This window comes from Tamandua tetradactyla, chromosome 16, assembly GCF_023851605.1.
Source record: "Tamandua tetradactyla isolate mTamTet1 chromosome 16, mTamTet1.pri, whole genome shotgun sequence".
Lineage (NCBI taxonomy): Eukaryota > Metazoa > Chordata > Mammalia > Pilosa > Myrmecophagidae > Tamandua > Tamandua tetradactyla.
Window position 1 is genome coordinate 76,034,816 of NC_135342.1, and position 72,089 is coordinate 76,106,904.

Genomic DNA, 72,089 nt, shown 5'->3' on the forward strand with positions numbered 1-72,089 from the left:
GTTCCATCTGAAGCTCTGGATTCTCTACCTCCCACTACTCCAGCGTTTCCTCTCTTGCCCTGAAAGATACCAACATCTAAGCAGTTATTTAACCCAGAATATTACCGCGACTTCTCCTTCACAATCCAATTCTTTTAAAGCCATCGACTTTGGTCCACCTCCATCAACACCCATTCATCCAGACCAACATTCCTTCACCTCCAGTACTGCAATATTCAAGCATCTTTTCACTTTTAGCATGCCCCTCCCTCGACGTAGCAGCTGAGTGCTCTTTATAAAACCCCTTACTTAAAACCCTTCCGTGTCTCTCTCTCCAGCCAACACAGCAAGCAGACTCACCACCCTCCCCCTGTCTACGTGGGACATGACTACCAGTGGTACGGACCTTCCCGGCAGCGTGGGACAGAAATCCCAGAATGAGCTGAGATTCAGCATCAAGGGATTGAGAAAACCTTGACCAAAACGGGGAAGAGTGAAATGAGACAAAGTGTCAATGGCTGAGAGATTCCAGAGTCGAGAGAGGTTATCCTGGAGGTTATTCTTATGCATTAAGTAGATATCACCTTGTTTTATCCAAGATGTAATGGAGAGGCTGGAGGGAACTGCTTGAAAATGTAGAGCTGTGTTCCAGTAGCCATGTTTCTTGATGATGATTGTATAATGATATAGCTTTCACAATGTGACTGTGTGATTGTGAAAACCGTGCGTTTGATGCTCCTTTTATCTACCTTGTCAACAGATGAGAGGAACATACGGAATAAAAATAAATAATAGGGGGAACAACAACAACAAAAACCCTCCCGTGATTTCCAACACCTTTAGGATCAAGACCAACCTCCTAACAACCGCGGGGGAGGTTCTGCACATTCTGGGGCTCCCTGTTTACCTCACCTACCACTTCTTACTAGCACGCAACCAATACGCCCTCATTCAGAGCCAGCGTGCTCTCATCCGGGAAAGTCTTTCCTCTCATAAATAAAGCAAGCTACGTCTATTGAGCTCTTGCTATAAGCCAAGAACCGTGCTGGGCGTTTCATATGCATTATCTCACAGGAGTCCACAAAAACACTAAGACGTCATCGTCTTCATTTTGCCAATGGGGAAACTGAGGATGGGCACTTCACCCCCGGTCCGACAGTTAGGAAGTGGAAGAGCCGAGTCTCGAACGCAGAAGCGCCGCTCAACCACAGAGTGCCCGCCTGCCCGCACGCCCCTCCGTCGCCGAAGAGCCCACGTGCAGTCTCCCACCTCGCCCTACTGCACCCCGACCGTCGGGGCGCGGGGACCCGCGGGCAGGACCAAGGCGGGAGGCTTCTGATTGGCCGCCTCCGGCGACGGCGCGCGAGAGCGAGCGGAGCCGGGGAGCGGGGGCGTCGCGGAGAAGTGACGCAACGCGGCGTCGCCTTAAAGCCGCCTGCCCCGCGGGCCGCGGATGGCGCAGGCGCGTTCCGGGGGCTCCCGCTAGTGCTCCGTACGCCGAGAGCCGGGCCCGGCGGGCGCGCGCGCGGGGTGGGAGGACGGGGTGCGCGCCGGACGCGGACGGCGCAGGGGGTCCGGCGGGGCGGCGACGCGAGCGGGACCGGCGGGCCGAGGAGAGGGCGCACGGGGCCAGCCGGCAGTGGCGGCGGCGCGATGGCCGAGGGCAGCGCCGTGTCCGACCCTCAGCACGCCGCGCGCCTGCTGCGGGCGCTCAGCTCTTTCCGCGAGGAGTCCCGCTTCTGCGACGCGCACCTGGTCCTCGACGGGGAGGAGATCCCGGTGCAGAAGAACATTCTGGCGGCGGCTAGCCCGTACATCAGGTGAGGACTGGCCCGCGGCGGGCCGGGCGGGGCCGCGCTGCCCGGAGCCCGGGGGCGGGGCGGGCGTGTCCACCGGGGCCCCCCTCGGCGTTGCTCAGCCGGCTGCCCCTCTCGGGGGACACCCCGGGCCGGGCCCTGTGTGCCGCCGCCCCTCAGTTCAGCGCCGGTCGGGCTTGTCGCCTCGGGACCCGGCCTGTGCTCCCCGCGGGACCCCGCGCCCCCCTCGAAGTTGACCCGGACCCGGGCCGCGACTCCACACCCGGCCGCCTCCGGGTTCCCGTCGCCGCGGCGAACGCCCGGCCCCTGGCCCCGTAAGTCCCCCTGGCACCCGGACCTGGGCCGGCCCGGACCCGCCCCGGCGGGCAAGGCGGAGCCGCACCCGGGCCCAGCCCCAACCGGCCATCCCGGCTGAAGTTTGCCGGTGTGTGGTTCGACTCCACATCCACCCGCAGGGGGCCGGGCGTCGCGAACCCGGCCGGGGAGTGCCCTTGCCCGCGGAGAAACCAAAACAAACAGCTCATCATGGGGTGTGTGACGACGGAAAGCCCTGTTGGAGCTTCACCTTAGGATAGGTAATCCGATCCTGAAGGTAGAGGCTTTTCCCGTCGTAAACGTCACTCTCCCACTCCGGCGTTGGGAGCCCCGGTTCAGACGAGGGTGGTGAGTTATACACCGGCTCACGTAAGCTGCAGCGCACGTGAAAGACTTACTGTAATTCGTAGGATACAGTTGCAATCCCGAGGACTAGGAGATTCTAGCGACCAGAAGGGCATTTTAAAATCTAAGTAAAACATAGCTTAGGTTGATTTACCAGCTCAGCAAATCTCATACAAACTACGTTGCTCTTTCAGTAATTAAAAAATGCTAAAAGTTGGAGAAATTGCCTACCAAGTTATTAAATACAGACTACGGTAGAGAATGACACTAGAATTGACAGATCCGAAAAAGCAAAATGATGTACACTGTATTCCTACAGCTTTTTCCTAGAACTCGGCACACAAACTGCGTTTTAAACTTTGCATTAGGAGACGTTTGTGCTCAGTTCAAGTGCTCCTGTAATTTCTCCTGGCTCTCTTTTGTAAGTCCGTTTGCATTTTTTCCTTTCTGGCTTTAAAGATGTGGGAAAAAAATTCTTTGTTAGTATGGAATTTAGACCAAGTTTTGTCCATGTGACAGACACCTCACAACTGGAGGTTCGGGGTTTGAACTATCAATATTAAATTGGAATCAGCAGGCCAGAGTCTTCCCTGTATCCAGAATGTTTCTTGTTTGGGGAAAGATGCCTTATTGTTGTAGTTCTTTAAATGGCATCCAGTTGGTTTAAAAGAAGAAAATTGGTCAAAGGTTCACTGTCCATAGTATTTACCACAGTAGTAGACCCGATATTTTACTCTTTGATTTTGTCCATCTTCCGCAATCGTAACGTCAGCTTTCTGAGGTCAGGGATGTTTCTTTTCTTTTACCCTGTATGCCTAGCACTCAGAAAAAACAGTGCCCAGTGGTTTAGTGAAGGTGTTGAATGAATGACTACCTTCCTTTTACCCCAGCAAATTGGATATCAGCGAAAATTGGCTCTGTTGCATCTCCCTGTTTAGCATTCAACAACACCGAATTGAAAAGAGCACTGGACTCAGAGTTTGAAGACCTGCCTTCTGTGTCCAGCTTTTATTGACTGTACCTTGTTGGTATATGACTTAATCTGAACTTCAGTTCACTAGTCTGATAACTGGAGGATAAAATGTGTCTTTATCTCATTTAATTCTTGACTGTCCCTGTGAATACAATGTAACAGTGCTTTGAACAAGGCAGTAATAATCACTTCTCTATCCCTTGAGTTGGGAAAGGTAGAGTATCCACTTTTTATGACCTGGTAGCATTTAAAGAGAATATTTAGTCATGTGAAATGTTGCTTATATATAATAGCAGTAATTTGGGTGTGAGATAATACTGTCACAGTAGCAGAGCCTAAAGGGACTTCAGATCTCCCCTTGTCCAATCCCATCACTTTCTAAATAAGAAAATGGCAGCCCAATAACCCTTAGTGACTTGTATTACATTATGAGGTTACTGGTACTCTGTAGTTGAAGTAGGTAATCTTACCTCTGTAAGATTAATGATGCCTAGTCTCCTGCTCTTTTACCATACCAAGCTATAGCATTACTTGTATGTAACATTTTTGTGTAAACTACCACTTGGAGGCTTACATTATAACTGAAATGTTTATCAAGCATGTTCCATACTGTCTCTTTTTGATTTTCATTCTCAACCACCTTAGAGGGTAGGGCAGATATTTTTGACATTTTACACATAAAACATCATGTCAGTCATTATGTGTTTAAATGTTTTTCACTGATTGATTGCTTTGAGGTTACATGGCTTGAATGATAGAATTGTCTTAGGGTTCTTTTAAAATTATCAGTTAATTTGACCAATATGTATAAATTCTTGGCAGCAAACACTTTGGTAACTTTGATACCTATAATACTGTTTTTTTTATGGTGTATCTATTTGAAAGGAATTTTAAAGAATTATATTGAAACAAAATGTATTTGTATGTTTTGGAAGTTGATGTTCTAAAACTTAAGCAATTAGGTCTATGATGTCATTAATAGATGAATTGAGTATTCAAATGTGTGGTAACCTCTCAAGTTTTATAAAAGTCTGAGCTTTGTTTTATATCTTCAGTCTTGTTTTAATAACTGTCATGAACAATGTAGAGTTGTTTGGTTTAGGCCCATGCATGCTCAACCAAAAGAAGACAGTCCGACTTGGTCACATTTGGAAGAAAAGCAGCTTTATTTAACAAAATGAGTTTCTATATAATTCAGAAAAGTCAACTTAACTTTCTGCTTTGTTTTTTTTCACTATGCTTTGCCTTTGGATTAGATGTCTTAGGAATCATACTGCATTAGAAATATTTAAGTATAAAAGGAAAAAGCCAGAATGCTCAACTTCAGCAACAAAACCTTCTGATAGTAACATCAAAAAAGGGGTGGTGTTTCTGGGTTGTGTAGAGTATGTGTCATGCAGCTTTAGGATATAGATGCTATAGGAGGACAAATAGATAGAACCTTCCGTATTTTATCATTCTGCTAGTAAGTGATCAGCATACCCTTTCCCCAGCCTTTTCTCATTCTGATCCCTGATAACATTCTTCCCTTACTTTGTTGGGGAAACTAAATCTAAATAGACCTAATAATCTTGAAGCATAGTAAAGCTGCATTCATAGATACAGTTACCCACAGTCTTTCCTATCTCAATTGTGAAACCTTCTGGGAAAGGTTCTCAGTGGCAGATAGGGAATTTCCCTTTCTCTTGATTGCTTCATGTCTGAGACTCTTCTGGTTCTGGTACAATCTCATTGACTTGATGTGGCATTCAGACCCCTTTCTCCCATCAGCAGTGGTTCTTGGGAATAAAGTATGCGAGAAGGATTTGAAGGTGAATTCTTCGGTGCTTCTGCATTGACATTGTGGTGGTTCTCTTACAGATTCCAGAATTCAAGAATTTAGGTTTTTCTAGGGACCTCTTGGAAGAGAGGTCTGTTTAACTTTCAGTCCTGTAAAGTCAGGGGCAGAAAGATTCACAAGATACTTGGATCCCCAGTTCAGTCAGACAAAATGTAAATGACTCTTTTCTCTCTCTCTTTTTTTTTTTTTTTTTGAGGGATACTTCGTCTAAGAAAGGTGGAGTTGAGACATTGGGCTTAGAGAGCAACCTAGGTCATCTTGGACAGCTTTCCTTAACTAGGAAGTGAAGTTGGTTGGGCTGCGTGATAGCAAGTCCCTTGAAGTCTGAATTGTGTGTTTTTTGCTGTGCTTTGTGTGTATATGTTGTGTATGTGAGGTGGGGGAAAGGATGTCTGTTTCTATTCTTAGAGCTTTATTGCATTTTTTAAAGTTGTGTTGTACGGTGATGTTAAAGTACCTCTTTTCCTCTGTCCTACAGTACTTGGTTGGGTATTATGCTGTATGAATCCAGCCCAGCAGAGATAGGTTGTAACAAGCGTTTGTTTAATGCTGTTAATCTGGTTATATTCCAAGGCCTAATTATTGATGAGTCTGTTTTGTTATTTAAATCTAAAATTTGACTCATAGATGAAGCTGACAAAACTACTTGAGACTAATAGGATTTCTGTAGGATGTCCAAGTTTCATAGTAACACAGAAATTGTCATTATCCTTGCTTGGGTTACCTGCAAATTTGCTCTAGTTTAATGTCACATAGATGGCGCAGTCCATCAGTATTACCTGCTTCTTGCAGGGCATGTTGTCAAGTCCCTAGTTCCCTTTTCTTGATTCGTTTATGTGAGTAACTGAACAAACTTGTATTCAATTGTGTGCTTCCTTGTTACTCAGTGCTGAGAATGTGCTATTTAGGAAGCAGCAGCAGCCACTAAATGTTCCCCCTGGTAATGGTGAAAATCTGGTTCTGTGAAGGGAATCTATGGGATAAAATGATCTCAGAATAATTTGCAGTTAATAGCATTTTGCTTTCTTTATGAGCTTTTCAAAATCTTTCTTTCACATATGCTTTCAGAAAGTAGTCATCCATATATGCTGTGCCTATATAATGGTTCAGTTAGAACCTCCTGGGGTCTGGGTCTCTTACTGAACCTTTGAGCATTCTTAAATTGAATTGACCATTCCTTTCTATTACTTTGAGTAATAATATCATGTTAGAAGTACAACCTAACTCAGTAAATATTCTCTAATTGATAAATTCTTACTCTTTTACTTATATCCTTTTGCATTCTACCTCTTCTTATAGTTTGTATTTTTCCCTATAAACCCCCCTCGTGTTCTTTAATCTTTATTATGTAACTTAGATTCAATTAAAGTGCTTTTCTACGTAGAAATGTTGGTTCCTTAGGATTTCAAATTGAATAATATAGTCCAAGCGTTCAGATTACAAAACCATCTCATCCATTGTTTAAAGTGTTAATTCTTCTCATGATAACAACATGATGCTTGAAATCTATTTATAATACATAAAGAAAACATATTCAATATAAATAAGGAGTCATTCTGCTAATGAGTACTATAGTAAATCCTTCTGAAGGACCAAAGGTATCATTTGTGTACAAAGCTGGAATATAAACGAATAATTTGTAAGCTAGAATTCTGGGTTAAGGGTGGGAATGTGGGGGAGTTGGGTGTGACAAGTAGCAGGCTGTGGTTACAACCTTGACTTCCATGAGCTTTCTACCTCCTATGACATGATGAGTCCAAAGAAGAGGAAATCACAGTCTCTGGTAGAGAGGGCAGCTGTAGCTTTCTGAAGGGTTAGTCGTTGTGCTCCCGCTTAAAGCTCTCTGACGCTCAATCACTGTTCTTGAGGGTCAGTTACAGAAAATGGGAGAATTAAATCATCTTCTGAATTCTTATTGCCAATGAGCCCCTTAGGCATAGAATGATGGTCTAGTGTTTGTTGCCTCCATTTCTACCAGAACAAATGTGAATGCCCTAACTTATCACAGAATTATTATAGGAATAATGTAAAATATAAATATATAGCATTTGTCATTTACTATTTTGGTAACTTGCTTTTTTCTTCTGTTCAAAAGACATTAGAAGGTAGTACAGTGATGGCTCAGTGGCAGAATTCTCGCTGGCCATGTGGGAGACCCAAGTTCGATTCCTGGAGCCTGCCATGCCAAAAAAAAAGTATAGGAAAAAAGACATTAGAAACATAGACTATTCTAGGGAAAATAAAATCTTGGTGAAATGTTTTTTTAGGTGCGAGTTAGCCTTCAAGCAGTAAAGGTTTGAGAGAGGCGCTATGTAGCACGAGTGAAAGATGGGAAGGACTAAGTTTAATAGAATAGAGACCATTAAGGTATTGTGTTTTTTGCTTCTTGAAGTTAATGGACATCGAGATTTAATATATTTTTGATCATAGCTGTTTTGTGGTATCTGGTTAGAACCTCCCAGGGTCTAGATCTCTTACTGAATCTTTTAGCATTCTTAAATCAAATTAACCATACCTGTCTATTGTACTATTATGTCAGTGGGAACTAAGTTGGGCCTGGATATCTTTTAATGGATTTAGGCCTTGTTTGTTTTTATGCATCTACTATAAGGCATCCTAACAACTGCTTAAAAAAATGAAATGTTCTGAAGGTCTTATAATCACAATTTTTTTTTTGCAATTGTGTTTGATTAAACCTTGCTCTTATGTGAGTTTTTCAAAAATGGTATTAAAATAATATGTTCACTTTCAATTTAAAATAAATTGAAAATATTTAAATATATAAAATATATATATAAATATATGGTATTTTTTATTATTATTATTATTATTTATATATACATAAAAATATATATATGTAAAACTGTGTGATGATATTGTGAGCCATTAATTGTATACCATGTATGGAATGTTTGTATATTGTTTTATCAATAAAAATATTTTTTTTAAAAAATAATAAAATATGTTCAATTTCAGAAAATCAAAGAAATATTTTCACTGGGTTTCTAAGCAAACTAAGTGCTTATCAATACAAGCTCTATGTTTTAATACCAATCACTCATTTCAGCTTAAAATTATTTATTTATACAAGACAGTGATTGCCAGTGTCAGTAGTTAGCAAATGCTCTAATTCTGGAGAGGTTTTGGAAAGTTTCATGTAATGAAAACAAATCATAAGATTCTTTTTAGTTTAATGACTCTAACAGATGAGAAAGTGTTGAGTGTTCAGATTTATTACAAAGCTTTCCTGGTTTGAGTGATAGTAGTATGTTAGAAGTACAGCCTAACTGTAGATAGATTCTTGGTCAAGTTTCTCTAATATGTTCATTCATTTGCTAAATTTTTCTCGAGTATTTATGTGCAACACTGTGCTATAGTGGTGAACTAGATAAACAGGCTTCCAGCATCTGTGGAGTCTCGCTGGGAGGCAGGTAATAAAGAAAAAGCCTGGTTACAAAGAGATGTAGGTGCTATAAAATAATAAACAGGAAACAGGAGTTTTGCAGCTACAGATGGGGTAAAGAGAGCACCATTCTAGGAGATGAACAGATCTGAAGGATGAGGAACACTAAGCATGGGAAGAGCTGGAGGTGGGGAGGTCACAGAGAACTGAAGTGCAAAGTCCAAAGGGAAACTCAGTTTGCCTACTGGGGGAAAACCAGCATGACTGGAAATAGTACTGGGTAGAGAGCTGTGAACTAACATTCTCGGCGGCGAGAGACAGGCAGGGATTATAGTTATTGAATTCTGCTTGGCATTTATACTGTTTCCAAATAAGATGAACAGTTTCCCTGAATGTGTATTAGAGGCTGTCTTGTGAGGGGTGGGGGAGGGCAGAGGAAAGGGGGACAAAAAAAATAATCGTACAACACAGTTTAGTGTCTGATAGTTTAGTTTTACTTTAAGGGTTATGAAAAGGCATTGATAGAATTTAAGAAGGAGGAAGGTGCAGTCTTATTGGTACATTTCTTTTTTTAAGGTCACTCTGGCTCCAGTGTTGAAAATGGGTTGTAAGAGTCAAGAATGGAAGCAGAGAGACCAATTAGGAGGGTGCTGCAGTTGTGCAAGTGGGAGATAAGGATGATCTGGACTATGATTTGGCTGTGGAATTGGCACGAAGTGGCCGGGTTGAAGATATTTGGTAATAGGACTTGAGGAAAAGCAGAGAGACCAGAGACCGGAGATGACTTTCAGGTTCACTGTGGACTTCCTCATTATCATCAATAAACAATGGTTATCACTTACTGTGAGGTTGGGAATAGTTTTAAAAGATGACAAGTACGGCATCTGCCCTCAGAGTTTACAATTCACTTGTGAAAAAGCAAGTTCAGAACAAAAGCTATTTTAATTGTGTAGCTATTTCTCGCTCTGAGGAGAAGAAACTACTCCAGTGAGCAGGTAAGGTCATGGAGGAAGCAGTATTTGAGCATGGCCTTGGAAAGAGGAGGAGGATTTTGGTGGTGGGTGGTGATATGTAAGGAGAATGGCCAAGGAGGATCATTCAGACAGCAAAGGTATAACTGCAGGAACGTGAAGTCTGGTTCAGGGTGGTGAAGGCTGATTAGGCTGGTCTCAGGCTTTGGATAAGCCTTTTGGGAGGTGGGGAGGGATGGAGGGAAGAACAGTATGTTAACTCGTTTAGATTTTCAGACAACCAATTGGTAGCCATTAAACAGTAGTACTAGTAATATAATGGAGCTGTACTTTAAGAAGGTAATTTAGTTTTATTTTTAGGACAGGTGGGGATGAAACTAGAGTTGGTAAATCTGATTCAGAATAATAGGACACTGTGGGAATGACTTAGGCATCTGAGTAGTGGCAAATATCAGGAACTGTAGCAGAAATCAGCTGATTGCTAATTGAATGTGGAATATGAGAGAGAAGAGGAAAAGTGGGACAGGCAGCCATCCTCTTAGATTTGTGAAATTTGAGTTAGCATTGCTGTGTAAGCACATTAATTATGCTTTTCTAATATTGGCAGTTCTGCAGAGTGCTTCACAAACTTAAGGCTTCTTATTTGGTCTTCGTCCTCTAGTTTTGCCTGTGTGTCTTATCTCTGACTTTCATGACCTCTTACTCTTTTTCTAGCAGGTAAATTCATATTCATCCTTCAAGACCTGTTTCTAGTATCCCATCTTCTGTAATATTTTTTCCAACCTCTCCCCTGATCACTCCCTTCCAAATATTCCTTTGTATAGTATGTAATGTCAGCATAGCATAAATTTATTTATCTTTTATTTAGATTGGAGAAACAGAACAAAGGGACTGAGTGCTTGTAAAAACCATCTTTTATCCCCAGGGCCAGAGAGGTGTTAAATTCTTGAGTAGAAATTCCATACATAAGAGAATTGAGTTAACTGCACTCTATATGTACCAATGAAGAAATAACAGATCAGAGTTCAAGATGCTGTATATACTACTTCCAAATAAGATTAATCTTTTTGCTATAATATTTACTTGATTGCTGAATATGTACTAGGAGCTGGGAGAAAGACAAAATAAGCCATTATGCCATGTAGTTTTACTTACAAGAGAGTCTGTAATTTTGTACTGTCTTAGCTGGTATGGTCCATTCCATTAAAATTCATTTCTGGTGCTAAGAAACCTGGTAGAAGAGGGACCTAATTCTTTATTCAGAATGAGTGGCTCCAATGAGCTTTTGTTCCAACATGGCCGAAGAATTGAGAAGTATTCATTCCCTTGGCAACAATTTGGAAGACATTGTCAACTTCAAGTTGTTTGGGAAAGGTTGTCTGTAGATTATACACTAAGATGGTGCCAGAAGCAGAAAGGTGGTTTTAAGATTGGGTTTAAAGATGCTAAAGCAAAGCTCATCCTGGAGATGGGTTTCATTTATTAAAGGGAACTGAAACGGAGGGGTGGTGTTTGAAGCCAGTTTTTTCCCCCAACTCCTGCTATCTCCCTTTATAAAAAGAAAAAAGGAGTTTCTTTCCATTCACTTAATGCTTTGGTTTGAACTATTTTGAAAGGATAACTACAACGATGACAAATTAATAATTCTTACTTTCCCTTTGGATTTATTTAGAAGTTCTACTTTCTCTGTCTTTGAAAGGCATAAACCTTCCTTTTAACTATTTTTACTGGAAAGAGGGAATAGAAAGTGAGTAAAAATACGAATCTCCTGGAACTTTTTAAGCATTTAGTGCCATTTGTCTACTGCAGCACAAAAGAACCAGATAGGCCAGTTTTTAATTGAGGCTTATTCTGATCATTTACGTGGGGTCTTAAGGTTATAGAAAGAGCCTCCTTTAAATAACATTTGAAAAAAATACATAAGCAGAAAATCTGGAACTGTATGACAGGTTGTGGCATGAATGTCTTTCATGTGTGTTTCCAGAAGGTCAGGGTGTAACCAGAACAAGAAATCAGACTTGTTTCATTCTAGAAGAATTTTTTACTTCATGAGTTGCTGCATCATGATTCTGTCTTTGAACTCATCTTAAAGTTTTAACATGCTTTTTCAAACCGTGCTTTAAGAAGTAAATCTTACTGTCTGCTTTACTTTCAGAATTATAAGAACTAGATTTAAAATTTTTAAAATCTATTTTAAGCACAAAAAATTATGGAAAGTTATTTGAGAATTCGATTATTTATGTCTTCCTAAATTAATATCTGGCTCTAAACAGTATGATCAGTTGTCATCTGTATATACATATTGTATATACATATTATTTAGGGCTCATCTTTTCACTTGAAGTCATTTTATATCCCTGTTTCCTGATATCTCAATATAATGAGATTATCCTCATTTCTAATAGCTATTTGTTATTGCATCATATTGCTATTGCACATAATTTGCTTTATCATTCCCCTGTGTGACATTTTAATTTCCAGTTCTTTTTTTTCTTCCAAACAGTGCGCTATAAACAAATCAGAAAACACTTATGGGTTTGTTTTTCTTTGTACTTTTTTTGTGAGTACAGGTAAACCCACTTTGAGGCTATATCCCAGCTCAGAGGATAGAAACAGATTTGTTTTTCTTATCACATGAAACTAGATTACTGTAGGGAGCAGGAATTATTTTATAAAGACCCTGGCCATGTGAATCTAATTTTTTTTTCCAGGTCTTTCACCATTGCTTTGTCATTTTTACAAGCAGTCTCTTAAAAATGTTTTTCTTTGTATATCTGCATATCATGTTGTGTGTTTGCTACTATAAAAATATCTAGAGTAGGGGCTGCCAAACTTTTTCTGTAAAGAGCCAGATAGTGAATATTTTAGCCTTTGCAGGCCACAAGTGGTCTGTGTCACATGTCATCTTTGTTTTGGTTTTTGTTGTAACACTTAAAAAATATGAAAATCATTCTTAGCGTACAGCCATATAGAAAAAAGCTGCAGGTTAGCTATAGGGCAAACGCTGATTGATGGTTTTAGATGTTTTTGTTTAGACATAGAAACTTTAACTCTGAAGATTGCTTTTAATGATGTTTAAATGTAGTGTAATGATTATTTACATGCCAGTGTTCTAGAGCGAAAACTGACAATCAAGTCTAATTTTCCCTGTCCCCTGTATTTTCTTGTTTCTTCTAGGATGTCATTTGTGCCAGTTTGAAAGGTTGTATGTACCCTAGAAAAGCCATGTTCTAATCCTGATCCCATTTTGTAAAGACAGCCATTGCTTCTAATCCTTATTCAGTACTGTATATTTGAAACTGTAACTAGATCATCTCCCTGAAGATGTGACTCAGTCGAGAGTGGTTGTTAAACTGGATTAGGTGGAGACATGTATCCACCAATTCAGGTGGGTCTTGATTAGTTTACTGGAATCCTATAAAAGAGGAAACATTTTGGAGAATGAGATTCGGAGAGAGGAGAGAATGCTGCAGCACTATGAAACAGAGTTTACCAGCCAGCAACCTTTGGAGATGAAGAAGAAAAATGCCTGCCGGGGAGCTTCATGAAACAGGAAGCCAGGAGAGAAAGCTAGCAGATGACGCCGTGTTCACCATGTGCCATTCCAGCTGAGAGAGAAGCCCTGACTGTGTTCACCATGTGCCTTCTCACTTGAGAGAGAAACCCTGAACTTCATCAGCCTTCTTGAACCAAGGTATCTTTCCCTGGATGCCTTTGATTGAACATTTCTGTAGACTTGTTTGAATTGGGACATTTTCTTGGCCTTAGAACTGTAAATTAGAAACTTATTAAATTCCCCTTTTTAAAAGCCATTCCGTTTCTGGTGTATCGCATTCCAGCAGCTAGCAAACTAGAACATCATTCTATCATATATCCTCTTCATTCTCCTATCTCTTTTATTTTTTTTCCCTTTTCTTTTGGCTCATTTTCCCCAACATAAAAATATGCTTAAGTCTTTTCCATTGCTAAGCATATGGAAGATGTGCAAATGGTGAATGAATGCATCTGTTAAAAGCAAGCAAACTCTGTATCTTCTTCTGACAAGTGTACTATTACATTTCCTTTCCAACCAAAATGAAAGAATCATTCTGTTTATTATGTCCACAATCGCACCTCCTGGTTTTCTTTTCACTCTGCATTTGGGCTGTGATTCGTCATTCCATTAAAAGTGTTCTAAAAAAAATAAAACCAATAATAACTATATAATTGCCAAATCAAGTGAAAACGCTTTGGTTTTTATCTTACTTAACCCATCTGCTATATTTACCATGATGATGATTTTTTTGATACTCATTCTCTCTAGGCTTAAGTGACAAAATGCTCTCCTTTTGTCCTGTTTCCCCTTCAGTCTACTTGTCTTGCCCTTCTCTCTCTCTGGCTCACCTTCCCTTCTGTTCCTTATACTCTGATGTTGTACAAGATACTGTCCTCACCCTGTGCTCTCTCCTAGGACATTCCCGTCTATAGCCTCATCCTCTCTCCTGAGCCCCAGGCCTGTATATCATCACTTACACCGTGACCGCAAGGAACCTAGTAGGACTCAGCTCCTTTTCTTGGATAGATTGTCCATCATTTGCTGTGTGCTGATATACCACCAGATACTGGCAGAGAAACCTAGCAACCCTCTGGGATGCCACCCCTCTCCCTAATTCCTCAACAGCTAATCGATGCCAACACCTAGAATTTCTACCTCTCAAATCTCTGGGATCTGTCTCCTCTTTACCCCACTTCCTCTGGTCAGGTTGTAGCTTTTGTTATTTCTCTCCTAAATTGTAACAGGAGTCTCTCAATTGTCTCCATGCGCAGTCCTTGTTGGTCTTCCACTCTGCTGCTACCAGAGTGACTTTTCTAAAATGTAATTTGATCATGTTTAAAACTCTAATGTCCTTTGAGACATGGCTGATTCCATTTCTGTGCAGGAAAAGCACAACAAGGGCCCTGACATCTGGTGGGTATCACAAAGTAAGTAGGTGGTCAAAAGAAGATGGCGGCATCACAAAAAGGCACAGGAGCTAATCTAAAAGAGCTCTCAGTGGCCAAAGTTGGAACAATTTGAACAACAAAAAAATAATGTTAGATTATATCCCATAGAATACAATAAACCTTCGTCTGTCTATAAATGATTAAATAAATGAAAGGGGGGGAAGAGATACTTTCCTTACCAATTTGCAAGTGCAATTAATAAATTAAATTAATAAATGTAGAAGGAATGAGGGAAATAGAAAGTCATTAAAATGCCATAGTAGTAACCATTGCAGATAAGACCTACCAGCGGATGCTGTTCTAGTTTACTAGCTGCCGGAATGCAATCTACCAGAAACAGAATGGCTTTTAAAAGGGGGAATTTAATAAGTTGCTAGTTTGTAGTTCTAAGGCCGAGAAAATGTCCCAATTTAAAACAAATCTATAGAAATGTCCAATCAAAGGCATCCATCCAGGGAAAGATACCTTGATTCAAGAAGGCTGATGAAGTTCAGGGTTTTTCTCTCAAGTGAGTAAGCACAAGGCAAATACAGTCAGAGTTCCTTTCTCAGCTGGAAGGGCACATGGCAAACATGGTGTCACCCGCTAGCTTCTTCTCCTGGCTTCCTATTTCATGAGGCTCCCCAGGAGACATTTTATTTCTTCATCTCCAAAGGTCGCTGTCTGGTGGACTCTGCTTCTCATGGTTATGTCGTTCTACTCTGCTCTCTCTGAATCTCTCATTCTCCAAAATGTTTCCTCTTTTATAGGACTTCGGAAACTAATCAAGACCCACCCAAATGGGTGGAGACATGCCTCTACCTAATCCAGTTTAACAACCACTCTTGATTAAATCACATCTCCACGGAGATGATCTGATTACAGTTTCAAACAGACAATACTGAATAGGGATTAAAGGAAATGGCTGCTTTTACAAAATAGTATTAGGTTTAAAAGATGGCTTTTCTAGGGTACATACATCATTTCAAACCAACACAGATGCTTAAATTGGTAGATAATAGCTTGAGGAGAAACAGGAGATTTGTATATTCTAAAATTATCTCCTCCAAGATATTTATTTGTTAAAAAGGGAAAAGTAGTAACTTTACAGAGGAGAGACCCAAAAGACACTGCTTTAACCCAGTGAACAGGGTTAAGATCACCAGTGAGAAGATACTTCCCGCAGCATGTTTTCCCTGATAGGATGCAAGGGAAGACATAACCTGCTTCAGTGGTGTTCCTGCCAAAACGTGTAACCTCAGTCTAATTGTGAAGAATCAAACCCAAGTTGACTTACCTTGTTAAAAATAATTGATCAGAACTCATCAAGTGCCAAGGTCATGAGAGGCAAGGAAAGACTGAGAAACTGTTGCAGAGACGCAACAACTAAATGCTGTTTGCAGCCTCAGATTGAATCCCAGAATTGAGGAAAGAAATAAGGGGAAAAACGTGTGCAATTCGATTAAGTCTGAAAAAAATTACACCAATATTAATTTACTAGTTTTGATAATTGCACTAAGATTATGTTTAAGTTGTTAACTGTTAAGAAACTAGATGAAGGGTAAAATTTTTAAAACTTTCTGTAAGTCTAAAATTATTTTGAAATAGAAAACTAAATTTAAAAAAAAAAACCTTCCTTATAAGCAGCTTCATTTCCCTCAGGGTGAAGTCAAATTCCTTTGATACACAGACCCTCTCAGAGCTGACCCTTTACTCCACCTTCCCTTCTCACTCTCCTCACCCCCAGCCCACACACATATGTACACTTAGCTGTCAGTCTTTCAGAATTACCTGCATTCTCTCTTACCTGGAATGTGCAATTCTCTACTATTCAATGCTTTGCTGTCCCTCTTCTGGGTGTACTCCCTTCCCCCTCCTAAGGTGCCTGTAAATTCAACCAAGCCTTGCTCCAGTACCACTTCTGGGGAGAATTGTCAGAGAAAGCTTCTCAGAAGTGGTACTGGAGCAAGCCTTGGTTGAATTTACAGGCACCTTAGGAGGGGGAAGGGAGTACACCCAGAAGAGGGACAGCAAAGCATCGAATAGTAAAGAATTGCACATTCCAGGTAAGAGAGAATGCAGGTAATTCTGAAAGACTGACAGCTAAGTGTACATATGCGTGTGGGCTGGGGGTGAGGAGAGTGAGAAGGGAAGGTGGAGTAAAGGGCCAGCTCTGAGAGGGTCTGTGTACCAAAGGAATCTGAGAGGGTCTGTGTACCAAAGACAGTGAATGGTCTGGAAAAGCAAAATTTTGTTTTGAAACATGATGGGTACTTTACGTTGTGGAACATAATGCTAGAGACTTCAAGTGAATGGGATAACTCCCAAATTCCTAGGAGTGATTGGTAACATTTCAGTTTATTGACATTATGCCCATGATTAGAAGCAATTATATGGTTAGTTCCTCAAGGGCAGGGCCTAACAACTACTTGAAATCTGATTTCAGAATTCATACCTATATCCTAATATTGTGACTGCTATAATGAGGAGGTTGGCTATACAAACCAATCCATGATGTCTACCACTGTACTTTCTATTTGTTTTTGTCTTAGTTTGCAAAGACTGCTATGACAAATACCACAGACTGGTTGACTTAAACAGCAGGGATTCATTGGCTCGCAGTTTGGAGAGTAGAAGCTCAAAATCAAGGCATCAGCAGGCCATGCTTTCTTGGAGATAGTAGAGTTTAGGTGGCTTGCTGACAATCCATAACTCTGTCTCTGCTTCCATCCCATGTCCATCTGTCTCCTCCTCACTCCTCCTACCATGTCCAGATTTCCTTTGCTTATAAGGACTCCAATCATCTTGAATTAAGAACCACCCTAATTCTGTTTGACCTCGTTTTAACAGGTTCTTCAAGGATCCTATTTCCAAATGAGTTAATACCCACAAGACTAGGGTTTAGAACTTGAACATGTCTTTATGGAGGACGTAACTCAACCGTCAGCTGTTTGTTTGCACTTGAGATCTTTCTCTGTAGAGCTTGCCACAGTTCTTCTAAGTATAATTAATGCTACTTGGGGTAATGCATCTCCACAATTCCTGCGATCTTTGTATGCACTGCCTCCCTACCCTTCCTCGCCCTATACTGAAGTTTCCTTGAACTGTCCCTATGTGTAAAGTGCGGATTCACACTTCCCATGTTCTCTTTTCAGAAAACATAATCTTCCCAAAGACAGTGTTCCTTTGTTCAAATCACAGGACCCTCAGAGGCATACGATTGCTATTTTTTAATTTCTTCCAGATACTGATATAATTGAACATGGTTACTTAGAGTAAATCTAAATACAAAATGCTATATATGATCTTCAAAGATGATGATCAAGAGAAAAATGGAAATTTTCTTCTGTCATATGATAAGAGGAAAACAAGATATTTGCTTATGTACAAATGCAAACATACTCATAACAAAACAGGGAGGAAACATTTATACAATCCCAGTCCTTGTTTCCATAACTGGTCACATGGTTGTAGTTCCTATTTATCACTCCCTTCTTCTATTACCCAGTCCATGTTCCCTTTACCCTCAGCAAGCACTTCAGCTGGCCATGGTTCTTTGCCAGGTGGGATGACTTCATTCCTGAAGTTTCTGGGCCATTAGTAGAAAAAAAAAAATAAAAGGAATTCATTATTTTGAATTCTCCTGTGTTTCATAGTTTGGGAAGAGAGGTTGTCGGGGCTGTAGTTATGGCTTTTTCTGAGTTGTAAATTTGCCTTTGTTTCAGCTTTATTACCACCTTTTTGTTGGCATGATAGTAAACCCTTGAGTTTCTTGAAATTTTTCTTAATCTTCGTATTTTTATAGTGCATTGTCCCTTCTCATTTTCCTGTGCGGGGCACCAGTGATGATGAATAGTGAGCAGTGAAGTGAGTGAGGTTGGCCTGCTGGACAAGTAGACAGTCTTTTTCATCAACTAAAACCCTTATTTCACTCACCAACCATAAAGTAGTACAGCTTACGCTTGTGCCTCAGCACAAGGCAAATTATTGCACAATGGACATTTGGGTAGCTTTGAAATACTTGAAAATTTAAACATTAAATCCTTAAATTGCTGACTGTATTGCAAACCCAAGAAATCAGACTGTAGAGGGAAAGCTTTTACTTTCCACTCATTATGAATGAATCGGGAAATATAGTCCAGGGATACTCAAAACTTCAACTTTTAAGTAAAGTTTCTTACTTTTAAGAAAATTTCTAAACAGTTGTCATTTTATTTCATGGTGGAAACAGTAACTAACATTACAGTATTAAAATCTGTTGCTTCCCTAATCTGTCTGTGTTCATTTATCAAGTCAGTAAATATTTATCAAGTACCCAGCCAGTGCCTGACACTTTATTAGACGTGAAAATACAGCAGTAAATAAAACAAAGCCTTTATTTTCATGAATATGGACATTGAACAAGTACAGTTTATTAGATGGTGATACATTCTATGAAGAAAAGTAGAGTGACTGGGGATTGGATGATTATGCTCCTGCCCTTTGGAGGTGTTGGAGTAGAGCCTGCACTCAGTGAAGGAGTAAACCTGTGAATAGGCAGGTGGAGGTGGAGAGAACCTTCCAAGCAGAGGCAATGTATCCAGATAACATAGAGCCTTGGACCTGACTGAATCGGTGTGGTAAAGGACCCAGGAATCGGCTTTTTTATAAAAGTTCCCCAAGAGATTCTGGGAATCCACGTTTGGGAACTACTCTTGACATCTATTCAAATTATTAATAGTTCCAAGACATATGTGCATAAAAAAGTTTTAAAGGTAAATAAAAAACATAATCTGTTTAGAGTAAAAGAATTTGGGGGAGAAATGATAACAGGGAAATTAAAGGAAATAAGGAAGGAAAAGAAGTGGTACTGAACCTTTCTCAGAATTCTTGGTAAGGCTTAGCTCTTAGACTAGTGCTGGGAGGACTGAGACCTAGCACCCAATTATGCTTCTTGCTCAGCTCTGGCTTTGTGATCTTTATCCTCAGGATGGTGCTTCAGGCTGTCCCACAGCCAGGCCTTGTGGTGTCATTCTTGTGCTTTCTTGTTGTTTCCTCTCTTAAGTACTCCCTCTCCCTTGTCACTTAGGGAGACCACTGCGGCAATTTGTTAGTTAGCCCGTGTAGGTCATGGTATTTTGAAAAAGGAAGCTTAACCACAGCTCTCTTACACCCAGTTCAGATCCCACCACTTGGCTTCCTTCTGAGATTTCGGGTCATGTATCATAAATATGAGTAAATGCTTTACTTCCCATGTAGACAGAATTCTTAGATGGTAAGACCGGTGAAATAGATGGGCTCCTGTTTTCCCACCCTTAAAAATATAACACAAAAGGCCTTGAGTGAAAGGATGCCATCTGTTGATGCAAATATTAATTGCAAAGGTATACTTAAATTGCATGTGGACTAAAATGATCCATTTTTGGTGTGGTTTTTAGGACCTCACGAAGACAGAAAGGGGAGGGATATCATCTATACTCTTAAAACAAGATCCCCACAGGAACCTGAGTTGTTAGTTTGGTGTAAGTGGGTAAAGGCTGTGGAGGGTATAAGCCCCTCTCCACATATTTCAAAGAGCCTGCTCTTAGCTGAACAGTTCGAGAGGACAGGAATCCCTTGAAGTGATATGCGTCATGCCCATGAATCACCAGAATTTCTGTAAAGCTTGATTTCTTGAACATTACATTCTATTTGAGAATGTTTCCTTGCTTTTATTGGCAACGAGTTTTTACATCAGAGGAAGAAAAGTCTCTTAGGCTTATTCTGTATTACCTTACTCCAAATCCTGTTCAGTAATATCTAAATAATTTTTGGGAGCGGAGGACCAGGCCTGATTGTCTGGTTTGGTTATTACACACTTAGACACAATTTGGATATCATCAAAAGAGGACTATACTGAACAGATTACCTTGTTTAAAAGTTGCAGACCTCTTTCATGAATATAAAGATTTGAATAGCACAACATTGTTATTAGCTAGTAGCCAACAATTTTTGTCTTATGAAACCTTTTTTCTGTTTTGTCAAGAAAAAGAAAAATTGATTTTTGTTTTACTCCCTATTTAACTTTGTTAGAGCAGATAGTAAAAAATGATTGGCCAAATGATAAATAATTGGAGAAAAAAAAATCTAGTTTGGAAATAACTTCCCTTCAGAATTATTATGTATTTTTCCATTGCTGTTTAACTTCTATTTAGAAGTATGAAGCCATTCTGATTCCTTTTCCTTTCTATGTAACCTGTTTTTCTTTCTGGAGCTTCTAAGAATTGTTTCTTTGTTTTCTGTATACTGAAATACCAGGAGGGTGTGTCTTGGAGTGGGTCTATTTACATCCATTGCTATGGGAACACACTTGATAGTCTTCTCTCTTTTTTTTTTTCCCTAACAATTGTATTTTTATGATGTTCAACCTACTGGATTGATCTTCCAGTTTTCTTAACTTGTCTTTCTTAATTTCTTTCTTTGTCTTTTGCTTCTCTTTTCCTCAACTTTTTATTTTGACCCTTCCATTATATTAAAAAAATTTTTGCAGTCATTTAATTTTTGTTGTTGTTCTCTGAGTGTCCTTTTATAGTGTCCTATTCTTGTTTCATAGGTACAACATACTCTCTTTTCTCTCTAGGAATATTAACAAGAGGTTTCTTTTGTTTGTTTTGGTTTCTATCTTTTGTCTTTTTCAGATATCTTGTGATTCTTGTTTGCTTGGTTGTAAGAGTCAGGGTCCAAAACAGAGCTTCTTAACCAGTGTGCCGCCCCACAAAAAGAACCCCCCAAAACCCCAAAACAAAATGTGTTGCAGGATGTGAAGATAGTGATGGCATCAGCCTTCAGAGTGGCTAGACAGCATCTGAAGAGGTGGGTGCCCTTGACTAGCCTCTGACCTAGAGACAGCCTTATCTATTTATCCTAGAGTAGTTAAATTGTCTGCCTATGGCGTGACCAAGAAAAGTTTCAAAAGCACTGCTCCAAAAGGTATTGGAATTTCAGAACCCCTAGGTTAGGTTTGTTACTGTGGTTTTCACTGTAGAATGATCAAGCTGGGTCTTTTTCTTAGGAAAGGTAGATATCAGCATTTTTAGGTCTTTCCGTATTAGGCTGATCAAATCCCCCAGAAGAGTCTTCCACTTCTTGCCTGGAGGATATATGCCTGGCTTCCAGCATATTAAGACTGAAGTTGGGGGCGGGCCACGGTGGCTTAGCAGGCAAGAATGCTCGCCTGCCATGCCAGAGGACCTGGGTTCGATTCCCGGTGCCTGCCCATGTGAAAAAAAAAGAAAATGAAGTTGGGAAATAAAACTGAAGACTGATGATCTCAGCATTCAGTATTTAAACACTTTCTTGCCTCTCTGTTTTTTGATATAGAATATCCACCCTTTTATGTATTCAATATGCTCCTGTCTAGAGATCTTCAATTTTATAATCTTCAGAGTATAAATTGTTTCTCTTCAAAATAAGCAGTTGGGGTTGGGGAGGACCTTCCTAAACTGTGCAGGTGAGTTGTATACATACATAGAGAAAGATTCTGGGAATTCAGCTGTTTCTTAAGATTTTGTCAATCAGTTCTTTTATCTTTCGTTCATCTTGCACCACTACTTCCACAGGGAATGGAAACTGTCAATTCCTGAGTCTTTGAGAGTTCTTGAGTACAAAGTAGCTTGTGTCTTACTTTCCTCATTGCTGAATTAGGATTAAGCTTCCTCAGATCTTCCAAATCAGTTATCCCAGTCAGATTGTAGTTTATGAAGTTTTGTTAATATTGCTTCCTGTTCTCTTTCTATTCCCTCTATCAAAAGTCTGATTGTCTGTTGACTTTATTAGAGAAATCTGAATACAAAGGATGAGTTTAAATGCTTTGTTTCTAAAATGTTCTAATTTAACATTTGATATTTTATTAAAATAAAAGTATGTCTCACTACTTGTCTACCTGCATTCTTACGTGTGCTTTTCTTAGAAAGCATCATTAAGGAGCAGTTTTCATGATTAAAGATTTAATTGTTAAGATTTAACAGATTTATAATTCATATCAGTAGCATGTGTCAAAGTTGCTTTTAAATTTTAGCTTACCTTAAAAATAAAAAACTTTAAACCTATTAGTATAAAGTATAAGAAATATGTTTTGGACCTTGGGCAAGGTAAGAGTTCTTAAACAATACATAAAAAGCATTAACTGTGAAGAATTGTTTATCAAAGTGTTTATCACCTTAAAAGTATAAAGTTTGCCAAAGGTTTAGTATTAAGAATATATAAAGAATTTCTATACCTCAATAGGAGGACATTGAATTCAATTAAAAAAATTAAAATGAGCAATAGACATGAGCTAAACTGATGCTTCTCAGAAGACGAAATGCAAGTGGCCACAAACATATAAAGAGATGTTCAACACCTTGGCAATGAAAAAAATGCAGATCACAGTACAATGAGATAATATATTTCATCTATTTGATTGACAAAAATTAAGAATTTTGACATATGTCATCAAGTTTGTGGATCCACAGATGCCCTTATACATTGCAGATGAGGCTGTGAACTGGTCCAACAGCCTTGGAGAACACATCACCTTCCAAAATGGAACATTTCCTTTCCCAGGGATATAACCAAGAGAAATATGTTTTTACAGAGTACAAAAGGAGACATACAAGAACAGTCATAGTGGTGTTGTCCACAGTATCAAAAACCTGGAAACAGTTCAGGCTCATCAACAAGAATATGGAATCTTATTAAATAGTAAAAACCAAAAGAAGCAGTGTAATGTGCAACAATATGGATGGTTCATAGCAAGATAATATTTAATGAAAAAGAACCCAAAAGATTACATAAAGCATGAAGGAAACACATTTTTTTATAAAAAATAAAGACAAAATAAAAAATATTTCGTGGGTACAGTAATAAAAAAGAAAGCAAGGGTAAGCTGCACACAGGGCTTAGGATTTGGGTTCCCTCAGATGGGGAAAACAAGGATTGGATTGATGGGGAGGACCATTTGACTAGAAGCAGGGTTATTTTCAAGGTCCTAGCTTTTTATTTTGGATGGTAGGTTTGTGGGGGCTGTATTATATTTAAAAAAATAACTAATTAGATAAACACATATGAGGGAAAAAATAAGCCTAAAGAGGATGGGATTTCCAAATTGAAATAAGATTCAATTTGAATCACATGGATCTTAGTTTTCTGATCGTCTGGGGGTTTTTTTGTTTTCGTTTGTTTTTGAGAAGTAGTATTCTAAATCCTGGAACAAATATTTTGTAGTTGAAAATTATTAAAAATATATTTACCTAAAATTAACAAACTGAAATTTCCAGGTGAGCATTCATACACTACTATAAGTATCATGTACTTTAAAGTATTTAGTGCATAAATATCTGTAGCTATTTCTGTTTTTTTCATAGAAATTTTGCATTTTTTCCCTTTCTTAGGACAAAGTTAAACTATAATCCTCCAAAAGATGATGGATCAACTTATAAGATTGAACTTGAAGGGATATCGGTAATGGTTATGAGAGAGATCCTGGATTACATCTTCAGTGGGCAGGTATGATGAGAAACAAAGGAAGGAAGAACTAAGTAGAGGCTTCTCAAGCTCAGGGTGAGGGTCTCCTTTCATCCATTATGTGACAGAGTAACTTACTTGCTGTCATCTGTCATCTTCCTCCTGTGCTGTTCTGTGCTTGACTATTGTTTCCTGCCAGTAGCGGCACCCCAAGTGTGTTCTTCTAGGCTCTTGCTTCTAAAAGAGAAGCAGACTGAGTAAGATCTTAAATCTAAACCCTAGGTTTTGTTTTCACCATTCTGAGCTGTAGCTTCCAGCATGAGATATGAACATAGGATGCTAGTGTTAAGTACACACTGACTGAGTAGCTTAAAACAAGTCTCCATGGCATTGAAATAAGAACTTCCTTGGACATTGGGGATTACTTTGTAGAAATAGAGTTCCCTGTAGTTCATTCCCAGTAAGGGGATTCACACAAATGACAGGGCACCCTCAGTAACACCAGCGTCCCCATCCCACCCCCATTCTTTCTTCCACATTTTCCTTCACTCCCTGTACCATTTATATTTCTGGAGATTTAATAATACCCAGGGAAAAAAGTGATATGTGATTAGACGTCTTTCTTTTTTTCCCTTTGCCCTACTTCTACCCCTCTTTAAATCACCCTGTTGCATGATTTAAAGTATAGTGTGAGGACACTTAAAATAATCTTAGTGTTAAGAAAATCTTGGGTGTGAGCGAGGAAGGAAGAGGTTAATATACCTTACATTTGGTAATGTGGGAATGTGCTTGATCCTTATTCTTTCTGAGATCTTACTCCCTATTCTCTCTTTCATTCCTTGTTCATCCCTCTTCTCTTTCCTTTTCCTTTTTTGTAAGGGCTGTTTCTCCTACATATTTTCTAAGTATTCTGAGTGTATTGCTTACTTTCCCTACGTGTTGTCATTCTGCTGAGAGTCAAACTTGGTGGTTTGTCATCCTTTTTGAAGATTTTGGTTTGTTATGCCCTTCTCTTTTCTCTCAATGCTAGGTGGTGGGTGTGTGGGTTTAAGGGTATGCACATGTGTATGATTGTTAAAATAAATGAATTTAATTTGGGGACAGCCCTTAAAATAATTAGAGATACTCTAACATCACAAAACCAGGCTTAGGACCAACTTCTTGTCTATCTTGTAAAATCATTTCAGCAGCTATTCATATAGTATCATAACCAATAAGAAAAATATTCATGTTCAGGCTTGGATTTGACATGCAACATTTTATTTACAGATTGACTTCTGTCTTTTGTTCCCAATTTAAATGTAAAACCTCAGTTGCAGCGTAAGATATAACAAACTCCTGATTTGGTGATTTAGTTTTATTGTGATGCAGTGTAGTGTTTTTTCATATGCCTATATCTGAACAATCTGTAGCTATCTGTTCTTTTGTGGTTAAATTTAATAAGTTATGTAAACAGCAAGTTTCCTCCTACTTGTGACTTATTCAGTATACTTCTTTCCACAGTTTTGTTGCCCAGTTTCCAAGGTGACTGGCAATTTTACTTTTGTTTTATATCTTAGAGAAACGTGATAAAAATATTTTTTGCTGTACTGTCCATTTTGGGTGGGGGAGTCTGGACTACTTGTAATCGTGGGAATATATTATAGGCCTGTTTCTTTACATTGCCTTCCTATTTCATGAAAAAATCTGTTAAGTGGGTAGAGGAAAAAGCGTCAATCAGAAAATTAAGGAGAAGGAAAAGTTCATAATGAGAAAAAAAATCCACTGTTGGGGATTTATTTCAAAAACTAGTTTTAAGACCAAATTGTACCTACTGCTTTTGTGAATAGTGTTTTGGTATTCAAAGTTAGGATTCCGAGACAAAATAAATCCTCTCTTTTCAAAGCGCTCACACTGAGTTCACCATACCATTCTCCAAGGCAGAGGAGTGAATTTAATATGTTTAAAGACAAGATTTTCAATAGTTCAGATGCTAATATTAAAAAAAAAATCTTCAATTTCCCATAGAATTCAGAACTTTCCATTTTCCAAGCATTTCAACTATGTTAGGTTTTTCTTATGGTTAGAATTGAGCAACATGGCCAGCTCTTCTCAGAAGGGCTGTTGGTGGATGAGATTTGTCCAGCAGGGGAAGAGCCGAGGAGTTGACCAGGTGTGCACTACTCGCATCATTCAGAAGATATTTGGGGCCCTGGGATTCTTCTTGAAAAAACAGATTAGATTGAATTGTTTGCAGCTGTCAGTATTTACTTCTAAGCATGGAATTTCATGTAGTTCAACCTAATAGATCTGTGGTTTGTTTTTTAAATATATAAATTCAAATAGGAAATATTTGTGATATTCCTACAGATCAGACTAAATGAAGATACAATCCAAGATGTTGTACAGGCAGCAGACCTGCTACTGCTAACAGACCTTAAGACCCTGTGCTGTGAGTTCTTAGAAGGCTGCATTGCTGCTGAGAACTGCATCGGGATCCGTGACTTTGCGCTGCATTACTGCCTGCATCATGTACACTACCTTGCTACAGAGTACCTGGAGACTCATTTCCGAGACGTCAGCAGCACAGAAGAATTCCTAGAACTGAGTCCTCAAAAGCTTAAAGAAGTGATTTCTCTTGAGAAGTTAAATGTTGGCAATGAAAGATATGTATTTGAAGCAGTAATTCGATGGATAGCACATGATTCAGAAATAAGAAAGGTACCTGTAGTTTATAACATTGTCTAATTTTGTCTTTGTTTTTTAATCTAAATTATAGATGTTTTGTCTTCCTGCATAAACTTGACTTATAAGGTTGTAATCCCAGAGGTATCTGTCCAATGTCTTCCCACAGAATCACTGAAGTGCTTAGGTTTCTAGACCATTCCACAAAAGCCTATTTAGTTCATAATATATCAATGAAAATGTTGATGCTTATAAGGCTCATAATATCCTTTGTACATGATTTTTAGTGAAGAAATGCATTCCACTTATAAACTGGGGATTATAGAATTGTAGTTCCCACTCTTGCTTTTCACACCCCATCCCACCACATCCTTGGGCTAACTCCTCCAGGGACTCTGATGCAGGTGGCAGGGCATGAGGGTAATAAACGAAGCTCTGGCAGAGAGGTGAGAATACTACGTCCTAAGGAGCTTTCCAGGGTGTGGGCTGTCCCCTGGAATACTCAGTGCCATGAGGGGGGCAGCGGAGAAGGCAGAAGAGCATTCTAGAGTTTTTGTGGCAAAGTACTTCCAAAAGGGAAGTTCCTAGGAGTGATAGCCTGGGAAGAAAGGATCTTAGAATATCACGTTCCAAGTTGTTAATACATTGGGGAGGGAGCAAAATCACAACACTTTGTCTTTAATATAATATTTATAAATAAGGGACTAGCTGTAGTTTCTGTATTCAAAATATGAATTTTATTAGGTTTTAGAGAACTATTTTCAAATTATATTAATTGTTCTTGATAACTATCAATTTATGTTTGAATGATTATCTTGTAAATTTTTTAATAATTCTGTAAACCTGTGAATATGTTTACTTAGAAACCATGTTTGTAGTCTTTGCGTAGTAAACTTAGCGTTCTATTTTCCATGGGATTGGGTAAATTAGGATAGGAGGTAGAAAAGTTCCTAGTTTGCTTCCACTCACCTGGAGCCATCTTCTAGTTTGCTAGCTGCCAGAATGCAATATACCAGAAACGGAATAGCTTTTAAAAAGGGGAATTTAATGAGTTGCTTGTTTACAGTTCTAAGGCTGAGAAAATGTTCCAATTAAACTAATCTATAGAAATGTCCAATCAAAGGCATCCAGGGAAAGATACCTTGGTTCAAGAAGGCCGATGAAGTTCAGGGTTTCTCTCTCAAGTGAGAAGGCACATGGTGAACACACTCAGAGTTTCTCTCTCATCTGGAAAGGCACATGGTGAATATGGTCAGGGTTCCTCTCTCATCTGGAAGGGCACATGGCGAACACGGCATCATCTGCTAGCTTCTTCTCCTGGCTTCCTGTTTCATGAAGCTCCCAGGGAAACATTTTCCTTCTTCATCTCCAAAGGTCGCTGGCTGGTGGACTCTGCTTCTCATGGTTATGTCGTTCTGCTCTGCTCTCTGAATCTCTCATTCTCCAAAATGTTTCCTCTTTTATAAGACTCCAGAAAGCAACTCCACCTTCAGTGGGTGGAGAAACACCTCCATGGAAATCATCTAATCAAAAGTTACCACCCATAATTGGGTGGGTCACATCTTCATGGAAACAATCAAAATACTCCCACCCAGCAATACTGAATGAGGATTAAAGGGCATGGCTTTTCTGGGGTCCACCACAGATTCAAATCGGCACAGGCCACTATAGGAAACACTGCTCATGGTGTTTTGCCTTGAACTTCTTACTTTGAAGTGATCAGGATGCTTAAGGTCGTCTGGCTACTGGGGAAACTATGGCTGTTCTTTGTCTTTTAGTTAATCTGAACTTTATGCTAAGAACTGATTCACTTTTATTACTCAGAGTACAAAAAAGTGTATCATAAAATGACTATTTCAAAATGAAGAAAAATTTCCTGAACATACCAATTAATAAATTATCATTAAAAAGTTTCACCTTACATATGTAGAATGGTTGGTTCTTAATTGAGTAGCAAAGTATATAGTTTGTATTATACATATTAGATATTCTTGAACAGTAATCACTACAGAAATGATTATATAGTATTCAGAATGTTTTTGAATTTTAGGTTTCCCATATTTTTCTTTATTAATGTTGAGGCATTTTAATTATCTATCTTATTGTATTGCGCTGTTACTATATATGTTTATATAAATGTGATTTAACCCACAGCACATCCGGATATGTGAAACAAAGCAAATTTTAGCAGAATTTTACTGTTTTTCCTATTGCTATGGGAATGCTTTATTTAGGGGCTAAAAAAAGCTACTTGAAACTTTGCAGTGGTGGATTAAATCTAAATCCAAACTGATGATTTTTAAAAAACTTTTATTAATTGAGGCTATGAGAAGTAGAAGGGAAAGGGGTCAGTGAAATATATTCAGTGATACTGGCACTTATAACTTGCTTGTTGTTAATCTGCCCGTTAACAATTTTAGTTTTCCATGAGTGGGAAAGTGTATATTCTAAAACTGTATTTCATTCTCTGTTTTTGTCTCTCTTCATCCTTTCTTCCCTCTTTGCAGGTCCACATGAAGGATGTTATGTCAGCACTGTGGGTCTCGGGGTTAGACTCCAGCTATTTACGGGAACAGATGCTGAATGAACCATTAGTACGAGAAATTGTCAAAGAGTGTAGCAACATACCACTCAGCCAGCCACAGCAAGGAGAGGCAATGCTAGCAAATTTCAAACCCCGGGGTTATTCTGAGTGTATTGTAACTGTTGGTGGAGAAGAAAGAGTGTAAGTATGGGTGTGAGTTGCTTGAGAAGTGATATAAGGGAAGAGGTATTTCTGTGTAACCAAGAATTCATAATACTTTACAGTATCTAGAGCATAATAGAAATCAGCTTTTAAAATGGTTCATTAAGCATTCTTTACTAGCAATAAAAATAGTAGTAGTTATTATGAACAGAACTGCTTATCAGTTATTTATTTCCTTAGTTCACGGAAACCAACAGCAGCGATGCGATGTATGTGCCCTCTCTATGATCCTAATCGGCAGCTTTGGATCGAACTGGCCCCTTTAAGCATGCCAAGAATTAACCACGGTGTTCTCTCAGCAGGTACTGTTCTGGGATAAATTTTACTTAGGCATAAGATCAAGTCATGTAATTTCAGGGTTGTACAGAATGCCTCAAAACCTTTTAAAGATGCATTTTTTAATTATCTCTGCATGATGGCCTTTTCAGTGTAGGTCTAGCTTTCAAGACTTTGGTAAGGAGAAGAGTGTCTTACATCAGTCCATATTGTTCCCAAATCTTTAGTACATAGCTATTTTTAAGAATTTAGTAGTGGAACATTTATTTGATGGCCTAAACTGATAGAAGAGCGAAATTCAATGATTCTTACTACCAATTAGCTGAGTAGACATACCAGGAAAACAAAATTTCTTGAGCCATGATATTCCTACCTTTGAAATTCATGCAATTTAGAATTATAATATCTAACTATTTCAAAAATTAAAGTGCTGTGTAAAAGCAGACATCTCATATGAGACTTTAGAAACTATTACTTGAATTAATAATGGTTTAAAATTAGTTTACTACAGAAATTGTATTTTACTTCATGTTTACAAGTTTGAAAATGGGCACCACTTCATTAAGAATGTTAACAGATAGAAATGATGGGAAAGATGGTCATTTGTGCATTCCTGCTGTTTGCTGGCTTTCTCTTCTCCTTGGACCAGCCCTTTCTGAAATGGCCCCACAACGGTCATTTCATTTCATTCTGATGTTTGTCAGCAATCCTCCTGGAATCTTTCTTGTTTAATTTTCTCTTCTTGCCCACTAACCTTAACTTTAAAAATGTTAAAGCTATCCCATCCCATCCAATACCACACCATATTATAGCACTGGATAACATTCTCCTGTAGTACAGAGATGGAATAATTTTGTGGGTTTCAAAATTATTGAAGGTTTTGTCAGTATAAAGGGCTGGACAGAGTGGCGGGAACGACCAGATGTGGATCGTGTTTTCCTGTTCCGCTTCCTCAGGATTAGCTCCCTTAGGTTTTCCTCCCATAATATTTATACAGGGTCATAATTTTCACCTGTGTACATCTATCACAAAGAGTCCTGTATCATTAATTTTCAAAGCCTTTCCTACAGGGAGCGATACTTCAGAAACTTTTAACAATGAAAAGAGCAGTTTTATAATTACATTGACTGAAATTGCGAAATGATTGAATAGTTTCTTTCTATTTGTCCACCCAAGTCTGTTTCTTTTCCTTTCCTGCCTTGCTTTTTTTCATTCCTTTTTAAAATTGATTGACTGTTTTTTGTCATTCAGTTTTTTCCTCTTGATCAGTTAGAAGTTATATGCTTCATATTCTTTTGAAGGTTATCTTTGGAGTTACAGCATGCAACCAAACTTGTCAGTACTTTTATTCTCCTTCAGGACAACCTAACTCCATTTTTTCCGCATTCCATAGTCTTGCAGTAGTAAATTACATGATTTTATATATATAATCAGTAGAGGTTATATATGTATGCTAAATATATGTGTAGAGAGGGAGAGAGCATCTAGATTTGCCCACATATTTACTACTTTCTTTGTTCTTTCCTCTCACACCTCACACCTCTTTAATGTGGGTCTACAAGTGACGAACACTCAGATTTGTTTGTCTGAAAATGTTATTTTGCTTTCATTATTGAAAGGTATTTTTTCCTAGGTATAGAATTTTAGGCTGGTATTATTTCTCAGCACATTGAAGAAGTCTTTCTATTGAGTTATGGCTTTCATTGTTATTAAGTCAGTTGTTGGTTTGGAAAACCTTCCTCTCTTTTTCTTTGGACTGTACTGAAAATTTGTTTTTTGTCTTTGTTTTTCTGCCATTTCACTATGCTGTGTTTAGGCCTACATTTTATTTTAAATTTCATCATAGTTGGGAATTATTGGGCTTCTTGACTCTCTAGCTTGGACTTTCATCAGTTCTGGTAATCTCTTACCCATTATTTCTTCATGTGTTACCTCTGTTCTTTTCTTCCTTCTCTGTCTACATTTGGAAGTTCGTTTAAACAGGGCTATACGTTTTCAACTCCATCCTCTTCCTCCTACCTTCTCTTTAGTTACTTTCCGTATTTTCATCTCTCCATGCTGCTCTCTTCATAGTTTCTTTTTGTTTTCCATTAAATGAATTTTCTATAACTATCACAAATCTGTAAAATCCATCCATTGAATTTTTTATTCCTTTTTTTTTTTTTTCTAGAAGTTCTTTTTTTTTGTCAGGGGAGTGGAGGAGGGTACATGATCTGGAAATCAAACCCGGATTTCCCGCATGGAAGGCGAGCATTCTATATTTCAATTTTAAATTCGAAGCATCTATTTTCTTTGTATGTTAGGTGCTGGTCATTTTATTAAAAATTTTCTGTAACAATAATTTGATGCCTTAAATAACGAATTTTAGAATCAAAGACTTAGATGAAGTTCTTTTTTTCCCCACAGAAGAACTTTTTTTGCATTTGTTTCTGCCAGTTACCTGAAAATACTACTATTTGAGTTTATGTAAATCAAGTTCAAGGCTTGAGATTCCCTAGACAGGCAAGGAGATTTATATCTGGGTACTAATTCTGATTAGTCCTCACCTGGAATGTATAGAACTTTGGAGAGGATCTCCTGCTAGAAGCCTTATGTTATGTGGGATTTAGATTTCTGTTCCTTTTCTTCCCCCCAAAGAAAGCCACTAAAAAGAACGTTACAATTTTTCCAGACTGGCAGATGCCCTCAGAACAAAATTTCTATGCTTTTCCCTTCAGTTTTGACTTACTGTCTTGTTGGCTTCTCTTTTAGGAAGATTATTTTTTAAAAAGTTTCATTCAGCAGTTTTGATGTTTTCCTTGTGAGAGAGTTAATAAAAATAACTTAATCTACCATTATCTGAAATAACTAAGTTCGACAATTACTTAGATTCTGTTTGAATATAAAGTGCACACAGGTGCTCCATCTCTGAGCGATCTGGGGCTCTTGACTGAACAGATGTGTACTGTGGTTCACAGAAGCTAGAGGAATAGACTAGAGGAACTGACATAACCTAGAGTTGCCTGTAACTGCATCAGGTCAGAGTGAACTGAAATATATTGTCTCTGGCACCAAGAATCAAATGAATGTGATAAAGTCCTAAGTAAATATTCTCGTTGTTGGAAGTTATATCTACATTCTATCTCTGAAAGCTATATTCAACAGGAGATAGGTGTTGAAGACTCATGTTTCAGTGTTTGTGTCTCCTTTGATTTTTGCAGAAGGATTTTTGTTTGTATTTGGAGGCCAAGATGAAAATAAACAGACACTGAGCTCAGGAGAAAAATATGATCCAGATTTAAATACATGGACTACATTGCCACCAATGAATGAGGTAAAATATTGTGTGTGTGTTTAATAGCTTCTTTTTTCCCCTTGGGTACTTTTGTCTGTTTTGCATTTGAGTATAGGAAGAGAAATAGAACACTGCCAGGGCCTGCCCACCATGCTGGTTCCTGCTCTTCTAGCCTTTCCCCCCTTCCCCTTGCTTATTCTGGCCTCCTTGCAGTTTCTCAGACTGTCTAGAAATCCTCCTGCCTTGGGGCCTTTGCGCTTGCTTTTCCTCTGTCTAGAATGATCTCCCCCTAGATGGCCCCATGGCACGCCCCCTCGTCTCCTTTGAGTGTTTGCTCATGTAACAGCCACCCAGAGAGGCCTTCCTCCTGCCCGGAGCTCTGCTGACTTTCTCCCTGCCTTCTTTCTCTTCAAGCCATGTAACACCCTCAAATTTTTAGGTAGATGAGTCCAGTCCTGGCACCATCTGACCGAAAAGGGAAGAAGTGTAACTAATATAGTATCAGTATCTGAAAGAGTTCAAATAGAGTCAGGAGGCTACTCTGGAGATCACTCTCACGCAAGCTTCTGTTAGATATTGCTGCCTATCATAATTACCAAACCCCAACCAAAACCGTTCCAACCAACCCTAAAGAACACCTAGGGCAATATGTAAGATTCTACAAAGGTTCTATACACTAGGGTAACTTTCTAGAAACCTACAACCTCCAAATGGGTCTCCTGACCAGGTAAGTCCTGAAACCTAGGGGGCCTGTCCTCTCCAGAACATCAATTAGTTCCATCTCCGTACCCCATATTATTGACAGCTCCTTTCAACAGGAAAAGGTATTTAGCCATAGTTCAAATACCTCTAAAGAGTGGCATAGAGAGATCAGAGGTGATGGTGGAGTTATACAGAGAAGGTAGGGTTTAACAAACAAATATTGCTGAATCATTAAATTGATCTTTCTTTTAGTCTCCAATATCTTAGAACAGCTAGAAGTAAAAATCTAAAATTCTGGAATTGTAACCCATACCAAACTCTGAAATCTGTTCTACAAATTAATTGTTGTATATGTAGAATGGTGTGATCTCTAAATGTTGGGTTAATTTCTTTTTTTCCGTTAATTAAAAAAAAAAAAAAGAGAAGGGATAATTGGAGCTGAAGGGATACAGACTGTACAACGGGACTGGATATAAAAACTCAGAAATGGACAGCACAATACTACCCAATTGTAATGCAATTATGTTAAAACACTGAATGAAGCTGCATGTGAGGTATAGGTTTTTTGTTTTTGTTTTTTTTGTTTTTTTTTCTTTCTATTATTGTTTTAATTCTTATTCTGTTGTCTTTTTATTTCTTTTTCTAAATCGATGCAAATGTACTAAGAAATGATGAATATGCAACTATGTGATGTTATTAAGAATTACTGATTGTACATGTAGATTGGAATGATTTCTAATTGTTTTGTTAATTCTTTTTTTAATTAATAAAAAAAAATTAATTGTTGTGCTGGGCTTTGAAATATATTATATTGGTTGTTTTTTTTTTTTTTGTATATATGTTATTTTTCACAAAAAGGAAAAAGAAAGGTTGATGGTGATGATAAAAAAAATATTTATTCCTTCTACTTACCTAAAAAAAAAATTTATGTAAACTCTGCAGTAAGGTAATTTTGCCAGTTTTGTTCAGTATATCTCTAGCGCCTAGAATGGTGCTTGGCACATAAGGGCACAATGAGTGCATGTTAAACCCCTGAGACTTCTGTAATTACAAATATCCTTTGCATGAATACGTCTTCCACGTTGCCTGTTCAAAACACAGAAAGCTCTTGTGGCTCTGGTTCTTACTAGGCTTTCACACATCAACATGGAAGCAACTGGTTGCCCATTGCTATACAAAAAATTTCACTGAATCAGAGGTGATAGTTTATTTTTTTGTTGTTATGAGCTATTGTGAGTAAAAGATAAAGATTCTGCCAGTGAATATGCCAAGTATGTAATTCTCTTGTTCTGAGAAATTGCTGGATTTGCATTCTCTGTTGTGATGGAAGGACGAACTGCTACAGAAATCAGAGAGATTAAAAGCCTTAAGTGTTTTGAGCATAGCCCTTCATTGCTGGAACACTGGAATAAAATTATAATTTTATATTAAATATAAATATAACCTTTCTGTATAATATTAGCCTTTTGTGTATAAACACCTTTGATATTTTTTCAGGCAAGACATAACTTTGGAATTGTGGAGATAGATGGAATGCTGTATATTTTAGGAGGCGAGGATGGTGAAAAGGAGCTAATTTCCATGGAGTGTTATGACATTTATTCTAAAACTTGGACAAAGCAACCTGATTTGACCATGGTCAGGAAGGTGAGAACTAGTTTATTTAAAAATTGGATTGTAGAGTGAATATTCCTTTATTTCCTAAATATGCCTTTTAATACAATTGATGGTTTTAAAAGAATTAACATTGCAGAACTCTTTCTCTGCTGGTAGCTTGCCTTCACTATCAACAGGCTAACATCAGGACAGGAAGTTACCCTGACTGAGCTCTGGGAGACCCTCTCCTAATTTCTACACTTGGTAAATGCTTTTGGAGACACTAACCTGATGAGCAACCAGATCTTCCAAACATGTTTCTTAAATCGTATTATGCAGGTCTGGGATGTGGGGAGAAAAGTAACATCTACAGTTAGAGAACTACCATTGTTCTCTGAGTAGAGTAAAAACAAATGGCTTACATTGGATTTTTAGAACATTATGTCTTTTTATCTACATTCCCCATCATATTTTGGGAGTTCATCCATCAACCCAAAACTTTGCCTGCACCATGCTTATTTTACATTGTCAGGTACTGGGATATACTCTATGATATGCTTGCTCATGAGATGTGCTCTTTTAAGTAAATTATTTTGGGTAGACAATGAGTGGCATCCTGTTCCATGGAATTGAAATCTTGGAGTCTTCAGGCAATGGTGAAGGGATAGAGACTGAAATGCTCTTTAAAAAATTAGGATATTTACTTAACACACTTAGTGAAATAGATGGATTAAGAACTCGTTTTCTGGGGATTAATACTATGTGAATTATAGTGCTCCTTTCATTTTAAAAATCCTGTACTTTAATATTGGAAAACCTTAGTTTTAGTCAGATCCTTTTATAAATATCTTTAAGTGCTCTCTAGACAAGTTAAGCCTTCCCCTTATCATTGTTTTCTCCTATTCAGATTGGCTGCTATGCGGCTATGAAAAAGAAAATCTATGCCATGGGTGGAGGGTCATATGGAAAACTTTTTGAGTCTGTGGAATGTTATGATCCAAGAACCCAGCAGTGGACTGCTATTTGCCCACTAAAAGAGAGAAGGTAAATGAATGTGGATATGGGCCTTGTAGATTCCTTACATGTTTGTTGGGTCTGAAGCCCCTCAGCATTGATAAATATCTAAATTGAATGTCCTTTTATGAAAACGTATGTGTTCTTTTAAAGAACTGTTAAATACAGTTCTTATATGAATATAGTAAATTACTTATTTTGAAAATTTAGATATACTTCTTTTACCCTTTTTGGGGACAATAAAATAAATCTTATTTTACCCAAAACTGTATAACAAAAATATTGAAAGGTTTACAAAAGATCATTTAAAATTAGGGAAGGTTGAGCAGTTCTAGAAAAGAGAAAATCAGAAAAGCCTCCCAGTGATAACAATTAGAAAATGCTTCCCATGTGTCATTGACTTTTTACTGTATCTCTGTGAGGTAGGTAACCTCATTATCCCTTTTATAGAGGAAGAGACAGACTCACCGAGAGGAAGAATAATTTCAGGGTCACTTGGGAAGAATAATTTACCCAAGTTCACTTTGCAGGATTTGAACCGAGGCAGTCTAGTTCTAGAGTTCATACTTTTAAAACGGTTTTCGAGTTTATGAATATCTTTGGAATTAGATAGGAAAAGTCACTGTAATCACTCTTTGCAAAGGTGATACTAAAACAATGCCTTAAGCAAAAATAAATTTCTGGAGACGAGGAAAAAATGAAATTTTATTAAACAATGAGACAGGTGGTCAGAATGTTTTTGTAATTATAGCTTCTCTTGGGAAGATAATTTTCAAAGGGTGCATTTAGGTATAGAAAGGCCCCCTTCCCCCTTTATAGTTTGGCCCTAATTTCCTTTATTAGCTTTAGCTCCTACACATCTTTGTTCTACCCTTACTAAATTTCTTGTAGTCCTTGAATGTGTTGTATCATTTAAAGCATATAAACCTTTGTACACACCAATAAAGCAGATTATCTTGAGGCCAGTGGAGCCTTCATTTGGAATCTCTGCATCCATATGGAAGTGTGTAAAGTTTTCGCAAAAAAGCAGATTATTTGCTTTTAAAAAAGGGTTTTGTAAGCCATGCACATATAAAGGATTGTATGAAATAACCCCATGGAATTTGAGTACTATTGGATAACTCAGTTATTTAGGATTCCCACAGCAGTCAGGCATCCCATACTGAAGCTAGGATTCCTATCAAAATAAGCTAGTTTGGCTGTTTCCTGTTTCCTTTTAAGTTATTTCAGTAGGTCAGTATTGTCTAATTGATAAGTTATAACTTTTAGGCATTTTGTCATATTTTACTGTTGGAATTCTTAATGGTATTAGAATAGTCTATCTCAGCTCTGTCTTCATTCTGTCCCTTTCTGCCCTCATTAGAATTTAGCCTTTGTCAGATTGCTAATGCTTTCTGCTTTATCTAATTCCCCCAGGAATAGTGAGCCTTTAGCTCCTCCCTTCTTTCAGGCTAAGCTTTTAATTGATTTGGCATTTGGTTATATAAAAATAGGCAAAGAATCTATTTCCTGAAAGAGGTAAATTCACATATTCATTAAAGATTGAATATCACAAAGTTAAAACAAGCCTAAGGTAATTAGGGAATCAGGTCATGAATTGTAAATCCATTGTCTAATATACTCTGTGTGAATGAGTATGATTGCTGAATCATTATATTGATATTTCTTTTAGTCTCCAGTATCTTTGAACAGCTAGAAGTAAAAACTTAAAATTGTGAAATTGTAACCCATATCAAACTCTGAACTCTGTTCTACAAATAATTGTTGGGATGTGCTTTGAAATTTATTCCTTTTTTCTATATATGTTATTTTTCACAAAAAAGAAAAAAAGTTGTGATAAATGCACAGCTCTAAATGATGATATTGTGAACCATTGATTATATACTTTGGACGATTACATGGTATGTTAATATATATGTATCAATAAAAATAAATGAAATAAATAAAGCAAAAAAATTATTTAAAAAATATATGCATATACTCTGTGTGGCCTTTCAGATTTGGAGCAGTAGCTTGTGGCGTTGCTATGGAACTCTATGTGTTTGGGGGAGTCAGAAGTCGTGAGGACATGCAGGGTAGTGAGATGGTTACTTGCAAGTCGGAATTCTACCATGATGAGTTTAAAAGGTAATTATGAATGGTTTAACTTAACTCGTATAGATTTTTCTTTTGGTTTCAAAGTCACGTTTTAGCTTTGTTTTAAAGTTACTTCATTGAATTATCTTGTTTGTGTAGGAGATATATCTAATGCCTCCTACATATTTAATCAGTGACTTCAGAATTACTGGTAACTTAAAGGAAAACTAGAGAAAAGATGATGTTTCTAAAATGTAGATCAGATCTTGACTCTTGCTAAAATCATTCATTGGCTCATATGTTTTAAGAAAAGGGTTAGCCTCAGTTTAGCATGTATGGCCTTTGGTGATACTGCCTTTGTCTACTTTTTCTGCTCTTGTCCAAAGCACACCAAACCCCAAACATATCACGATTATCTGAACTCTGTTTTTGCGTGGTTCCTCTTGCCTAAAATTTCCCTTCCTCCTCTTTATCTAGTTAATTTGGCCTGTACCAAAACTCAATTTGGTTATCACTACCTGGACAGAAAGCCTTCTCATGTATCCCCCCAGTCTGATTTAGATTCCTCGGTCTGTGACTTCACAGCACTCTATACATGTCTTTCTCTTGGATTGTAATTGCTAATTATAAGCTCCTTTAGGCAGGGGCCAGCTTAGTTAACTTGTATCCTGAGTTTTCAGCCTCATATCTGGCCAGTATTAGACACTCGATAAAATGTTGATTTAAAAAAATGTGTTGTATGAGATTCTGAAAGTATCTAATAATCTGTCCTGTCTGTCTTGTAGAGTAGGGGACATCCTTCCAAACTCCCCTTTCCCTGCACATGAACACATTTTATTGTTATAACTACTAAATAGTATTTTTATTGCAGTAAATTATTTGAGTCCTACAGAAAAACTGCCGTGCTTAACAATCTAATATAGTATTTTAATCACGTTACCAGAAGGGGGTGCTGTATACAATACTTAATTTTATATTTTTTAACAGGGCAAACAATGAGGAGTTGCCAAGATTTTAGAAATACATATAAATGTTACTTGACTTTTAATGTATTATAAATTTAAGATATTTGCATAGCTTTTTTTTTCAGGTTTAGAATTAGACTGTGATTTTCACTGCCAAATAAAATTTATATCTTTAATTTCCTTATTTCTAAGCTTTCCAAGGTTGGTTTATAAATAAAATGAAGAAAGCTGTTAATTTCTCTTATCAATATGATATATTACATTCTTGCTTATTTAGCTAACACTAAACACACACTACAGTACTTACTAAATGCTATGTATTGACTCGTTTAATATTCAAACAACCCACTGAGAGACAAGCAGTAGTAGTAATCCTGTTTTACTTGTGAGGAAAGCAAAGCACAGAAAAGTAATATGCCAAGGGAGGATATGTATATGTAGGTAGCAGCTGAAGAATTGGGATTTAATCGCAGGGTTTGATTCTGGTTCCAGAATTTCTATTGGAAAAGGAAAAAAACATATAGAAGTAACTCATATTATAAAGATCGGACATTTCTGAGAATGTTCTATTTGCATACTGTTGCCAGATGAGCGATATGTGTTAGACTGGAGACCATTTAGATTATTTTCAAGTAATCTGTTGTCATTCCTGTCTTTATTCCCTATTTTTAGGTTAAAATTTTCCTGGAAAAATGCTGTATTTATTATTTTCTGTTTCTAATCAAAAACAAAACTTTGAAGAAAGTAAAGAAATTACTATAAGTTATTAGCAAGTGCTAGTCACAAACTCTGCCTGGAATGGCCATGTCACTGTTTCTGTTCCCGAGTCCCTGTTCCTTTAGTAACACTTGTCCCCCTGTTATCCACACTCGAAACGAGTCTTCTGTGATTCTCTCTTGAACTTCACATCTAACCAGTTGCCAAATCTGTCTTTTTTTAACTCTGTAAAACTTTTCACATTCATTCCTCTGTTACTGCCCTAATGCTGACATGCCTACATGTGTGTAATTTCATCAACCTACTAACCAGTCTTCTCTAATACATTTTACTTGCTTGCGCTTTTGAAGAATTACTGGCAGAACTTTGGTTATTTCATTCTCCTGCTCAAAATTCTTCACTATTTCCCCACTGCTTGCCAAATAAAGATAGTAAAATTTTGTCTCATACTGAGTCCTCCATCATTTGAGGTTATGAAAACCTCTCGGCTTCTTAATTCTTTTCATGTGTCCTGTACTCCAGCTCATTTCTTATTACCGCTCTGTTTTACAGCTTTCGCTCAGCCCGGGTCCATTCCCCGTTTTCGTTTTTATATGTTAGTCGTGGTGATTGCTCTTTGATATTAAGAGCTGTCATTTTCATGTTCTGTTGTTGAAGAACAAAAACTTTCTCTTTTTAAAAAATTTTTATTGATAAAACAATGTAGAAGCACATATATTCTTAACATACAAGCATTCCATACATGGTGTACAATCAGTGGCTCACAATATCATCACGTAGTTGTATATTCATCACCCTGATCATTTTTAGAAGATTTACATCACTCCAGAAAAAGAAATAAAAAGAAAAAACTCATACATACCATCCCCCCTTACCCCTCCCTCTCATTGATCACTAATATTTCTGTCTGCTCAATATGTATTTTTTTAATTTTAACATTTGTTCCCTCTATTGTTTATTTTTAATCTATGTGTTTTACTCATCTGTCCATACAGTAGATAAAAGGAGGATCAGACACAAGGTTTTCACAATCACACAGTCACATTATGAAAGCTGTATCAGTATATAATCATCTTCAAGATACATGGCTACCAGAACACAGCTCTATAGAAAAACTTTAATTTTTATATGGTTGATTTTATCCCTTTTTTCCCTTACAGTTTATGCTTTTCATGTACTGTCTAAATCTTTGCCTCATCTAAGAGTTTTATAATTTGAGCTTTTATGTTTAAGTCCATGGTCTATTTTAAGTTAAATTTGTACATGGTTTGAAATAAGGATTGAAATTCATTATTTTCCTCCAGATATCCTATTTTTTTAGCACAATTTATTGAAAAGACTTTCTTTTCCTCTTTGTATTGCCTTTGGCAAAGATCAGTTGCCTGTGTGTGTGTGTGTGTGTATATATATATATGAGTCTGTTTCTGAGCTTTTCATTATAATTTACTGATCCTATGTCTATCCTTTCACTAATACCATGCTGTCTTGAATATTTTTACTTTTATCGTAAGTCTTGACATCAATTAGTATAAGTTCTCCAACTTTCTTCTTTTAAAAAAAATTGCTCTCCCTATTCTAGGTCACTTGTATTTCCATATAAATTTTAGAATCAGCATGTCAATTTCTTCACAATTGAATGTTGATTGAGATTATGCTGAATCTGTAGATCATTTTGGGAAGAATTGGCATCTTAACAATATTGAGTCTTTCAATCCATTAACATGGTAGAAGTCTCCATTTGTTTAGGTCCTCTTTAATTTCTCTCAGTGTTTTGTTTGTCAGTGTAGGTTTTGTACATATGTTGTTAAAGTTTATTTGGGTTTTATGTTTTTTTGGTGCTACTTTAAATGGATTTTCTTTTTATTTCACTTTCCAGTTATTACCTGTTAGTCTACAGAAATAGTCAATTTTCAAACATTATACTTGTGTCCTGCAACCTTGCTAAATTCAGTAATCCGTTCTAGTAAGTGTTTTGTAGGTTCTTGAAGATTTTCTGTATATTAAACAGTTATATCATATGCTGATAATATGGTTTTGCTACCTTCTTTCTGGTATTTATGCTTTTTCCCCTTGCTTCACATGTTGACTATTAGTGTTACAAGGGATATCATTGCCCTACTTTAGATATTAAAGGGTAAGCTTTCACTAATTCACCGTTAAATGTGATGTTAGTTGTAGGTTTTTCGTAAATGCTGATTTTCACATTAAGAAGTTTCTTTCTATTCCTAGATTACTGAGGGTTTTTGTCATAAATGTGTGTTGATTTCTGTCAAATCTTTTTCTACTATTAAAATGAACATGTGGTTTTTCTTCTTGATTCTGTTAACAGGGTGAATCATGTTGATTTTTGAATGTCAAACCAATCTTGCTTTCCTGGGATGAACTCTACTTGGTTGGATTTGATGTCTTCTTTTTATATATTGCCAGAATGATTTGCTAATTTTTGCCTCTATATTCATGAGGAGTATTGGTCTGTAGTTTTATTTTCTTATAATATCTTTGGTTTTGTTTTAAGGGTAATGGTGGCCTTTTTAAATGAATTGGGATGTATTCCCTCCTCTTCTAATTTTTCAGAAGGGTTTGTGTAAAAGTGGTACCATTTCTTCTTTAAGTGTTTGGCAGAATTCACCAATAAATTTATCTGAGCCTAGAGTTTTCTTTATGAGAAAGTCTTTATATATGCAATTTATTTTATAATATAAGACACTTTGGTCATCTATTTCAAACTTGAGTTTTGTTAGTGTGAGCCTTTCAATTTTCAGTTTTATCTTAGTTGTTTTAGATTTTATCTCAATTGTTGAATTTTTAAAATAAAGTTACTCATAATATTATTTTCTTATCTTTTTAATGCTTGTAAGATGTATGCTGATGACCCCTGTTTAATTTCTGAAATTATTTGCTGTTTTTTTTTTCTCTTTTTCTTGACTGACTAGCTAGTGGTTTATGAGTTTAGTTTATCTTTTCGAAGAACCAGTTTTTTCTTTTGTTAATTTCTTCCATTGTTTGTTTCATTGATTTCTGCTTTTATTTCTGTTATTTCCTACTTTTTACTTTTTTAAGTTTATTTTGTTCTTCCTTTTCGAGCTTCCAGGGAGACTTTTAGATCACTGATAATGGACCTTTTTACTTTTATAATGAATGCATTTAAAGCTTTAATTTTCCTAGAGCACCACTTTAGTTGTATCCCAGAAATTTCTATGTATTTTATTTTCATTGTCATTCAGTCTAAAATATTTTCTGTTTTTGTTATTTCTTCCTTGGACCCATGGGCTATTTAGAAGTGTGTGGTTTCATTTCTAAATATTTAAGGTGTTCTTTAATACCTTATTGATTTCTGATTTATTTCTACTGCTACCAGAAAATATACTCTGTATGATTTCAGTCATTTTAAATGTATTAAGGCTAGTTCTACAGCCTAAAAGCTGTCTGTTTTGATGGGTAACAGAACTTGTGTACTTGAAAAGAATATTTCATATTCTATACTGTAAATATCAATTAGGTCAAGGTGGCTGATCTCCCATGGCTTTACTGATTTCTTTTTTTTTTTTTTTCTAGTTCTATCAGTTGCTGGAAAAAGAAGTTTAAAACTCCTAAGATTATGGCATTATCTGCTTCTCCCTCTAATTCTGTCAAATTTTTGCTTCATTTATTTTGAGGTTCTGATATTATCTACATACACATTTGATTATAGTGTCTTGCTGATGAATTTACTCTTACCATTATGAAGTATACTTTTTTGCCATTAGTAATATTCATTGTTTTGAAGCCTGTTTGATTTGATAATAATACCATTCCAACTCTCATAGGTTTTGTTTGCGTGTTATATCTTTCTCCAACCATTTACTTTTTTTTTGCATCCCTTTACTTTTGACCTTTTTGACTATACCTCTTTGCATTATTTTTTTATTGATCGATGTAGGGATTGCAAAATATATTCTCCATTTTTCACAATTAATATTTTACTACTTCCTGCAATACATAAAAAGCTATGTAGATCCATTTACCTGCCCCCCACCATCCCTTGTTATAGTTTTAAATGCATTAAATCTGCATACATTGCAAACTCCACAAGACATTATTAGATTTTTTGCTTTAAACAATTGTATGTCTTTTTGTTAAATTGAGAGAAAAAAATAATCTTATATATTTACCCATCATTTTCCATTTTTATGCACTTCTTTTGTTCCTGGAGTTTTTATTTTCTCTCTGATATCATTTCCATCAGCCTGAAGAAGCTCCTTTAGCATCTCTAAAGAGTCTAATAGCTTGAATTCCCTTAGTTTTCATTTACCTGAAAATATGTTCATTACACCTTTCTTCTTGAAGAACATTTTTGCTGAAATTCTGGCTTGGCAGGAGTTTCTGTTTGTTTCTCTGTCAGTAGTTTAAAAAAAACGTTCCGCTGTCTTCTAGCTCCGTGGTTTCTGACTAGAAGTCTGATTTTCCACATCGTTGTTCTCTTCATGTAGTGTTCTTTTTACCTCTAAATGCTTTCAGGATTTTAATCTTTTTAATGTGCTGCTTTTCTCTGGTTGCATCAATAATTTAACTTTGGTTTTGAATTTAACTTTGCCTGCAGCATACCTCAGCATGAATCTCTTCACACTTATCTGCTTTGAGGGTCACTGAGCTGAGCATTTTGAATCTACAGATTTTGTCTTTCAGTTATACCCGTTATTTCTTCAAATGTTTTTTTCTCATCTCTTTTTCTGTTCCGGCTCCTTCTGAAACTCCAGCTACCTATATGTTAGTGCCAGAAGTCCCTAAGCCTCTGTATTTGCTGTTGTTACCTATCTTTTTCTTACTCTGACTGGATGATTTCTTTTGATCTATCTTCAACTTTGCTCATTCTTTCCTCTGTTCCTTCCAGTTCTAAAATTTCTGTTTGGTTCTTTTTTAGATATATTTTTTTCTGTGATGAGATTTCCTGGCTTTCCATTATAAGTGTATTTTCTTTTCCCGTACTGAGCATAATTATTATCAATGCATTCAAGTCCTTGCCTGGTAATTCAGCATCAGAGTCATTACAGAATTGGCATTTGTTGATTGTTTATTCCCTTTAGAATGGGTTCTTATATTTCTGTCTCTTTTGTTGAGTAATTGGGGATTGTCTCCTGGACATTGTGAATGGTATGTTGTTGAGGCCCTACATTCTCTTATATTGCTCCAAAGTGTGTTGCTCCAATGATTTTAGCTGCAGTGCAGCAGGTTACATCTCAGTTCTTCAGTTTTTTAGGCCCTAATTGCAAGCATACGTGGTTTGGATGGTAGACAAGGACTTGAGAAGAGTTGATGCACATGATTTTAGGGGTTCCTCTTCTCTGCAGACTCTTCTTCCTGGTACCCCCATCATGCTTTGCTGATCCTGATTGCCTCAAGGCTCCCTGTCCTGATTCTTCTAGCCAGAAAGAGGGTTTAGGGGTTATAGCTACCCAGAGCTGCCACCCTCAGGCTTCCTGCAAATAAAGCCACAAAATCTTGGGGATTCATTCCATGTGGGTTGCTTACTCAAGTTTTGACTTCTTTCCAAAGTATGCCTGCTTTCGTTCCATATCCAGAGCCCTCAAGTAGTACTCTCACTGGCTGGATGAGGAAGCTCCCCACTTGCTGAGGGCAATCTCATTTATTGATCATAGTTACAGTCAGCTGATTGTGCATGCAAACACCCTCACACCAACAAGCAGGTCGGTGTTTGACCAAACTACTGGATATCATAATCTAGCCAAGAAGAAGCATGAAATTAATTAATCATCACAGCCCACCCCGGTCAACCTGGTTATACATCTCCTTAAAACATTCTTAATCTCCAAATAAAGAAAACAAAAATAGTCATACTTCCACCTAACATGATAAAACTGTCCTACATGCAACCAAAAATACACACTAGCCCTTTCCCGAGAAGAGGATGCAAATCCTCAGTGCTAGTCACTTTTTTTTTCCCATTGTACTTTTTATTATTATTATTATTATTATTATTGTACCAAATAAACATTTTTTGCTTTAGTCTCACACATAAGGTAAAATTTTAAAATATTAATTACCATCTATTTTCAGCACCCTGCAGTAATGACATTCCTCTGAGCGCTAGTCACTCTTATCCATGATATCCTGTTACTTAAATATTAATGGTGTAAACTTTATCAACTTTCGCTATATGATAAGGGGATAAGACTGGGAAGAAAATAAAGATTTCTGCCAGATGTGTAACACACGTACACATACATGCAAAAATTCATAACAAAATAAGAAATACAAGAATACAATTTCTGCAACTGGTCACATGGCCATAGCTAGAATTTACAACCACTTCATTCACTACCCCATCCCATATTCTTTTTACTTTCGGAAAGCATCTCAACTGGTCATGGTTCTATGTCTGATAGGATCACCCAAATCTTCACTCCAGGTGGGTGTGGGCCATTAGTAGTCTTGACCGGATTAGGTTATACTTTTCCATTGACTTTAAGTACAGGACATGGTAGTACTAAGAAACAACCTAAAGGATATCATGTTTTCCAAGTAAACTCCTGTTTGCCTCCACTGTGTAGTAACAGTCCATTTCACCTCAGTAATCAAAATCAATCAATCACCCCAGTCAGTACACTTAACTCCCTGTTTTGCCTGTTGATTCAGTGGCATGAGGAGCTCAAAGTGACTGGGTGTTTTTTAACTTCCAATTCAGTGGATTCATTGTTTTATCTCCTGGTGAAGCACCTCCCTTTGGAACAAAGACCTCTAAACCAGCAGAGTATTAGGTGTAGGAACAGGGAGCAAAAATTTTGCTAGTGGAACACTAGCATAGAATAGTAAGAGGTACCATTCCTATTTCCACCCTTAGTGACCCACTAGCAAAATTCCTGTTTCTTGACCTAGCAACCTTATGCTCTGCTGGTTTAGAGGTCTTACAAAAAATAAATAAATAGAACAATCCATAAAACTTCTTACTTTGAAATAATTTCAAATTTATAGGACAGTTGCAAAAATAATACAAAGCCAGTAGAGAGAACTCCAATATATGCCCTACCCAGATACCCAGATTTACCAACTTTTTAAATTTTGCCACATTTGCAAATCTGTCTGTCCATCCACCAGTCCATTTATCTTTTATTCATCCATCCATCCATCGTCTTTCTGTTTTCTGAACATTAAACAGCGTATTTCATCATACTCCTTGAACATATAATACTTCCGAATACTTTTCTTTAAAAACAAGGATATTCAATTATGTGACCACCTTAAGTGCAGTTTCAAGTTCAAGAAATTTAACATTGATATAGCACTTAAATTCTGTCTTCCAGTTTTTTCATATGTCCCAGTAATGTCTTTTGAACCTTTTCTCCTCCCATCCAGGATCACATTATTGCATTTAATTGTCATTGTCTCTTTAATTACTTTTTCTTTCTCTTTTTCTTTCTCTCTTTCTTTCTTTCATAGTGCAACTGCCATTTTTCTTTTCAATCTCTCTTTTTTTTAATTGTGGAAATATATATACAACATAAACTTTCCTATCTCATCCACTTCCAAACATATAATTCATTGGGATTAATCACATTTACAATGTCATGCTACCATCACCACCATCCATTATCAAAAATTTCAGTCAACCCAAACAGAAACCCTGTATCCATTGTGCATTAATTCCCCATTTCTCTTGTTCCTGCTCCTGATAGCCTGTAATCTACTTTCTGTGCAAGTGGGGTCATGCAGTATCTGTCCCTTTATATTTGACTTACTTCACTCAGCATGCTGTTTTCAGGGTTCATCCATGTTATAGCATATATTGGCACTTCATTCCTTTTTATGGCTAAATAATACTCCATTGAATGTATATACCATATTTTGATGATCCATTCATCTGTTGATGGACATTTGGGTTGCTTCCACATTTGATGTACTATGAATGGTCTGGAGGTCCTCACATTATTACATCAAATAGATCATCTAGCCTTGTATTTCTGAAACCCGGGAATTCTGGATCTGAATCACTGATTCATTTCAGACCTGATTTGATACATCATCTTACACAGGCTAGTTTCTTCAGCATTGTGTAATTATTCTAGGGATGGATTTTGTTAAATTCTCAACTCTACAAAATTATTCTGAAATATCATGTTCTATATGCTTTTTCAGTAGAAAATCACTCATTTAGGTTAATTTAAAAGTGCCAGTTACCAAATGTTTATTTGTTGCAAAATTTATATTTTGACTAGTACATTTCCTAATATAACTTATGTAGATAGTTTGATTGAACGCCATAAGTACTTGGAATCTCAGGTAGGACATTAGATTTTGCTGGTTTGTCCAGAGTGATGCCCCGATGAATCCCAGAGTGATTCGATCAATGAGTGGAAAAGTACCTGCAAAGCCCCCTTCGGGGAGTGGTGAGAACGGGGAGAAATTCAACTCCCCCAAGTTGAATTCTTGATATTCTCACAAGCAGTGTGGACAACCTAAGCTATAGGCTGAGCCCCCAGTCTTGGGGTTTGTTCATATGAAACTTAACCCCCAAAAGGATAGGTCAAGTCTACTTAAAATTTAGGCCTAAAAGTCACCCCCAAGAGAGCCTCTTTTGTTGCTCAGATGTGGCCTCTCTCTCCAGCCAACACAACGAGCAGTCTTACCACCCTACCCCTCTCTACGTGGGACATGACTCCCAGGGGTGTGGACCTTCCTGGCAACGTGGGACAGAGATCTTGGAATGAGTGGAGACTCAGCATCAAGGGATTGAGAAAACCTTCTCAACCAAAAGGGGGAAGAGGGAAATGAGACAAAGTGTCAGTGGCTGAGAGATTCCAAACAGAGTCGAGAGGTTATCCTGGAGGTTATTCTTATGCATCAAGTAGATATCATCTTGTTATTCAAGATGTAGTGGAGAGGCTGGAGGGAACTGCCTGAAAATGTAGAGCTGTGTTCCAATAGCCATGTTTCTTGAGGATGATTGAATAATGATATAGCTGTCACAATGTGACTGTGTGATTGTGAAAACCTTGTGTCTGATGCTCCTTTTATCTACCTTGTCAATAAAGGAGTAGAACATATAGAATAAAAATAAATAATAGGGGGAACAAATGTCAAAATAAATTTATTTGAAATGCTAGTGATCAATGAAAGCGAGGGGTAAGGGGTATGGTAGGTATAATCTTTTTTTTTTTTCTTTCTTGTGTTCGTTTTATTTCTTTTTCTATTGTCTTTTTATTTCTCTTTCCGAATTAAAGCAAATGTTCTAAGAAATGATGAATATGCAACTAAGTGATGATATTGTGAATTACTGATTATGTATGTTGTTTTATTTTGTTTATTTTTTAATTAATAAATAAATTTTTTTTTAAAGTGCCAGTTACCCTTGTGAATCCACTTAGGAACTAGTTAATGAATTAGCTTAAAAGAGTTGTGTGTCTTTCCATTTGAGCCTAGATTTTCTGATTCAGCTATAGACAAGATGTAGTCATACTCATCAGGAATGATTCAGAACTTGGAAAGAACTTAAATGCCAAGGTTTCTTTTTTAGCCCTGAAGAAATATAATATGAATAGATCTGTATTGCAGTTTGGCATTTTTCAGTCTTTTTTTTTTCTTCAAAGCTCTGTTCAGGTCCCTATTTTCTCTTTTCAGTGAGAACTTGAGGTTTTTCCCTTTTCCTTTCCCTTACAAGCTGTCTGATACCAATCAACATTCAAATGTTAGACAAAATGTTCGATAAACGTTTTTGGAAACATTGCAGCTTATCTTAGTTTCTGAGTTATTAGATGATCTTAGACAAATCATTTTGTCTTTGTACTTCTTGGACTTCAAAATATGGAAGCTACCTATTTTCTAACAGTCTAGGAAAGTTTTTATTGAAGGAACATTTCTGGTGTTCTACATTTGTATTTAATAATTCTACATTTGTATTTAACATCAAGATGCTCTAGACCTAAGCCACTGGCTTTTGGGTGCTTCATAGGATAGAATTAAAGATACCAGGATCAATGCCAGTATATCTGTTTGTTCCAGTGTCTAGGCCTGGTCGTTAGTAGCTTTTAGGCTATTTAGATGCATTCTCAGGGTCTTCCTGGTCTGCTGTGGCCTACCTGTGTCCATTAGTTATTAATGGGAAATTGTTTGGTCGTATTACCCTGAGTGAATGTTATTACCTAGAAAGATCTAAATTTCCTTTTTTTTTTTTTTTAAAAAAAAAAAAAGGCCTTTGTTTTGGAATAATTCTATTTTAGAAAAATTGCAAAATAAGAGTTCTTGCATGCTTTTCATCCAGCTTCTCCTGAAGTTAATATCTTATGTATCCATAGTACAGTTATTAAAACCAGGACATTTACTTTGGTACAGTATTATTAACTAAAGTACAGATTTCATTCACATTTCAGGATACAGTCCAGGACCCCACTTTGCATTTAGTTGTTGCATTTCTGTAGTTTCCTTTAATCTGTGACAGCTCCTCAGTCATTCCTTGTTTTCCATGACCTTGACACTCTTGCAGAATACTGGTCAGTTTTCTTATAGAATATCTCTTAATTTAGGCCTGCCTAATGATTTCTCGCTATTAGATTGAGTACACTTTTGACGGGACACCACTGAATTGAGATTGTGTCTTCACTGCACCATCAGGGAGAATATGCTCTGAGGGTGTCGTCACTGATGGTGTTAAGGTGGTGTCTGTTGGGTTTCTCTAGTGAAAAGTTACCATTTTTCCCTTTTTAATAAGTATCTTTTAAAGAATAAATGTGAGAGTATGCAATCTTCTATTTCTCTCCAATCTTCACCCACTAATTTTAGCATTCATCATTGGGTCTTGCCTGCAGTAATTATTACTGTGGTGTTTGCCTCACAGTGATTTTGTGTTTCCGTCATTCCTTCTGCACTTATTAATTGAAATTCTTCTGTAAAGAAGAACTGTCTCTTCTTCCCTATTTAAATTTATTCACTTATTTGTAAAAGTATAGATTCATGAATATTTGTTTTATTCTATGAATTACAAATCCAGTACGATCATTATTTATTTTGTTGCTCAAATTGTTCCAAACTTGGCCATCGCGAACTGCTTCTTTTTGGCTCCTGTGTCTTTTGGACATCCCCCCATCTGTTTTTGAGGCTTCTTCTCTGGCACCACAAGATGCTCCAGGTTCATCTTGTATTTTCCCTGCTGCAGCCCTGGAATCAGTCCTTTCTCATTGAGCTCTGAATCTTTTAATTTATTATTAAGTTGGTTTTAAGAGGTATCAAGGCAATTTATTAGGGAAAGAAAAGTCTTTTCAACAAAAGGTTCTAGAACAACTAGGAATCTGTATGGAAAAAAATGAATTTTGACCCTTATCTATCACATGTATAAAAATTAATTTGAAATGTATCATAAACCTAAATGTAAACATTAAAACCATAAAATTTCCAGAAGAGAAGCATAGGGGAAAAAATCTGTTAAAGATTTTTTAGGAGGACACAGAAAGCATGAACTATAAAAGAAAAAAAGGATAAATTAGTGTTCATCAATATTAAAAACATATGTTCTTCAAAAGACTCCGTTAAGAAAATGAAAAGGCATTCTGTGCGCTGAAAAAACATATTCATAATACGTATGTCTGACAAAGGACTTGTATCCACAAAATATAAAGAATTTTACAGTTCAATAATAGAAAAAAAAACAAATTTTAAAATGGACAAAATCTCTGAATAGATATTTCACAAAAAATGGTCAGTAAGCACATGCAAAGATGTTCAGCATCATTAGTCATCAGAGAAATGCATGCCATTAGGATGGCAACAATTTAAACAGACTGACAATATGTAGAGTTGGCAATAATACCAAGCAATCAGAACTCTAACAAGTTGCTAATTGGAATGTAAAGTGGCACAACACTTTGGAAAACAGTGGGCAGTTTCCTGTAAAGTGAAACATGCACTTACCATACAACCCAGCAATCCCATCCCAAGAAAAGGGAAAACATAAGGCCAAAGAGAGACTTGTATTCTAATATTTATGGCAGCTTTATTCAAAATATCCCCAAATTGGAAGCTACCCATATAAACATCAACAGGTGAATAGATAAACAAAATCTGGGACAGCAATATATTGGAATCATGCAGCAACATGAATGAATCTCAAAAACATTGTGCTGAACAAAAGCAGCATATTGAAAAGTATAAACTTGTTACGATTCAATATATATGACATTCTAGAGCAGGCAGAAGTAATGTCCTGATGGGAAGCAAATCAGAAGTTGCCTGGAAGTGGAGTATGGGGATCAGCATTGACTACAGAAAGGCATGTGGAAAAACATGCCATTTTGAGAAATAGCATATTTCTCCATACCCTCTCCATATTTGTTGTCTGTTTTGTTTTGTTTTTAATAGTCGCTCTTCTGGTGTGTGCATGGTGGTTTTGACTTACATTCGCCTAATGGCTAATGATGTTAAGTATCTTTTCATGTGTTTACTGGCCGGGGTGGGGTTAGGGAATTTGGAGTTAGTGCATGATTGGTACAGAGTTTCTCTCTGAGGTGCTGGAAAAGTTTTGGTAATGGATGGTGGTGATGGTAGCACAACACTGTGAATGTAATTACATCACTGAATTATATATTTGACTGTAGCTAAAGGGGAAATTTTAGGGTATATGTATGTTACTAGAATAAAATTTTTTTAAAAATCACAGAACTGGGTGGTCCACAGTGGCTCAACAAGCAGAGTTCTCGCCTGCCATGCTGGAGACCCGGGTTCGATTCCCAGTGCCTGCCCGTGCAAAAAAAAAAAAAAGAATACAAAAATCACAGAACTGTACAACCAAAACAGTGAACACTATTGTAAACCATGAACTGTAGTTAAGACCAAAATTATAATAATGTTGCTTCATTAATTGTGGCAAAAGTACCATACTAATGCAAAAGTGTTAATAGTAGAGAAAACTGTATGTGTGAATGGGGTATGTGGAAACTCTGTTTTCTGCATGATGTTTCTTTAAACCTATAACTTCTCTTTAAAGAAAAAAGTTAAGGACAAGGCTTCAAACTGGTTTTGGATCTTAACTATGGAGTCTGCCCTGGACACCATCTAGCTTTCCTCCTAGACTGGGTTGGTAATACTCATCCCTACGTCATCAGAATTTGTGATCAGTAAAGCACTGAGAGCACCCTTACACCCAGTAATTTTGCTTTTTAATGGATCAGCTATTTTCATTCATTAGTCTTGTTGGCCTCAGTGCCTTTCCTTATTATTAACAACTTAAGTCTCAGAAACTCACCTTTTGACTTCTGTAATTTCACTTCTGGTTCTTCTACTTTTGTTTTTCCTTCTGTATCTCTTTTGTCCATATGAGTATTAAAAAGGAAGAAATAGAACAATGTATATATAGTATGTTAAATGTTTGCTTAAAAGGAAGGGTGAAATAATAACTTATTAGCATACGCTGGCAGATGCATAAATAACAGGAAGAATGTACAAGAGATGAATAACAATTAACTATTTGAAGGAACATACGTATTGAGCAGATGGGAATGAGATGGGAGGAAGACTTTCCTGTGTACCTTTTTGTATTTTCAGATTTTTGAACCATATAATGTATTAATTCTTTAAAAGTTTAAAAAGAACCCTAGGCATTCCCCAGGGACCTTTTTGTTCTCCATGCCCTTTTGTTCTCAACGTTCTCTCAGCTTTAGGTTGAGACTCCGAAATCTATTTCTTCAGTTATTTTTTGCCTTCACCTGAATGAAAACTTACCTTGTCACTTGTCTGTAAGATCCTAACTGATTGTTCCCTGGACAACTTAAATTTTTAGGATATCATATACTAAGTAGTTTCCTTTCCCTTCCATCCCTACTCTGCCTTTTAAATTGTCTGCCTCTACAATGGTATCTCCATCCAATCAGTGTTTCTGACTAGAAACTTGGTCCTCTTCAACTCCTTCCTCTGTTTCACTGCCTTCCATCCCCAGATCCAGGAGAAACCAATTATTTCATTCTATGTTAGAATTATCTCTGTTTTGGGCCTCTCTTTTCCATTCGTGTTGCTTCTGCCTTGGTTTTTAGCTCTTATCCCATCTAGACTGTTAAATCCACTGTTAGCTGTTCTTTGCTTGTCTTGCGATCCTCCGGCACAGCCTCAGCCATACTGCGAACAGAATCTGCCTCAGAAACCTTTCCACTTATAGCTGATATCCTTTGATTCCTTGTTTCTTTCAGCTCCTTGGCTGTTCTTTCCCTGTGAGGCCCAATCTCTTTCCAGCCTCCGTCCTGTGGCTTCGGCCCCTGCATTGCAGACACGCTGTGAACTTCTTGTGGTGTCCCGAACTTGCCATGCCATCTATGAGCATATCTCATTGTACATAGCCTTTTCTCTCTTCCTACCAGGCAAACTCCTTTTTATCTTTCAAAACCAAGTCCCAATATCACCTTTGTGAAACCTCCTCTGATTGCCCCTTTCATTTCCCTGCAGGAATTCATTGCACATTGCTAGTACAATGTCTTGTATGTACCAGGACTCAGTGAACATCCAGTTTCTCTGTACCTTCATCATATTTCGTAGTCTTTTTCTCATCATTTTCAAATTGCAAGGCAATCAATTGGCTTTCAATCACTATCACTTTCCCTCAGCCCCAGTGGACCGTGAGTTCCCTATGTGCAAGCATCTTATCTGCTTCAGGACTGTGCCGTCAGTTCTAGCATGATGCCTGATTTGTGGCTCACCAAGTTTTATTGTCTCAGTCATCCTAGATGACATGATCATCCCTTTGATTTCCTTAATTTTGTCTTTTTGTTTGGTTTCAGGTGGATCTATCTTAATGACCAGAATTTGTGCATTCCTGCCAGTTCCTCTTTTGTTTATGGAGCTGTTCCTATAGGAGCTAGTATTTATGTTATTGGAGATCTTGATACAGGTAAGAATATCATGGTGCCCTTCTTGCAACTGTTTTCTGGCACGTCATCTAACCTTTGCTTGTGTTCATGTTTTAGGTACAAATTATGACTACGTGCGTGAGTTTAAAAGAAGTACGGGAACCTGGCACCACACTAAACCACTTCTTCCATCTGATCTCCGCCGCACTGGTTGTGCAGCCTTACGCATTGCAAATTGCAAGCTCTTCCGCCTGCAGCTTCAGCAAGGCTTATTCCGTATCCGTGTTCATTCACCTTGAAGAGGAAGCAGAGCACAGACAGAGCTCCTGGCCCAAGTGCGCCATAACATAGCTTTACATAAGGGAGTACAGAGGTGGCAGCTGAAACTTACTCTGTGTACTCTGCTTTGGAATGGTAACTTCTTGGTGGTTTTATAATTCTTTAAGGCTTGAGTTTCGGCTTTTGTTTGTGAGAACATGTAACTGTTGTAAAACTACCTGGGAGGAATCAGTTCCTTTGGTTAGAAGTGTCTACAGACAAGTGGAGGCTAGTAAATGTCAAAAGGAGAAGGAAAGTGGGAGTTGGTCCAATATAAAATATTGAAGTTAAAGTACTGAGGTGCAGCTGTGAAGGGACCTCATTTCTGACTGACTACTGTGGTCAAGTACCTGGCTTTGGTACAGAAAAACAAAAAAATCCATATATGCAAATCAACATATCCAGATATACCAGGATAGCTTTTCTATTGCACTTGGAAGGAAATATTATGCCTAACTCTGCCCAACAAATTAAGGTTTGTGCCTAAAGCATTAGATTGGACTATATGCCAGTTAGTTTCCATTTATTACCAGTATTCTGTCCTAAGAATCTTTTAAAATCTATTATGATAAATTGAAACAAAGAAAACAGAATTTCTCTTTTATAATATTCTGTCATAGTAATCTGCAGATTCAGTGAATTAAGGAATCAGGTTGCAGCCCTCATGAATTTAAAGAAAGCTGCTAATTTCTGTTAATTTGGATTAAGATATGTCACACCATAATCTCTGGGGGAGGACGTTTAGAGTTGTGAAGGATCTCATGCAGTGCCATTCTTCCTTTTCACTTAGTGAAAATCATTTTATAAGTAGGAGGATATTAGTAAGTAGGAAGTTTTATAAAAGAAAGATCTGGGTCAGACAAATAATTAAGGTCTTCTGTGATTTTAAAAACAAAAAACAAACAAAACCTGTCCAGACAAAATATATGGGGATCAAAATCTTTTAAAATAATCTGTCTGAAAGCACACAAAGTCTTGTTTACTAACGTTGTCTTAGAATGCAAATCTATGTTAAGAAGCTAGCCTTTTATAGTAGAATATTACTGATGTTGTTTCCTAGTGAGAGTTTTAGACAAATTGTGTTAAAGTTTGGCAGGTAGAATAAACTACCTCACTTAATTTCATTTTTTTCTTAGTATAGGAAATGAATCTTTTCCTTCTTCCCCTCCCTTCCTGTCTCTCCCACCTTAACCCATTCTACCCACTTCCCATTGGGGAAAAAAAGCCTTTTGGTAGTAGAACTTCTCTTGTACGATAACTGTGTTTTCCATTCAAATTACACCACCTTAGTGTGAAATCAGGGACTTCAAAGTGCTTGATTATGTCATAATTTGAATTTTATGCAATATCAAATTTCTAATCGATTTAATATGCAGTACTTCATTTTTAATCATTTTTACAGCTTTTCTTTCTCTTAGAATATAGTCATAAGAATCAGCATTTTATCTTAATGATTAATAAATCTATAAATGTGTCCTTTGGTTATAAATTGAAAAACAGGAATTTCTTCTAGAAACTTCCTGTATGGAATGTTTTAAGTACTGTTAACATGCATAGAAAACATTGCTTATGTTTTTCCTACACATGAACTGTTGGAAGTCAATACAGTTGTCCGAAAGTTGCTGAAAGAATCCATGCCCACGAGGTCCGAGGTCCTAAAGATGTTCCGTGTGGCACATTAACTGTCCTTTCTGGCCAGAAGATGCCTGGGAAGAGAGTTATGAGGTTTTTATGTTAATATACCAGAGGCTCTAGGCCGGATTTCCTACACATTCACGTAATACAGCCAAAGCTGGTGTTTACACTAAAACCAGGGTTTTCCTTCTGTTAGGTATCAGTCAGCTGTCTTTGCACATTTTCCCAATGATACTTTATCTTTTAATCACAGCAAGCCACTTGGCCCCTACAAAGAAACAATGATTTCTTTTTGCAATTAGATTGTTCGTTTTAGAAGAAACAAATTGCTCAAAAAGTGAATTTTCTTTGGTGAAATATCCTGTACATTCCTTCAAAAGCTGTATGTGAGGTAGATTAAAGGTGGTAACAGATACTCTATTAAAGCCATGCTAGTCAGTAATTCGGTTTTTTAATTTCTGAAGTTTAAAATTCGTCCGACACTTCATAAGGCCCCTTAAAGGAGACAGTTCATTGTTTTGGAGTGAATGGGTTCCTAATGCAATATTATTGTGCCTGCATGATTTGGTAAATTAATTTTAAGAAAATAGTTCTTTTGTTGTTTTTCTTTTTTTAACTCAGTTCATTGACCCCATAGTTGCAGAAATTAGATAATGTTTTATAAAATAAATCTGCCGCATAATATGGGATGCAATAACCAACAAAAGCTGCTAAGTGCCAAACTGTTATTTTACTGCACACACACACACGCACATATAAATATAAAAATATCGTGTTGAAGTGTAGGGAAGTATTGAATTTTATGTTACAAAAGTATTCATGACTTTTTTTTGTAAATTACAGTTATTTCAGTAATGTGAAATAAATTTTAACTCATTTCATGCAGGTTTGTGTTTTAACATTCCACTTATGCCTTGAGAACATCATTTCTAGATGCATTTTTGATACTTTTTTCTTGTAAGGCGCTCTTACAAGAAATTGACAGCTGATGATAAGTTTTAAAATTTTAACTATAAATATTATGGGGGGAGTGCAATTTATATTTTCATTATTTCACCAACAGAAAGGAAGTTGTCTCAGGTTACAATCAGTGAATATTTAAAGGATCTCTCCTAGAATACAGTGTAAAGTAGATTTGTTTGTTTCTTTAATACATCCAAATATAGATTTTTTCAAAGATTTGAGTGTTTAATTTAAAATGAAGTTATGTTTTGTTTTTTGATAGTGTTTACATCCTATGAGAGGAAAAAGTATGAGAGATGAGTCTGTGTGTGTGTGTGTGTGTGTGTGTGTGTTCTGATTTAGTGAGTCTGTTTGTTTATGTTTACTTTCTAAATTGTTCCAAACTACATACATTACTGTCTCCTGGTGCTTCAGATAAATTCTTGAGCCTGCTGACCTTCAGTTTATACTACTGTGTTAACTCATGTTGAGTATAAATATTGAAATACCTGTAGTTTCTAGTAAATTTTACTTGGTGTTTGCATTTCTCTTCTTTAGCGGGAAACAGTGTTTACCAGCTAGTAGTTGGTATGCTATAAAGATTTGACCTAAGAAGTTTCCACATTCAGTGTTTAGCTTAGTAATTTATTGCTGTAAGGAGTTGAGAGCTAACAGATTTTTTCAAACTGTACAACAACCAAAAAAAGGGTGCGTTGAACAGTATATAGTTTGTATTAACGTGTTGTATTGCACTGCCACTTTAATGATGATTCTTTCTTTTGTGGTGGTTTGGAAGTGTCATGTTTTATAATTTATAAATTAGGGGTGGGGAGGTTCCCTAGGCAATGTGTAGGTAATAAATTTCTATTAACTAAGTGTCAAAGATAGGACTCTATTTGCTGCGGCACCTAAGTTACCTGTGGGTAGTAAATTAGGTTTTTAGAGATATTTATTGACTACTTTAGTCCATTAGGGTTGCATTGGGTAGGCACATTCATTCTTCAGTGTACCAGACCAGGGATCTCAAAGCATTTTCCAAGGAGTGCTAAAAACAATATTGCCTTTTGGATGTTGGTTTTCTTGATTGAAGAGGAGTTGCTCTAGTGGTCAGACAGTAGCATCTGATTAGCTGGGGAAGGAATGAGGTGACATTTTTATTGTATTGACTTAAAAGGTGCTGGAAACCCCTTAGAAAACACCTGGTGGAAGGGAAAGTTGAGACTGCTCTTTGTCATCAGCTGCCCTGCGAGCTGGGGGAGCTGTGGGGAGGTGGCAAGAGAAGTGACTGGTCAGTGTAGTCATGTCTGCCCTGGTTAGTCAACAAATATTTATTTAGCACCCAGGACCCATGAAGGATTGTGCTCAACTTCCTGGGGTACCTGACCATGAGAAAGATATCCTTCTGTCCCCTGCATCCCCTCTAGGTTATGTGCGAGAGCTCTATTTTAGTTACCTGCTTAACCCTGGCACCCGGCTCAGCGTGTAGGTAGTGAATAAATATTTAATGAATGAATATATTATATTTGTGATGATGTTCCTCAGTGGGTTAAAAAGTAGTCTCTGAGAGTGACTCATTTTATGGGATTTTAAATGAGTAACTTTGTCCAGAGCTGAGCTGGTCTCCTAGTGTGGGAAGTAGCATATAATCAGTGATGCCGAGTGCTTGACATACATGATGCACAGCCACGTGGACTCCGTATGTTCTGTAAGAGCTCTGAGAGCTTCATGAGGACTTTGAGAACTTAGTGCACCTAATGATGTTGACCACTTTTAATGTTGGTTTTTGTTTTTGTATTTTATCTGGGGCTTAAAATCTTAACCAGAATGTGTTGCTTTTTCTCTTCCTGTCTCTAGGTGGGGTGCAGGCACTATCCCCTTTCTGCTAAGAGCAATTTTTGAGGCCCAGGCAAATGATTTGACTTCTCACTTCAGATGTAAGCACAAACCAAGAGCAGAATCCACATTTCTGGATTATCACTTTATTGCTCAGCCCACTAAACTCTCACTTCTTTTCTAGGCATACAAGTATTTTCTTTTTAATCACAGAATAATCATTTGTAGTGCAATTTAAGCTACCAAAATATCCTTTGCAAGTTGCACAGATAAAAGCAAAGATCTTTGGTTTTCTTTCTCAGTTAGCTATAGGAAATGTAAGAATTTTATAAGGTCATAAGAATAGAAGTGTTTGTGATTGAAAAAGAAGCTGTGTTTACTTTTAAAGAGCTGAAGCTTCATTTATGCCACATACAATCAGTAAGGGAAAATAAACTGTTTTGACATATTGAGGAAAATATTTTGCTAGTTTTGGAATAATCCTTGAAGTATTCTTTATAGCTGACTCAGGATTATAGAGATTAATGGTAAGGGTGAATAATGACTCACTTGCCCACATTTGAGACGAGCGTGGCTCCAGGTGGAGTGTGTGCCTGCCAATTGGCAGTGAAAGCTCAATAGGTTTTAAAAGGTAAAACCTTTTAAAGTTTTGTATTTCTCAGAAGAAATATTACTATTTTAATTTAAAAATAGGTCATCCTTTGTCTCGTAATAATTATATGATGAATAAGGAGTTCAGTCATGATTTCAGATTGTTTGGTCTTCTGTGTATAGTTTTGGAAGGTTTGTTCTTTTTCAGTTCTCTCATCGGAGTTCTGTACGTGATTAGATTATTAAACTCCGCTTCTCATAAAGTCAGCTGTCTAATAAAACTACATCGCATAATGTAGTAAGAAATGTCTTTTGCTTCTCTTTTTTTATTTTTAATTTTTTACCCTAGAGCTCTGATTATAGGCAGCTTTTTATTATGTTAGAGTAGTTGTAGATTTACAAAAAAACATATAGAAAGTATAAATTTTCCATTCCCTTCTACACACACTGTTTTCCCTGTTATTAACATTTTGCATTACTGTCGTACCTTTGTTACAATTGAGATTTTTGTCTTTTTTTATTTTGAGGTAAAACTACTCTGATTAAATTGCTTTAACAACTGAAATTTGGGCAAAATTGAATTTTTGATGTAGATGTCCTCGTGGCTACAAAATTGTGGAGCTTCCTTTCCTACATAGGTGACAACCACATCATGACTTACAGCTTCTGAAACCACTGGTTTACTTTGGGGGGGGGGGGGCGGGTGCCAGCCCATTGTGCGTGGGTAGCCACTGCAGGAAGCCAGGTGGAGAAAAGGGAGCTGATTAATTTGACCCATGAAGATAAATGGCCATTTCAAATCATTCAAATCCCAAGTAAATGTTTATAGGTTCATCTTTCTGGTTGGTGAATTTTACTTATTAGGCACTTACTTTTTGCATTTTAGTTCAAAAAGTAGGTTTTCGAGTACCTTATTTTTGTTGTTCTTGCTCATCAATTACCAGTGGACCTTAGGATATTGGGTTACAATTTTTAAAGTTAAACTAGGGAACTTGACTTAAATATGACTATATGTAGTTTGCTTTATCATGTTTCTTGTTTAATTGGATGAGAATTACATGCATTTATGCCCTTGTTCTTTGTGTTTGTAGGAAAAACTCTGTTCTCAGCTACCTCATTATGTAGTGGTGTGCTTGATTCCCTGCCAATTTAGAAGAATGCAACACATTCTGTCCTTTAACAAAAGCCTGGAAGCAAGCAGTAAGCGGCCTTGAGGAATACAATTCTCTGAGGCATATTTTCCTTTTTACTACTTTCTTTAAAAATATAGGCACTTTTCATCAGGAGGGACAATTATTCTCCTAAAGCTGCTGCTAAGTGATTACTTGAAACTCAACTTGAACTTTAAAGAGTATTTAAAAAGCTATGTTTTCATAGCATAGAAGAGTAGTGTATTTAAACACAACTGCTGTGTAAAATGGAAGGCTTCATTTCCATCCTTGTTGTGTCAGGCAGGGAAATGTGCCTATCTGTAATTTGACCCAGTGTTTGGAAGATGAATATTTAGAGCTACTGTTTTTCATTTTGTATATGGTGCTGCTATAGGCAGTTTAAGGATCTATTAATTGTATTTTTATAAATTTGTATCCTAGCAGTGTTTAATTTTGATGAAAATGTAGACCCCTTACTACGTTCCTCGTCTCTGTTTACCCGGGGAAACTCTGAACATGTTCGCTGGGCGTGGGGATGGGGTTGGCCTTAGAACATAGAATTGCATTGTATTTAAAATCATGACTCATCTGATTTGTTCTGAGTGTCCGTGAAATTCTCTATGTTTGCACTGGCTACACTCCCTCTTCTCCACTGTCTCTCAGCTCTTCTGGTCAGGAAGTTAGGAGACACTAAGGAGAATCATTAATTCTGATAGGCATATCTTTCCAGGAATCATGTCATGTAGGAAGTAACCAATTTCAGGCCACAACTTTACGCAGCCTACTTAAATGGAGGACTTTAATGCTCCTTAGTGGCCAAAAGAGTTATCTCCATTCCTAAAAGCCTGTCGTGAGGAGTAACTTAAATGTCAGGTAAAATCTAAAACGAACTCTTCTTATACATTAATAAGATGCAGTTTTTATGTTTGTGTTTTTTAGAGAACAGGGCTTGCTGCTACTGAATGGAATGGCAGTTTCTCCTCAAATGACACCATGTTTATCTAGCAGCAGGTCAGGAGACATTTCCTATGAGTAGTTTCCAAGAAAACCAGAGTTTACTGTCTTTAAAACCCCCAAATCTTACTTTTATTATTTTGAGGAAAACTTGTGTACATGTGTTAACAGCTTTCCTGAACAGGCCTGGTGCAGGGCAGGGGCTTTGGCTTTGGGCCATCAGGGTGTGATGCCTTCTGCCTCTTCCTGCTTCACTTCGTGACTTGAGGAAGCTCTTCCGCCCTGAGGCTCGGTTTCTTATCTGTAGAAATAGCATAATAAGGGTATTTGCCTCTTAGGGTTGTAGCGAGGATTAATTAAAGAAATGAAAATAGTGTCTTGCACACGAATGGTGGCTGGAGGCCTGTGGGTGGGTGGAGCCCCCTGCCCTCGCTTATGGTCCCTGACTGCCTGCTGGCCTCGCTCTCCTACCTGCGCCCTCACGGCAAGTCCCAGTAGCCGTAGTAGGCAGATATGCTTGAAGTAATGTTTGTGACTGAAGTATTTTCTCTACTGGTAGTTTCAGGGAAATATTCTGATAGTTATATAAAACTGATAATTAAAAAAACACACGTACACACACACACACACACACACACACCTTGGTTCAAAAAAGCTGTTTAATCCAGGCAGTAGAAATTCATATTTTGTTCAATTGATTTTGGAACCCCTAACCCCCTAGCTTTTGAAGAGGTTGACAATTTGGTTGGTTTGTTGTTCATTTGAAAGAGAAAGGAAGGAAACGGCACAGCCAGCATCATTTGCTTCTGGCTCATCCTTACATGGGCGTCCCCGTTCCTACTTTTACAGTAAGGAGAGTGAGGCTGAGAGAGGCTCAGCAATCTGCCCACAGTCCACAGCTTTCGGGCTGTGTTGTCTGACTGCTAACCCTCCACCCTGTCCATGTTGTCTTTTTGGGTTAGTTTATCTAGTCATACCCTGGCTATAAGAGAAGGGAGGACCTTAAAAGATTTCGGGAGTAGAAGGCATGATGAAATCTACTTTCTGGACCTGTGCCACCATTCTCCTTTACTTCTCTACTGTTTGAATGCAGAATAATTCGAGATAGCTAAAAACATCCCAAGACATGTAGTTAGAAGATTGAGCCTTGCATTATCCTGTCTCTGGGCCAGGAGGGAGGTGAGTCTAGGAAAAAAAATAAGAAAATAAATTATTATAAATAACTGCATTCATAATTTGCCTAAGTCGTCTAATAATATTTAACTTTACTGAACTTTAATTGTCCCTTTTTTCACTAAAATATAAAAGGTGTAGTATTCTATGTTGGTTGGAACATTTTCTGAATCTCTATCCGAGATCAGTAGACCTCAGCTATGCTTTCTTAATTTGGATGTTATATAATACTTAAAATAAGCAAACAAACAGAACTTGTATTACAAGTGTGCGTGAAGAACTTTTCTCCCTTCAGAGGAAGAAGGCTTATTTAACAAAATGATACAAAAGTGAACTTTGTAATTCTTTTATAATATCATTTCCTTTTGGGTTCAAGTTATGGGACTGGCTGATTTAGCAGGATGTAACATGCCCAGCTTATCTTAATTTCAATAGGATATTTGATAAAGTCATCTTGTTATCTTTGTGAATAAGAAAGGGAATTTAGACATAGGTACTAATAAGTACTGAGAAATAGGGCTAGCAGCTGGTTAGTCATTCAGCCTGTTCACTGGTTATAGGTATGGATCCCTGACACCTTGGAGTGAGGCACTCTAACAGTGACTTATTTTACATTCTTGTTAATAACATTTATGAAAAGACAAAACAGAAGTGAGAGTGGGGTTGGGATCTTGGGTGCTCTTTACATTTTAATAAAATGGCTAAATGTTAAGTCTTACATCTAGGTTCAAAAGAGTGTTAAAGTTCTGTATGTAGCTACTGGTTGCAGTACCGCTGTTTGAGAGCCGTCTGCAGGTGTCCTAAGGGACAGGGCTCACGTGGTGGAGGCTCTAGAGCCATAACAAGACCTTCGAAGGCCCCGCATGCTCCTAGGGCCTGCCTCCAGCCAGTAGGCAGAAAGTAAAAAGACAGAACTTTAATTAATTTTAGAACTGTCAAATAGCTGCCTCATTATAAAATGGGGGTCTTCTGAGCTCTCATCTCTGAAAATGCACATAAAGGAAGACTTTCTGCAGCTTGGACTATGAAGATATGACAGTGTCAGTGGGCAGTATCAATGATGCTTTTTAGGTGGGATTTCTGGTATTGTGGCAAGATATTGGTCACGATTCCAAGGCTTCTTGCCAACATCAGATTCTGTGGCAGCTTATTTGGTAAAGGAAAAAAATGTTTTTACTGTAACTTTAAAATTTTTAAATTGTTTTTGAGAAGAGTCTTTGTTCCTTTTTAACCTATCCTCTCTACCTTGTTCTTCTCTCCTTTCCTCCCTACCCTTCTCCAGTAGTGACAGAGACAGAGGTGGTTGTCTCTGTTGACTATTCCTTGGGACTTGCAACTACAACCATCCTTGCCATTTGCACGAGGAATTGGAGTTTAGTGGAACTTTCAGAAATGAACATATTTTTAGAGGTTTTCCTAAACCATATTGTCAAACTAGAATAGTGATACTTTGTGTACTTTATTTTTTAATCTCTCAGTGCATCCACAAATCTAAGAAAATTAAGTAAAAATGTTCCTTTAAGTGGGGTTTGGATGACTTGTGTCCTGGGCTGCTCAGAGAGGCTTCCTGCACGGGGAGGGAATGGGAATGGCTGACCTCTTCTGGCCCTTCCAGCTCGAGAAATCACTCGCCTTGTCCATGGATCATTTTGTTGTCCTTTGGGGAGAATTTCCAAAGGCTCTAATTCTTCTTGTGGTTTTGTTGTGTCATCTTCTCCTTTGAAAGCACGCTGCAGTTTCACTCTGTTTCTGGAAGGGGCAGGACAAGGAGCTGCTCTCACATGCCTCCTTGTGTGCATCTCTCCCCTGAACTCCTCTGTCTTGTGAAAGATGCGCTAGACACTGATGCAAGGTGAGCTCATAGTCCTGCAGGCTCGCAGCCTGGGAAGCACATCCAGGTCATCTGGCGCTAAGTTGTCTGTATTTAAGAATCTTACTCTTGGTGTGTGTTTTCTCCCCGCTTCCTAAGTCATCTTCACTTACTGATAACCTTGTGTTTAAATCAGTGTTGTTTTCCTCCTGTGTCTTGTGCTTGGTTACCCAGAAGACAGCTAGGTGGAATTTTTTGAGGAAATAAACCCTCCCCACAGTTGATACTTCTTTCTGTAACTGCTTAGAGAGACCTTTAGTCAAGGTGGGGAAAGAGTCACTCTTTTTGGCAATCACTGTCACACCCTACCCTCTATTCCTCTACCCCAGACTTCCCCTAGCCTGGCCTTTTCACTGCTTGAATTGTGTATCCTAAAAGAAAAAAAGACATCTGGTTGCCCAGGAATCGTTGTCTAGACCATTAGCTAAGGAAGTATTCATGGAGAAAGGCGCTCTTCTGGGTGCTCCTGACTTGGGCCTTCGTGGCTGCATTTCCCACGGCCAGCTGGCTCTGGCTGGAAGAGAACCAGACCTGTCACCCTTGGCCAGGGTACTTCCCACAGTGACCCTGGAGCAAGGATAGACTAGGACCCAGGTTGGTCCCACCTCCCATGTCTGCCCCGGAGGTCACCAGAGCCCTTCTCTGAACTGAGAAAAGGGGCTCAAAATGCTCTAACCCACCAGGCCACACAAACTACCTCAGCACCCAGCTACCACCCCAGGCAGACCCCGTGGTCAAGGGAGAGTGCTCAGGGCCTGGGTAGTCTCTGGAAACTCACATAAACCAAACTTTACTGTTTCTTGCCTGCAGAACCCCTTCAGGAAGTCTCCAGGCAGACCCTATTCTGCACCATTCTAGCTAGCATGCCTCAACAGAGGACAGGAAGGTCTTTGTTTCCTTTTCTCTTAGTTTTTTTTGTTTCGTTTGTTCTGACTTATTTAATTCTCTTGTTTAGTTCTGACTGCAATCCAAATTGTGAAAAAAATTGGAAATTTGAATGTCTTGCTTACCTTCATATTTTTTTCTAAAGGAATTTTTGTTTCAGGAAAAACTCCAGAAATCAAATTTATTATTATTAATTTAGCATATACTCAGTGAATTAGACTCTTAGGCTTTGTAAAAAATCATGTAGAATCTGGTACATGGGACAAAAGGGTATCATCAGCTCAAGAAACCATCGGTATCTGAGTTTATAACATCTTCCTATATGCATGAACGCAGAGATCACCTAAATTCCAAGATAATAAATTACCTTGGGGTAAATTATTTTATGTTGGGAACTATGTCAAGTGGCCGTTAGTAGAAAAGCACAGGCTATTTAGCAAAACTTGCTTAGTTTAGTAATCAGTGGCCATTTTCTGCCAACGGGACTCTCCATTTTGAACTCAGTAACAGCTTCTGTTTGATTCCTCACTCCTCTACCGCTTTGCATCCCCAGTGACAGAGTAAAATTCATTTTGTTATGAGCAGTGCCATTTGTGGGTTGTGACAGCCATTAAAAAAATCATTGTGGCCTCAGCAGACATTTTGAACAACCAGAACTATAACAGTTCTGGAGCATGTATCCATAGAATTGGGAGTGAATAGCAGATTTCACAAATCACCTCACTCACCTCTCTACCAGATTTACTCCCATCTGCATCAGAAACTGTTGGGCAAACCCCTGGAGCGGGCTCTGGCATACTGCATTTTATCACTTGTGTTACTGCTGACAAAAATTTTGGTGTCTGTGAATGAGAGCCATCCATAATCCATTATAAACAGGTAAATTCATTTGTTTTCTATCACCGATGTCAGTCTTCTGCTGTGAGAGAAAACTGTCAAGAAAACTTCCTTAAAATAACCTTGTCAGTTCCTTTTGACTCTCCCACAATCACGGCTGCTCTCCCAGCAGGCCCTGGCCCAGCCGTCTCTGCCATTGGCTGGTACCCGAGGTACCAGGCACTAAGTATATACCGTCACGCTTGTCAGCTTCTAGCAGACTCTTTTGATTTGTCACTTTCATGTACTTGATTCCGTCAGGACACAGTTGCTCTAAGACAGAAGTCATCCTGTTAAACACAGATCTTTGTTTTATTAAAATATCTATATGTTCTGACATGGTACATACAGAATACGGGCTTGTTTTGTTTTTTATTTAAATCCTGCAGCTTTTATTAACGAGTGAAATTCCAAGTTGAGAAGTTTAGTTAGACATGTATTCAGATGAAGTTATTTTGTATGATTAAAATATCCTGATATTTAAAGAAAGACCTACTACTGAAAAACTGGGATTTGCAATAAAAAAAGGACAACAGAAGACATTATATGGAAAGTTTGAAATATTTAAACTTCTGAAAGCTTGCAACTTATAAAATTATACTTCCCAAATCCAGTGGGATAGAGAAATTGTGCTAACTTGATTTAATTGAAATGGCACGTTTTATATCCTGTGGTCCAAATGTATTGGTTGGTTTTGTGGAGTCATTTTCTATTCCTTTGCTGGTATGAAAATTAGCCAAGTCAGAAGTAAGTTTTAATTATTAAACTTTCTTACGAAGTCGCTTTATGGTTTACAACTAATGCTGATGCGGAAAGGGTATGTTAACTTTCTTAAATTAAGTAGCACTTACTTTGTTTACATGCTTCAGTATATTGTGGGGTAACTAGGGGGCAGACCCTTCTCATGAGCCCAGGAGCTGTGTTCTGGGAACTGTTGCGATTGTGCTGTTCTCTTGTACCAAGGGTCAGTGAAAGTGTTTTACCTTTTTTATGTAGTTTGTATTGACTGGATTTTATAACTGTAAGAAAACAGAAACAGAGTGTTGTATTTTGATCTGAAATTTGTGTATGGTAAAGTAATTTGGTAAGGTAATTGTTTTATGTATTGGAAGTTCATTTAAAAACTTGAAATATTTTCTAGAAGGGTACCAAACAAAATGAACCACCTTTAATCTGTCTGATTAACCTAATAAAACAATTTAATGGGGAAGGCCTTCTAATGGTTTGAATTTTTACACTGGTTCTCACTGCATTAGTACTGTTGATACCTGGTGACTTGATTTATGAACGGAGTACTGTCATTTTTACTTCTGGCGGCTGTGTCACAACTTCAGCGAGCCAGGAGGCAGCCCGTGGGGGCCTGGCTTGAAGGTACATTCCTTAACCGCCTCTTCAGTCGATGCCTTAGTCTTTTCCATCTCTGTCAAAATGAGTCTCCTTGCAGACTCCCTGTTCCAGATCGGTTTCGTACTTGGTTTTCATGGAAGAGTGAAAGTAGACATCATAGAAATAGAAGGCCTTGATATCAAGGGCTTAGTTATATGTTGGGGAATTCCATCTGTGGAAAACAGAATTCCTGTCTCTGTAATTTCCTCTTGCTGCTATGCCCAGAACAGTGAAATCTTCCCTGGAGGCAAGGGTCAGAGAGCCTTGAGAATCTGTTAATGTCAAGGTTAAGCAAAAAAGCCTCAGGCTAAAATCACATGAAAATGAGGAAGAATTGAATATTCACCTTAAGTCTTGCTGCATAGCATAATGTAGGTTTGGGATTTGGTTTTTAAATCTTTTCCCACCTCCCCTAACAAGGTTATATGATCCAGTGGTCTGCAAACCTTTCTTTGAGGGCTGGGAGGGTTACTATGGGGCTCTCATTAAATAAAATCTTAACTGGAAAGCAGCGCCCCAGTAGATGGGTGTTGAGCCCTGTGTACTGGGGGGTATTGGAGAGCCTAAAGCCCACTCTCACTGCCCAGGCCTCTCCAGAAGCACTGGGTTGTCAGTGGCACTCAGGCAGAAATGCTGAAATGCTGGTCCTGCCACCGTGTCCTAGTCCTGCCCGAGCCTACTCACTCGCCCGCCAGGAGACCTCAACCAGTCAGCCTATTTCTTGTCTCTAAGACTAAATCCCTAGATTTCCTCATTATGTAAAACCAGAGCAATGCAGAACCCAGTGAGAAAACTAGGGTCCGTTTATTTTGAATGCATCTGACCTGTGAATCTGCGAAGGCCTGCCCTACAAGGGATCCAGTCTGGGAGGTGTGTGCCTACAGTGACCTCCTGTAAATGGGAGTGGGGATACTGCTAGTTGTGGTGAAGGTTGGAATGTGGGAGGTGGGAGGTGGGAGGGGTTCAGTGTATCACTGTCCTTAGTGCTGCTGACTGCCTTGGATGTTATTTATCCTTTACTGAACAACTAGGTCACAGGAACTGTGTAAGGACTTCATGTGTGTTCTTGTTTCATCACAACAACCCTATGAAGAAGGAACTCTTTTTCTCTCCATTGCACAGCAGAAAACTGAGGCATGGAAAGGTTAATTATCTTAGCAAACTGATGGGCTAAGTATGGAAGCAGGACAGAGTTGGGATTCACCCCACAGGTGTCCAGCTCCAGTGTCCACGCTCCTGAAAAGGGGACTGACCTTTTTGAAAGCTGCTCACTTGTTACTGGCTAAGGAAGTACAAACAGTTTCGTGGCCTTAAGGGGCCAGTCAGGGAGGACTTCATGGGTAGGAACTGAGTTAGGAGGGTGAGAGCTGCTGCCACCCACCACTTTAGAGCTGGAGTAGAAGCTGATAAAAGTCAAGATTTTTTTTTCCCAAAAAGCCAGAACCAGGTATAAGTGAGATTTTGTTTGTTTTTAAAAACCTGTAGCCTTCTGGAGAAGCAGAGGGAGTTCATTCAAGTTAGTTCTGCCCATCAGGTTTCAGGGGAGACCCCAAAACTTGGGTGTGAGAGAGTAGGGCCTGCGCCTCATCTCCAGTGTTGTGGAGACAAGGACAAGACTTGAGTTCTTCTAAAGTCTGGGGTCTGCCACTTCCATGGACCCTATTCTATTTCTGTCCAAGGGTTCTTCTCTAATCCAAGCATTTCCTACCAATGGAATACCCCCTGAGCTTTCAGGTAAGAGCCTCCTTAGCTCCCCAGGAGCTGAGGGGGCATGGGGATGGCATGCCAGGGAGTTGAGTTCTAGGCTGACTTTGGAACTTTGCTTCCTTGGCTGGAACAGTAGGATAGGACCACGCAGAGTCTCAATTCTGCTCTTAAATGTGAGGATAGACACTCCACTCTCACTAGGGTGGCTATAGCAACGCAAGTGGAAGCTAACAGGTGCTGAAAAGGAGGTGGAGAAGTTGGAACCCTCATACACTGAAGGTGGGAGTGTGAAATGAGGCCGCCACTATGAAGAACAGTCTGGCTTAAACATATAATTACCAGATGACCCAGCAGTTCCACCTTTAGGTATATATACAGGGGAAATGAAGAGTTCACACAAACACTCATACTCACATGTTCATGGCAGCACTAGTCACAATAGCTAAAAGGTGCAAATAGCCCAAATGTTCATCACCAGATGGAAGGATAAACAAGATGCCTTCCGTCCACACAATGGAATGTTACTTGGCCATGAAAAGGAGTGAAGTTCCAGTACTAAATGGATAATGCTTGAAAACATGACACGAAGCCAAACACAAGTGCATTATTGCATGATACCATTTATGTGAAATATTCAGACTAGGCAAAGCCAGAGAGAGAGAGAAAGCAGATTAGTAGTGGCCAGGGAGTAGGGGGAGTGGGGAGTGCGGGTTGACTGCTTACTGGACTCAGAGTTTCCTCTGGGGGTGATGAAAATGATTTGGAACTAGATAGAGATGGCGGTTGCTCAACAACAGGAATGTACTCAATGCCACTGAACTGTTCGTTTTGAAATGGTTGATTTTAGGTGATATGAATAAATTTTTTTTTTAAGTGAGGGATGGACTAGGGCAAACAAGATCACCTCTCCCAGCCTGTTGCTGGTGATGCTGAGGAAATGAGTCCAGTTCATATCCAGGTTCAAGTGGTGGTTATCGTGGATGGTCTGGAAGGCAAGGTGTGCAGGCTAGAGGGCTCCTTGCTGGAGATACCAGAGGGGCCTGGCACTCACCGAGTATTGGCCAAGGTTCCCGCTGATGAGCAGATTGCTCCTACAGCATCACGGAATCAAGAGCAGCCCTTGAAGGCATGTCCCCACACCCTGTACACCCCAGAGGTGGCAGCCTAGCAGTTAAAAGCCCAGGTGTGAATCCAGGCTCCACCCTCACTAGTTCCTTAGACAGTTCCTTCCCCTCTGCGCCTCAAGTTTCCCGGTGGCCTTGGGGTTATGGTGAGAACTCAGTGAATTGCTCAGTGGCCTATGTTAAGAGCGGGTGCTGGCTACTAAGCTTTTGTCCTGAGCTCTGTTAAGTACTGGCTTGTGATAAACAGGTCTGAAGAAAGAGTCTGTTTTTCTGCACACTGTCACCACCCTCTTGCTTCTCCAGCTTGCAGCAGAGCCTCTCCTCAGCCCCAGGGCCTGGACAGAAGAGAGTGAGATCCTCCTGGGGAGAGCAAGGTCCTCCAGGGACAGCGAGGTCCTCCAGGGGACAGCGAGGTCCTCCAGGGGAAAGTGAGGTCCTCCAGGGGAGAGTGAGGTCCTTCAGGGACACCAAGGTCCTTCAGGGGAGAGCGAGGTCCTCCAGCCATTCCCTGCTGGCACAGGAGCTGCAGCCGCTCCTATTACTAGGGAAAGGCAATGGACACTTCCTCAGCCCAGAGATGGGTGCACAGGGAGTTTCCAGGCTAGGAATCTTCCCGTAAGGGTGGATATATTTTTATCCAGCAGGATATACTTATCAGCTATGGTCAGGAAAGGGGAAACTGACTCACAATTCTAGCATGGTCAGAGAGCAGCTGCCTGTGTTTCTGGCAT

The 72,089-nt window shown here is 38.1% G+C and overlaps 1 protein-coding gene across 2 annotated transcripts; it reads left to right on the forward strand.

Annotated features, from left to right (window-relative positions):
* Positions 1 to 1,632: 1,632 nt before the first annotated feature.
* GAN (gigaxonin) lies at positions 1,633 to 57,308 on the forward strand. 2 transcript variants are annotated; one of them, XM_077133122.1, is made up of 11 exons: positions 1,633 to 1,799; positions 23,995 to 24,109; positions 26,417 to 26,767; positions 29,239 to 29,456; positions 29,658 to 29,779; positions 32,954 to 33,066; positions 35,227 to 35,376; positions 36,233 to 36,369; positions 38,338 to 38,466; positions 54,845 to 54,954; positions 55,031 to 57,308. In XM_077133122.1, exons 1-11 carry the CDS (start codon positions 1,633 to 1,635, stop codon positions 55,210 to 55,212), a joined length of 1,794 nt encoding a protein of 597 aa, XP_076989237.1. In that variant the 3' UTR covers positions 55,213 to 57,308. The 2 variants fall into 2 exon arrangements, with proteins under 2 accessions (XP_076989237.1, XP_076989238.1); XM_077133123.1 differs by lacking the exon at positions 1,633 to 1,799 and adding an exon at positions 2,208 to 2,371.
* The last annotated feature ends 14,781 nt before the right edge of the window (positions 57,309 to 72,089 follow it).

Excerpts from the sequence above, each read along its gene's own strand:
- GAN (XM_077133122.1), top strand. The coding sequence starts at position 1,633 with ATGGCCGAGGGCAGCGCCGTGTCCGACCCTCAGCACGCCGCGCGCCTG. Across the intron at positions 29,457-29,657 it reads GTTGGTGGAGAAGAAAGAGT|TTCACGGAAACCAACAGCAG; the intron begins GTAAGTATGGGT and ends TTATTTCCTTAG. Across the intron at positions 54,955-55,030 it reads TATTGGAGATCTTGATACAG|GTACAAATTATGACTACGTG; the intron begins GTAAGAATATCA and ends TTCATGTTTTAG.